This window comes from Ursus maritimus, unplaced genomic scaffold (genome assembly GCF_017311325.1).
Source record: "Ursus maritimus isolate PB19 unplaced genomic scaffold, ASM1731132v1 scaffold_1, whole genome shotgun sequence".
Classification (NCBI taxonomy): Eukaryota; Metazoa; Chordata; class Mammalia; order Carnivora; family Ursidae; genus Ursus; species Ursus maritimus.
Genome location: NW_024423343.1, coordinates 20545252 through 20615881, shown reverse-complemented (window position 1 = coordinate 20615881; position 70630 = coordinate 20545252). Strand labels below are relative to the sequence as shown.

General features: G+C 46.9%; 1 protein-coding gene across 6 annotated transcripts; it reads left to right on the top strand.

The window, feature by feature from the left end:
• Positions 1-10719: 10719 nt before the first annotated feature.
• On the top strand, positions 10720-66964 carry SMARCAL1 (SWI/SNF related, matrix associated, actin dependent regulator of chromatin, subfamily a like 1). 6 transcript variants are annotated; one of them, XM_008690484.2, is made up of 18 exons: positions 10720-10925; positions 12061-12095; positions 12503-13389; positions 14143-14193; positions 17629-17862; positions 20061-20111; positions 23579-23765; positions 27174-27324; positions 28934-29092; positions 32840-32905; positions 41069-41209; positions 45111-45329; positions 51339-51409; positions 54760-54862; positions 60882-61064; positions 62139-62239; positions 63122-63218; positions 65752-66964. In XM_008690484.2, the coding sequence occupies exons 3-18, from the start codon at positions 12561-12563 to the stop codon at positions 65989-65991; spliced, it is 2883 nt and encodes a 960-aa protein (XP_008688706.1). In that variant the 5' UTR covers positions 10720-10925; positions 12061-12095; positions 12503-12560; the 3' UTR covers positions 65992-66964. The 6 variants fall into 6 exon arrangements, 5 of the variants coding, with proteins under 5 accessions (XP_008688706.1, XP_008688707.1, XP_040496887.1 ...); XR_568569.2 differs by having other exon boundaries at positions 10721-10925; positions 62139-62261; positions 65752-65889; XM_040640945.1 differs by lacking the exon at positions 10720-10925 and adding an exon at positions 11037-11092.
• The last annotated feature ends 3666 nt before the right edge of the window (positions 66965-70630 follow it).

Sequence of the window (70630 nt, the reverse complement as noted above, 5' to 3'; positions counted from 1 at the left end):
AAGAAGAACCAGCTGGGGCTCAACTGGGAAGAAACCTTCGGTTGCCTGACTCCTGCCCCCCCTGCCACCACCACAGGTGCCCCTCCCACCCGTCATCACCACCCACCTTCAGAACAAAACTAATGCACTGGTGTCAGAGTCAACTTAAGTCTCCCCAGGCACATCCACTCTGCCCGTCATTGCACCAGGCATCTCCAGAGAATTGACGCAGGCTTTATTGTCCCTATTTTACAGGTGAGAAAACTGAGACCCGGTTTCCACAGTACGGAAAAGACCCCGAGAAATCCCCCGAGAAATCCCCCGAGAACCCTCACCTGCTTTCAGGAGGGTCTGGGTGGTCCTTTCCAAGCTCAGGCAGAGACAGGCCTTCTCTCTGTTCTTTCCCTTTGTCCCTTTTTATGCCTGGGCAGGCTTGGAGTAAAAGAGGGGCCGGGAGGAGTTCTGGCCAGATGGCAGGGTAATAAATGACTCTGATTTAGTAATCTGCTGCTCTCCTCTTAATTAAAAGGCTTTTCCCTAAATGACTTGCTGATCACCCAAGAGCATACGCTGCTTGGGTGAGGTCTGGGGGGCCAAGGGAAATCTAGACTGAGAGGAGGAGCTGGAAAAAGAGGTGCCAGGTGGGCAGAAGAAACCCACCCTACACATGCCGGTGGGCCAGCTTTGGGGGCTCCCTCCCTCATCAGCTCTCAAACATATTCCATCTAATCACAGAGCGGTGAAGAACGGATTCTACTTTGGGGTCCGGGCTGGCCTAGAAGCTGACTTAGTCATACGGTTTTGTTTTGTTTTTTTTAAAGATTTTATTTATTTATTTGACAGATAGAGACAGCCAGCGAGAGAGGGAACACAAGCAGGGGGAGTGGGAGAGGAAGAAACAGGCTCATAGCGGAGGAGCCTGATGTGGGGCTCGATCCCATAACGCCGGGATCACGCCTTGAGCCGAAGGCAGACGCTTTAACCGCTGTGCCACCCAGGCGCCCCAGCCATACGGTTTTTAATTTCTAGAATCAAGTATTTTATCTAACACGTACCTTGATACTCAGGTTCCCCAAGGCCCTAGCTGACCTTGTGGGGTGGTCGGATGACCTATGGACCATTTTGCGTACGTAGTGTTCCTTACACCCTTGCTATACAGGGGCAGTGGCAGGAGGAGTGTTGGGGATGCCCATCGTTCCAGGCACTGTCACGAACTGCAGTTGCAATCAGATGACACTATTTAATAAGCCCCCTATTTCATCTGTGCAATTATTATGTATAAATCCCGGTGACTAAAATCTGCTTTACAGCAATTATCATTCCGCAGCATGCTTTCAAAACCTCATATGTAATTAGAACATGGTATTGATAAAGTGTTAGCTAAAGATTTAGACTTTGAGTTTGTTCATGAGGGATTGGTTTAGTTAATATTGATACTACCCTCCCCCCAACTTAAATTGTAGTTGAGAGACTGAGATGTCAAATTAAATCAAAGCCCACATGACACCCCTGAACCAAGGGACTCCTGGCCCTCCCTTACTGCTTTAGATTTGTTCAAAGGACCCCAAAGATCATGTCATTCCAGAAACTAGCCTGTGACGCTGGAACTCTTTTTAAACATTTCATTTAATTAACCACATTTTCCTCCACATTTGTGATTTTGTCAGATTGGGTCATCCCTGTGATGTGGTTTTGGAATATAGGTGAGGTTCAGTGCGGTGGAGTCCGGAGCCGACGACCAAGAAAGAATTTTTGAGGGGCTCCTGGGTGGCACAGTGGTTAAGCGTCTGCCTTCGGCTCAGGGCGTGATCTCGGCGTTGTGGGTTCGAGCCCCACATCAGGCTCCTCTGATGGGAGCCTGCTTCTTCCTCTCCCACTCCCCCTGCTTGTGTTCCCTCTCTCGCTGGCTGTCTCTGTCTCTGTCAAAGAAATAAATAAAATCTTAAAAAAAAAAAAAAGAATTTTTGAGATGTGTTTTGTGCAAATTGGTGGTTTATTAAAGCACGGGGACGGGACTGTGGGCAGAAAGAGCTGCTGCCCCGGGTTGTGAGGGGTGGCTGATTATATACTCTGGGGTTGGGGGAGGTAAGGAAAAAGGGAGGTTGAGAAAATACTTTCATGTGTTAAAGAAGACTCACAGGATACCGGGAGGCCTTGCCATTGTCAAGTTCAGGTTGTTTACCCCTCTAGTAAGGCATTCACATGAAGATAGTTGGGAACTTCCAGGAGGCTGCAGATTGTAAGGACATTTAATTGTATTTACATTCCTTTCTGGAAGCTAGGTTATTGACAGAAATGATTTGTTCTTGTAGACTGCTAAAACATTTGTAAACTGAGGGAGATTCAAGTCTTGCAGGATTGTGATCTCTACAGGTTAACTATTTCTTTTTTCTTTAGGGCAGCCAGGAGTGCCTGAGGAATGTCACGTACATTCCATGGTGGGGGTGGGGGAGGTTGCGGGGTGTCAGTTTCTGCTTTGTCCTCAGCTTGCCTTCTGTTCCCTCATCACTTGTAACTAGCATTTTCCCCTTTATTTTTGGAGGTCAAACCCCTACTTATTCTTCAAAGGCCAGTTCAGATAGCACGGCATCCGCTTAGCCTTCTTGGTCCTGCACTGGCTCTGCGGTCCCCAGTGCTCTAGCGCACAAACCACCTTCCCGCCATTCCTCCCAGCAAGTTGTTCTTTTTGTATTGCATTTTTGACACACCTCTTCTCTCTTAGCCTAGACTTTAAACTCCTCCAGACCACCTTTTTCTTTTCAGTGTTTGTATTCCACCCACGGACACAAATAATACAGAGTTGCAGAGACTTCTTGTTTCATTTCATCCACCTGCTATTATGTTATCAGTACCACACTGTTTCTATTATTGTAGCTTCATTGTGTATTTTAATTAAGAACCATGGAATAATAAGTTACCCCCATTGATCATTTACTATGTTCCAGGCAATGGGCTAAGGGCTTTACATTACCTCATTTAACTGCGACAGGAAGTCTCCAGGATAAGTAATGATTTCCATTTCACAGAGGAGGAAACCAACTACAAGAGAAATTCACTCGCTTTAAACAAATGCAAGAAGCAAAGTGCAGAACCGTGTGTATAGCCTGTTACTACTCATATGAAAGGAAGGAGGGATAAATATGTTTTCACTTAAATGTGCATAAAATATACCAGAAAAATATGCAAGAAATGGCTGATGTTGGTTGCTGGTTGGGAAGGGAATGGGGAGTTTAAGAGACCGGGATGAGGGTAGAGGCAGAGTCAAGTTTTGGAGGCACTGAAGCGCATACAATTTGGGGGGCAAGGGAGCTTTTATTTTTATTTTTAAAAAATTTTTTTCCTTACATAGCTCATCAATATTTTATTCTTCAGATGACTGTGTTTACTTCTTTTTCTTTTTAATGATTTTTTATTATATTATGTTAGTCACCATACAGTACATCCCCGGTTTCCAATGTAAAGTTCAATGATTCATTAGTTGCGTATAACACCCAGTGCACCATGCAATACATGCCCTCCTTACTACCCATCACCGGTCTATCCCATTCCCCCACCCCCCTCCCCTCTGAGGCCCTCAGTTTGTTTTTCATAGTCCATAGTCTCTCATGTTTCATTCTCCCTTCTGATTACCCCCCCTTTCTTTAGGGAAGCTTTTAGAGAAAAAAACAATGCAAGATCATGAATACAGAATTCGGTACAGGACCAAGAAGGCTAAGCGGATGCCGTGCTATCTGAACTGGCCTCTGAAGAATAAGTAGGGGTTTGACCTCCAAAAATAAAGGGGGGGAAATGCCAGTTACAAGGACCCTAGGCAAACGAGGGTCCCTGAAGCCGAGGCTTCTGTAGCTTCACGTTAAATCTGCCTCCAGCCAGAAGAAAGCATTTCCCTGTATGGACTCTTGCGTGTGTCTGGAGTTTGAATCATGTGACTGCCTTGCCTGTCCAAAAAGTATATAGTTGTTTTAATTAATATTTTAAACTGCCATCTCTCCAACTGACAGCGTGAAATGGGCCTTTTAAATTTTTCAAAAGGCAAATAACTGTTTCGTTTATTTACAAGCAGAGAAGGATGTGCTCACTGCAAGCGCAAGCGGGAGGGGGTGCTGAGAAGGAGTTCCGGAACTGTCTGTCGAATGCAAGTGGGGTAGCAGAAGATAGGGATTTACTTTCATCACTTAGAAGCAGAGGCTTGTGCCGGAAGTCTAAAAGCCTTGAGTGTGTAACACACACTGGACGACACATCACTTGCTGTACGAGGAGGGTTAAGAAGAGAGTCCCTGATCTTTCAGAGGCTGACAAGGGAAAAATAAAATAAAAACTAGAATAATATTGAACTGATGGCTAAGAGAGAGCTGATTTCCCGAAAACAAGTGCTGGAGGACCAAGGAAGTGAGCGGACTGGATGCTAATGCTCTTTCTCAAATGGATCTGATGGCCCCGTGGTTTTCCATTACTGCGTCCAGGAGTAGGAGGTCCTTACCGTAAACTACCTAGAAAGCACTCATTCTCTTCACCACTCAGGATAATTCACCTTCACCATGAACGGCACTGCTCCTTCCCTCTGATTTAGTCTGTGCTGGCCCCCATCGAATGCAAATATAGGTGGTTCTGTTTGCAGCAGAGAGCCAGCCCTGTGTCCTCATCACCCTGATGCCCGAACCTGCAGCGTGCTTCATGGAAGGGAAGGGTGGCAAGCCCCTCGGGTCAACAGAACATAAAATAGCTGGCAGTTCCTCCCATTTATCTTTCTCCTGCGGACAGAACAAATCTGAACTTGCAGAGAATTTGGTGAGTCTTCTGACAATAAGAACCGAAATACGGGATAAGGGAAGGAGGGCCTTTCCCCCCATCCGTCAGAACTCCACACTTCGGGTGGTTATTTAGATGCCCTATTGGTTACTGTGGAGATAGGATGCAGCCTCCAAGGCCTCTTCAATTTTCCCCTACTCTTGAACTTCTTCAACAGTTGAATGACCTCTTATTTGTGTGATGTTTTATTTGGGTCAGGAGTGGATCCCCTTACTTTTTCTACGGAAGCAGAGGAGGCAATAGATATGACCATGTGAGTAAAACAAACAAACGAAAGCGGAGGGGAGGCTAGGGGAAAGGAGTCTAAAGTGTTTCACTTACAGTCCCTGAGAACTGAAAACCGGGAAGTAATTCAACACATACACCAAACTACTGGAAATAAGCTTGTGTTCCATGCTGTGGGCAGACTGGATATGGGGCAAGAGGAGCAGAAATATAAAGAGAAAATAAGAAGCAAATAAATGTAACATAAAATGAAAAAGACGTAAGAAGAGACAAACGTAAACAGGGAGACGCAGGATGTAAAAAGAGACCTATACAGAGGGACAGGTACCCAGAGGGACAGGTAAGAGTGACAGGTAACAATGACAGGGCTGGCCAGCATTCATGGACTCTTACCCGCCCCCTTGTGGCCTTCAGGGATATTGCACCAAGCCAATGACAATCCAACATTTTATTTACACCTCTGTAGAAACAAATGGGGTGTCATCACATGAGCAATTTCCCATGGGAGGGATGAAACTATATCAAGAGCAGAATACTGAGCAAAGTCTGGTGGCTGTCCCCTCGTTGTAGGACCCATGGAGGAGCACAGTGAATAAAGAGTAGGAAGTAGGACATCTCAGCTGCTGCTTACCCCAGTGTTACTTGTATCCTTGAAGAACCTACTTAGCTCCTCTGTGCCCCCATTTTCCATGAATAATCATGAAAAAATGGAACTGTTCCAATTCATACTTCAGCAAGGAAGCTGCAGAAAAAAACAACAGTCCCTGACAGAGTTCCATATACTACCCTGATTTTTGAAGCCAATTTCAGGTCTCTTGCTGCCAGTGGGAGGTGAGCGATAGAGCCCCGAGTGTGGGTGTGTGCTGGCCTCAGACATTCAGCCTCCTTCAGGAGAGATGGTGCTGGAGTCTCCCTCCAGGCAGCCTTCCAAAATGAGCATCCAGCCAGGCCAGCACCATCTCTTCCCTGGACCCCTGCCACAGCTTCCGGAAAGGGCTTCCTGTTGGCACTCTTGCCTTCCTCTGGGGCACGCTCCGCTCAGAGGCAGGAGCAATCTTCGGATCACACCATTGCAGCCCGAGTCCTTCAGTGGCTTCCCACTGTTATCAGAACAAAATCCAAACTTCTCAGCCTGGCCTGCAGGACCCTGAAGTTATCTGTCCTACTTGCCTCTCCAGCCCTCTAGTCTCACACTGTCCTGCAGCCACACTGGTCTTCACTCAGCCTTGCAAACATACGCAGCTCTCTCTTGTCTAGGTGTAGTCCTGCTGGCCTTTGCCTCTGGTTCAGAGCCCTCCTTGCTCCCATATCTGCAGAGCTGCTCCTCTCCTCCTTCGGGTCTCAAGGTTAATGCCTGCCCCTCAATCCCCAGGAGGCCTTTTCTAACCACTCTGAAATAGTTCCCTCTTTAGTCTCTACTTGAACCCTCTGTTTAGGTCCTTCAGGCCCTTATCATTTTGTTTATCTGTTTCCTTCCTTCCTTCCTTCCTTCCTTCCTTCCTTCCTTCCTTCCTTTCTCTCTCTCTCTTTTTTTTTTTGTCTGTCTCCCCAAATAGACTGTAAGCTTTATGGAGAAAGGCTGACATAGTCAGGTTCTTATTCACTGTTGGCAACCCCAGTGCCTTTGCACTGTATGTGGCCCCCAGTAGGTCCTTGAATTGTTGTTAAATGAATATATCAATGGATGGATAAATAAAGAGGAATTTGCGATTTTAGAGGAACGGGAAAAGTGAAATTTTACAGTTCTAAAAAAACTGGATGAGGGTGTTGAGGGGGATGCTTTTGGCAAAGGATATACAAAGCCATCCTGGGCAGAAAATGTGCCAGATTTGAGAGAGAAGCTTGTGAAGTAATCACAGCCACCAAGACCAAACAGAGAAATTAAGACTCTTGGAGAATACTCACACCAAAATACGGAATGCACAGCATAGAAATAATCCTGGAGTTTCGGTCTTCGTCATACATTTAAAGTTTTGAGGGAGAGGAGAGCTAGGGAAAGACAGAACCACGAGGGAGAAACACTGAACTGTCAAACTCCGAGCAATTAAGTCCATCAGAACGGAACAACCGCTAAGGAAGATGAATTTCTTGGCTTATAAACCTTCACATTGCTCCTCTGTGCTTTGGATATGTAAATGCCTTTGCCGATTGGCGGCACGGGAGGAGGGAACAGCCTCCTTATCCACCCAAAGTCTTGCATCTGCTCCGGAATCTTGTAACAGTGCTCTAGGTGTAATTAACTTGAGCAACGACATGCCCTTGAGGAGGCTGTCGAAAGCTTTCTCTCCAAAGAGCTGTCAAGCCCTCTCCAGGGGAGGGGGGGGGGATCAGAAACAGAAGGAAGTGGGAAGCCCACCACCTATAACACTAGCACGTAAGCTCCAGGGAGAGGGACCTTAAGCTGTTGTAGGTTCCCACACATACTACCAGGCAAGGGCAAGCATGCAACAGCTACGGAATTAGTGTCTAGAGAGAACCCCACACTGGGACTGAGGTTCCCCTTCCTATCCTGGTCTCTGCCTGGTCCGTGACATCATGAAAGCTAACTTCTCTGGGTGCATTTTTACAGCACACAAAGGCTGATCTGACCTCTATTTCCTCCCCTAGGAAACGATATAGACTCTGAAGTCCCTTCTAGCTTTAAAATTTGACATATCAATATATCTGTAAATCACCTATGTATCAATGTATGTTCGTTTGCAGCGTAGCTAAGCCTAACTGATAACAGGAGTGGACTGTTTTTATGGTTGTCAGATAAAATATAAGACACCCAGTTAAATTTGAATTTCAGATAAACAACAAATACTTTTTTAGTATGAGTTGTCCCATGCAATATTTGAGACAGATTGTAGGACCTTGGCTAAATCTGACAATTTTAACTATTTGTCTCTGTCCTCCAGATGTTGTAAACTTTTGGAGAGACAGTAATAGCTCTTACTCATCTTTGGACTCCCTTACAATTGTGTCTTGTCAGATTTTTGGATTTCACAGATGAAACATTATTTTTTTTCTTTCAGGGGAAAACAATTTTTTACTTTGGTAAATAAAAGTATTTATAACCATCATCGCTTTACTAAAGAAAACCAGGTAAACATTAAGAACTCCGACACAAACTCACAAATCATTTTATATAATTACGTATAATTATGCGATTATACGTAATTATATTAATCATTAAAAAGATTTTAACTTTACAAAATACTCATTACATTGTCCTTTTGCGTGTGTGTTTCTATGGCAACCAGGCGATGCTTCCCATCAGTTTGGCGCTGCCCAGCTGCCCCATGTTGGGAAGCTTCAGCTGTGTGATGTTTGCTTGAAGGCCTGGCACAACTTTTTGACTTTTTTGCTTTAGCTGCCCGGGAGGGTGAGTTCATTTGGAGCTCAACTGCCTCAGCTAGCCTCTCTTCTCCCTCTATCCCTTGGCTCATGTGCTCTCCTCCAGGCCTTCAAACCTTTTATGAGTGAATTTTCACTATAAGTTACCTCAAGAACCTCAGAAGCATAGGAAAACGAAAGAAAGAAAGAAACACACAAACAAAAAAACCCTTGCCCATAGTGAGTCCTCAACAAATGATGCTGTTGGCAAAGCAGATGTGAATATTAAGTGGTACCTGGTTATACTGCTCTCTGAAGATGATCTTCTTTCTTTCTCTTTCTTTCCTTCTTTTCTTTTCTTTTCTTTTCTTTTCTTTTCTCTTTTCTTTTTTTCCTGAATTCTTATTTTTAGAATTTTATTTTATTTTATTTTAAAGATTGTATTTATTTATTCGACAGAGATAGAGACAGCCAGCGAGAGAGGGAACACAAGCAGGGGGAGTGGGAGAGGAAGAAGCAGGCTCACAGCGGAGGAGCCTGATGTGGGGCTCGATCCCATAATGCCGGGATCACGCCCTGAGCCGAAGGCAGATGCTTAACCGCTGTGCCACCCAGGCGCCCCTATTTTTAGAATTTTAGAAAGTTAGAGCTAGAAAGGGGATCACAACTTCTAGTCCAATGCCAGACTTACCAAATTGGGACTTTGAGGGATAAGATCCATAAGATCTAGGATCCGAGTTCCACTGGTCCACATGCCCTCTTAGCAGGTATCAAAGGGCAATCTGTCGTTTTCCAGGCGAGATGACTGAGCACGACAGAGTGAAGTCACTGTTATATAAATAGGGGGCAGACACGGGTGAAGAGCACAGCACCCAACTTTCCTGGCAAATTAATGGACTCTGTTGGGGGACAGGAAGGGCAGGGAAAGGTGTTCATTAATTTCTGAACAGAAATCCGTATAGTAGAAAGTTCATGCTGGGTGTAGAGAAATGAAAGACCAAGAAGATTTACCTTGAATAATAGCAACATCCATCTGGTATCTCTTCTGGGATTTCACGGTTCACTAAGCACTTCTCTTATCTTGCTTGGATCCTCACCACAACAAGATTTAGCAAGGTGGTGGTGTTTTCTACCTTAACTTCCCAGAGGAGAAAATGGAGGCACAGTCACCGTGCTTTCGTGGCCATAGAAGAGGTAGAGTGAGATTGGCCCACTTTCTAGTACTTTATGTCACTCAAGTGGGCAAAGACAGGTCAATGTCTTTGTCAGTTAAAAAAAGAAAAAAACATGTTTCAAAAATGATTTTGTGTTTCAAAAGTCACACAAGTTCTACATAAATATTATAAGAAAATCCAAGTAATTCAGAAAAATATAGCTTAAAAAGAAGAGTGAGTTTTGATGTTTCCTTTCCAGACATTTTTCTATGAGTTTATATGCATTTATAGTTAAGCCAGCCTGCCTTCCTTCCTTCCTTCCTTCCTTCCTTCCTTCCTTCCTTCCTTCCTAATGGCTCAATCTATACACATTGCTGTGCTTTGTTTTTCTTAACATTATGTCTTGGCATTTTTTTCAAATCTTTAAACAGAGATCTACCTCTTTGTTTTTAAGTGAGTCATGTTTGAAAACTGAATAGCAACATTTGTGTACACTGATAATAAAGAAATATTGTATTTACCACCAATATGTAATAACTGAGTCCATTGTGTGAGGAAAGGGGTATTGATGCTCAGAAACGAGGTAAACTGACTCTGATAAGTCAGTTTAGTAATTTTCCCTGAAGAGTGGGGACTTCAGAATCAGAATCACAAATAGCCTAACAAAGCCTTGAAAAAGTTAGCAAAGAGTTGTCTCAGTTTTCCCATCTATAAAATGGGGATACGAATAATACATGTTCCATAATGTTATCGTGAGGATTAAATAAGACAATTTACATTAAATGGTCAGCACAACCACCAATGTAGACAATGATGATGATGACGCCAAATCTCCTAGTCCGGGAAGGTCAGGTCACGGTTGGGAGAATGGGTGGGGCTTAAATTGCGAGGTAATCAATACCTAGAACTGATGCTCCAGGAGATATTTTTTTATTAAGAGATACCAAATCAATGTCTGGAATGCCCCTCTGGAGACCGTTGAGACCACGAGACTCCAGCTTTGGAAACCTCAACGTTCCAGGCTTTCGAGATGCGGTGTTTGGCCAAACTTTTGTGGGAACAAAGGCTACAATTCCCAGGCTGCATCACTCCAGCCCCGCCCCGCCCACGTCGTTGCGTATCGCCTACTTCTCGCCAGGCTGCTGGCCCGAACTACAGATCCCGGAAGACCTTGGAGCACCGGTCCAGTCTCCCGGCTCATCACTCTCACTTTGTGAAGCGAAACTGCGGCCGCGTTGTCCATTGGGAAACGTAGTTTTGCGGTGACCAGGCCCCTCCCCCTCCAGGCCCAGGCGCGGCAATAAGGCGGGCGAAGTGGCGGCGCTGAAATACCCGCTCCTAACTGCCCACCCGGAAGGCTAACCTGGCTGGGGAGAATTCTGGAGACGCTCCTGGGGTCGGGGTGGCCGAGAACTTGGCTCGAGTTCCACGCCTTTACGGGTGAGAAGGCGGACGAGACCAAATGCCACCTGGAAGAGGGAGTGGGCCAAGGGACGGGTGAATCCAAGTGGAGATAATAGGGGTGGCATTGGGGCGTGGCGCTCCCTTACTGCCTGGGTGGCGGGTAGCGCCCGCGCAGAATCTGGTGGAGCAGCGCTCCCGGCAAAGTGAGGCAGCGGGGAGTCTGGGTGGTAGGATCTTTAGCGTTTGGGGCTGATCAGTGATACGTCTTCATCCCCTGGCCTCCCCTCCCCTGCCTCGTGGAGGCTGCGCACCCGGCCCTAGGCCTGGAGTGTTTGGGGGTGTAGGGGAGCCCTGGTTGGAAAGTTAGGAGTGTGTTACCCAGGGAGCCTGAGGGCTTCAGCTCTGCCCCGGGAGCAGAGCCTTTCCCAAATCCTTCCTAACTGGTGGTTGGAGGAGGTGAGAGGTCTCAGGGGGTACCATGGAAACCCCATATGTTTTGGAGCTCTGCCCGAAGGGAGTCTTCAGCAGCAATGAAAGCTTTGAACCCTCTCAGTCTCAACAGTGCTGCTGGAGTCATCCCCATGTCATCATTGTAAACATTACACGGCAGTAGGTTGGATGAGGGCTTGGTCTGAACCAAGCCAGAGAAATTGGGGTCCAGCTCCTTGGTCCTAGAAAATTGTAAAAGATTGTGTTGTTCATAGAGAAATGTCCTGAGTAAATTAATTGTAAAAAAAAATTAGGATACAAAGCAATATATATACTGATCCTTTTTTGTAATAAATACACATATCTCCTAAATATGTGGCATGTATCTACGGATATGAGTAGAAAAAAAAGTCACTTTAAACGACTCTAAACCACCAACAGTGCTTATTGATGGGTGGTGAGATTACAGATTGATTTTACTCTTTTCTGTACATCTTTGTGTAGCATCTGAATTTGTACAATGAACATGCGTTACCTTTTTTTTTTTTCCTTTGCTTATTTTTCCAAAAAGTCACCGTTGCTCCACGGTGGTGCATTTTGGAAGGCAAGCACCGAAGCTGACTGCTTTGTGCCTTGCACCTGGCCACCTGCAGATTGGTTTGCCAGGAATAACAGGATTGAATTCAAGGGCTGAATTTAGTGTGCAGTCTATGTGAGGCTAATGCTTCTTTCCTTCTTCCAGCTTGGCAGGAGTCTGTTAGCAAGTGTCACACCATGGTACGTGGCTGTTTTGGTCTATGTCAGTCTAATCCATTATTGCTTCTGGTTTGAAACGTCATCCTTCTCATTATCTGATAGATTAGGTTGCACTGCATACCCTTCCTTGGGATCTGCTAGCTCAGGTTGGCTGGGGGGATGAGAGGGAGAATAATGCTGCAGCTAAAATACCTTTTTAGTTTTGGATTCGATCTCACCTTGCTCTTTGCTTTTTTAGTATATGCTACCTATTATCCCTGTGTGTGTGTGTGTGTGTGTGTGTGTGTGTGTAATTGTAAAAGAAACCGTTAACATATCCCTCGATTGTGCACATTGTGCATTTCCTGGAGGAAAGTTTGTTAAAATCAAGGTAGTATGAAAAATAAATATATTTAATGTTTATTTCAATATTGTTTTTCCTTCCTCAGCTTTTGCCAAGTTCCTGATTAAAGATTGACGTCCCTGCATAAGCATTTCCCAGTTAAAATGTCCTTGCCTCTTACAGAGGAGCAGAGGAAGAAAATTGAAGAGAACCGACAAAAGGCTCTGGCCCGTAGAGCTGAGAAATTATTAGCAGAACAGCATCAGAGCCCAGGCTCTGGCTCCTCCATTGCCACCAACTCTTCCCAGTCCAAGCAGGGCCCTCCCCCAAACCTCCCCAGGGATCCGTCTAAGCCAGTGAACCATGGTGTCGTTTTCCTGCAGCAGAATCTCAATAGTTCATCTAATGGTAACCAAAGACCTCCTAATTTCCACAGTTTTCATCTAAGCTCTCCAGGGCAGGCAAAGGGGATTGGGAAGAGGCAAGAAGATGTGTCCCCAGCCTGCCCGCGCCACGGCCCATCAGGTCAAATGACTCTCACTGGCATCTCTCCTCCCTTGGCACAGAGTCCTCCAGAGGTCCCCACCCAACAGCTGTTGGGTGGTACGTTAGGTCAAGGTCATCCTCAGGCTTCACAGGAGATCAAATCCACACCCTTTGCTAACACAGCTCATGAGCCTTTGGCCAAAGCCAAGAGTTTCCAGAAGACGCTAGCTCCTTTCTTTAGACAGCCACCCAGGGATCCTGGAGTAGAGGCCAGGGCAGCGAGGCCCTGCACCTCGGGGCAGAACATTTCTGACACAAACTGTGGCTCGGGAAGTGCGACACCTGGGACAGAAGGCAGACGCCCTCAGAAATTGGGGGCCTCACTCCACAAAGCAGGAAGCTCCCAGAAGGGAATGTGCATAAGGAGTGGGGATCGTTTCCAGGTGAAGATCGGGTACAATGCAGAGCTCATCGCGGTTTTTAAGCGGCTTCCCAGCAGAAGTTACGGTAATGAGCCTTCGGTCTTGTTGTTCACATGGTTTTTTTCTATTTTTAGAGTCTCTTTTAATCTTAACAGTTTCTCATAAATATGAAGAGAGTGCATTGGCACATTCTGTCCGGCCAGTTGTTGACATTTTCATTTGAGCTCATGTTGCCTTTTGTAATAGACGTTCCTTCCAACAGCTGCCAGACTTGGGGGTGCCACACGGCCATATGGGGAATGGATGAGTATTTACTGAGAGGCCAGTTCCCCTGCCGGCGCTTTGTGTTGTAGCGCTTACGGGTAACAACAGTTCTTTGAGATAACTGAATGTGATGTCCATTTTAAAGGGAATAGGACTGGCTCAGGGAGGTGAGGTAAGATGCTCACGTTGGTTCTTGTGGAAGGGCAGAGCTGGGATATACTCGCTCGGCCTCAGCCCAGAGAGCGTGCTGCCAGTGCTGTTGGCCCGACTACACTGGGTCACAGAGAGCTTGGTTCTAGTCCCGCCTCTGTCCTCTGCCCTCTTAGGCGACGCCATAACGTTCCCGGGCCTGATGAGTTCCACTATCTGGAGTAAAAGCACTGTCCTCGTTCACATTTGCTCTTTGTCCCCCACGGGGATTTTTGTACATCCGGAGGGGCTCTCAGTCGACTGTTTTTTGAACCGAGCACTCATTCATTCATTAAACAAGCTTTTCGTGAATGTCTCAGTACAACTCAGAACAGCAGTCATCAGCCTCATTATGGGCAAACCAAGTGCTTGTGTTTCATTTCAGATCCTGCCACCAAGACATGGAACTTCAGCATGACTGACTACGGTGCCCTGAGTAAGTAAGCATGTCCTTGCCCTGCGTGCAGGGAAGTCCTGGTGTTGAGAAGCCCCTGGGGCATCAGCTGCGCTCTCGCCCATGGTTTAGACGGCATTTAGGGCACTACCGCAGCGCTCCTCTCCCTTCTCACTCACGGCCCGCCTGCTGAGGCGACTCGTTGGGTGAAGGTCACCATATTCACGAAAGCTAGCACATACTGGAGCCGCCCTGCCGGGTTGTTCTAAGCCCCTTATACAGGCAATCCTCCGAGATAGTGTGGGTTTGGTTCCAGACCACCGCAGTCAAGCCGGTAGCACAGTAAAGTGACTCAGATGACTTTTTTGGTTTCCCAGTGCATGTAAAAGTTATGTTTGCACTATACTGCAGTCTGTGAAGTGTGCAATAGCATTATGTCTGAAAAAACAATGTACAAACCTTAATTTAGAAATACTTGATTGCTACAACATTACAGCTCTCACCTGAGCTTTCAGCAAGTTGTAATCACTGATCACAGGCCCCCATAACATGTAATAATAGTGAAACAGTGTGAAATATCGCCAAGAATTACCAAAATGTGACACAGAGACAGGAAGTGAGCAAATGCTTTGGGGCAAATGGCACCAATAGACTTGGTCCCTGCAGGGTCGCCACAGACCTTCACGGTGTGAAGACAGCTCTGTATCTGCAAAGTGCGATAGAGCAAAGCAGTAAAACGAGGTACGCCTGTATGCGCTGACTCTTCTACTTCTCACAACAACCATTTTACAGGTGGGAAAACTGAGGCCCAGAGAGGATAAGTAACTGAAATCGGGTCACCCAGCCAATGAGTTATACACCTGGGGTTCAGACCCAGCCAGCCTGACTTCAGAGCGCGTGTTCCCATGGGGCTGCCACTCCAGCCGTGACAGGCAGCTCTGCCGCCCCGAAAGGAATGGCTCAGCAGCAGACAGCCACGTCCTCACAGCTCTCCGTTCGTTCGTGTGGTTCGCTTGCGGGGGCAGGGAGAGGGCGTAGCCCGGGCAGGCTCCAGTGAACCCCATTAATCCAGCGTGGTCCATTGTCAGAGCTCTCGAGGGCAACCCCCTCTGTCTTCTCAGATTTTGTTGTCTCTTACACGATGGTTTTCGTCACCTCTTAGCACCCGGAGCCTCTACCCGTGCCAACACGTCAGCCCTGGGTGTTCTGGCCTCCTGTTTTCCTCCTCTCTTCCTGTAAGCGTTTCGATGCTCTCTTTCCCCACCCAGTTCAAAAAGGGGAAAGGTGAAGGTGCACTTCACTTCTTTGCAGGTGTGGGGCTGGGGTAGGATTCTTTGGAGTCACCGGCACAGTTTCTGGGGGGAGAGGGGTTGGGACAGCCCCCTGCACGATTTCCTGTGTCTCTCCTTGGCGTCCACCTCTTTAAGTGTGTGGCATTGGGGGGGGTGTCCTTTTGTGGTGACCTTTTGTGGGGGTCGGGGGGGCTCACTTTTACTGTTATTTTAATCCCTGTGTTGGGTGTTGGGAGGGGGAGAGCCTGTACTCTGGGTTAAGATTGCAGGTTTCAACACCCGAGTTTCTCATTTTTGCTCGTTTTAAACCAGTGGTTTTCACAGCCATGGTGTTTTTGTATTACCGTTTTCTTACTACCGTACTCACAATGCGTGGTGACTTGGATAACTTCTGCTTTTGCAGATTGGTTTTCTGTGTGGTATGGTTGCTTTTTGTAATGCCACACGCCTTTTTAAAAAACTGGTTATTGGACACAAAATTCTCTATATAGCTTTTAGATGAATTTTACTGATTATGAATTATTTAGTTCATCTCTGTCCTTACCAGTGTTTCACACACTTGACTTGCTGTCTACTGAGATGTCCCTTGAACGCTGTGCAATGATTGTGGGGTTGTGCATTCGTCCTTGTCCCCCCCCCCCCCGTTGAAGTACAGTTGACACACACAGGGTTACATTTGTTGCAGGTGTGCAACATGGGGATTGGGCAACGCTGTGTGAGGCTGTGCTCGGCACACATGTGGCTCCCCTCTGTCCTTGTTTCGTTTCCGGATAGGTGTATGGTGTGCTTTCCTAGTAGGTTATCCTTTTTATCAACGTAACGTGTCAAGACTGTCAGTCTTTCTGTCATTTTGCTCTAGGCATACCTGTGGATTTTGCCTTTTTAACCCTCCCACACATGCATTGTAGAAAACGTGGAAAGTATCTGACCGTGCAAAGAACAGCTGTTCCCCCATCTTCTCCTGACTCAGTTAACCACTATTAACATTTGGTTTTGCTTCTTCCAGCCATCTTCTGTGTGTTAAGACATGCACAGTTTATCTATGTAATATAATTTTTATCTTGCTTCTTTTACGTAGTGTTCCAGCAGAAGCATTTTTATTTTAATGGGGAATGTTAGCCGCTAATTCTGAGCAATGACAATACAGGTATCCCTTGTTGGACTACTTTGAGCCCTAAGAAAATGATTTCATACTGTCGAACTTAATATTCGTTTTCGTATTTCTGTTTTTTCCAAAACTTCCCCCTAAAAAAAAGTAACAGCTGTGTAACATTCCATGGTATAAATGTGTCATAAATGGCTTAAATCATTTCCTTTTTGTTTCACTTGTCTTTGCTCCCAGTTTTCCCAGGATTAAAGCTGTAAGGAATACCTTTCTCCATAAATCTCTGTATTTTCACTTGTTGGTTTGGGCAGATTCCTGGAAGTGGTATCATGATCAGTGTTTAGGACTCTTGTTCTAGATTACCAAATTGTTCTTCAAAAGGTTTTATTCTCGGCTAGCAATGCAGATACCTGGGTTGTTTTTTTTTTTTTTTTAATTTTAATCTTGCAGATTTGATGAGTAAAAACGGCTTTTTATTTCTCTGCTTATTTGTGAAGTTGAACATTTTTCCAGATGTTTGTTACTCATTTCCCCCCGCTCTTCTGTGTTCATGACATCTCTGTCTTCTTATTTTGTGGTCTTAGTATTTTCTCAAGTGCCAGCTCTCCTCTAATTTCTTGCAAAAATCTTTATTTGGTAGTTTTGCCTTTCAATTCCGTTTGGGTTTTTTTTTTTTTTTTTGACAGTTTAATTTTATGTATAAAATGCATAAAATGCATCTGTCAGAGATAAAATCAGACTCCAAACTGCATTTGTGGGCTGATGGTTCTGTGTCTCTTTCCCTGGCTGTCCAAGCAGGAGAGAGCAGTGACCTGGGGGTCGGGTTGAGGGGGTGATTTCTGGGCCGTTGGTTCAGTGGCTTCTCTGACACAGCAGCAGCAATTTCCATTAAGTTTGAGCATCTTGGTGAGACTCCTTCTCCTGTTCATTTCTGAGTTGCAGGTTTTGTAATTTGAATACTTAAGGAGCAGAAGTTACATTCAGTAAAGCCTGGAATTCCCAGTGCCCCAGTGAAAGTGCACTTGCAAGCCTTCCTGATCTAACCATCCACCTGGTCACATCTGTCCTTTTCTTCCGCAGTGAGAGCAGCCCAGAGCCTCCCCACGGTCACCCTGGAGCCTTTGGAAGGGGCCGAGGACACCAGGGAGTCACTCTCCACTGGGGGCGTGGCTCACACCTGCCTGCCTTCAGCTCCCTCCCTGGCCTTCGTCAAAGGGCAATGCGTGCTCATCTCCCGGGCCCGCTTCGAGGCAGACATCGGCTACTCCGAAGACCTGATGGCGCTGTTTAAGCAGATGGAGTCCAGAAGTTACGGCAAGTAATTGGCTCTTGCCGGATTCCTAGGATGCATAGTGGTCTGTGATCTCCGGGCAGGTTATTTTTCTCTCTGTTTGAATGTTCAGAAATGATTTTTGTCCTTAGGAGAGCTGGAGACACAGGCATGTGCCATAAAAATAGATGCCCTTGGGTAGACTGAGTCCGTGCTTGTCAGCCTGGAGCACGCATCCATACTGCCTGGAGGGCTCGGTAAAGCAGAGTGCCACGCCCCGCTCCCCGAGCGATCGCTGGTGCCCAGTGCCCCCCCGAGACGCTGATTTAATCCCCTTGGATGGCCCGCATGGAAAACCACTGGCCAGGGCAGAGCACTTCTGCTTTGTTTTTGTGAGGCTCTTCACAGGTGCCCTATCCGAATCAGGAGCCGAAGTTGGTTTAGAATTTGGAACTGCTGGGTTTCATTCTCAGTTTGGGCCTTGTCGCTTTACTAAACCACGTGGCTTTTATGGGTCGCTCTTCTCCCGGAAATCCTTGAAATGGTGTTAGTCTTCTCCTGAGGGAAGTGGGAAGCAGACCCTTAACAGCTGCCGGTCCTGAGAGCCTGTGTCCGGGCAAGGTCATGGAAGCAGGCTCTCTAGAGTTACTTGCTCGGTGAGCTTCCCTCGGGGTTTGGGGTTCCGTAGGAGAGGGGATGCCAGCTGTTCCGTTTGTATTCCTTAGGCGGGGAGAGTTTTAACTCACAGGGGCAGCCTGCTGATAGGATTTAGGGGAGGCAGGCCGGGGCCTGGCCTGAGTCATGAGACGGGCCACACGCACGAGAGCCGGCGTTCTTTGCCCCTTCTGCTCCCTTGGATGTCCGGCTTCCGTGTGGGGTCGCCCTTACAGGCCAGTGCAGATGGCCTGTGGGCATTCTGCCAAGTGGGACCCTTGAAATCACACTCCTGACGTGGCCTCCTGTGCTGGGAAGGTGAATGGCTAAAATATCGGCACCCCGTCCTGCCTCCACCCAGACGTGCAGAAACCATGATTGGGTTTTTTTGCCATACTTACTCTTCACAGACTTGCCCATTTGCTGTTCTGCCACGGTCAGGATCCGGCTGTTGTCAGGAGGAGTCTCCCGTACAGTTCCCACGTCAGGGGTCGTCTGTGGGCCTTTGATCTGTCAGATTATACCTGGGCTACCTTGCTTTTTCCCCTGACGCCGACTCACTGTGTTGATGCCGCCGGTTCCCTCGCCCCCTTGCTTTCCCAGTGACCATGCGGAGAAGACTTAGTGTCTGCTGTGCACAGGGCATTTGTCTAGTGGAAGCTGTCATGATTTTCTCCGAAGGTAGAGCGATAGGGAAGCTCTGTAAGAACTTAGGCGGTGCTGGGTACTGAGATGCTCGCCCTTCTAGGTCCGTATCGTACATAGCATGTGTTGCACTATATTAATCAGCAGCGGGTGTCACACTAATAACAACAATCATAACAGTTTATAATCACCAGCTTTCTTTTGAGCGCCCATTGTTTACCAAACACATGTTCATAAGCATTTTATTTTTCATTTAGTTATTTTTTGTGGGGGAGGGGTAGAGGGAGAGAGAGAATCTTAACTGACTGAGCCACCGGTGCCCCATCGTAAACATTTTGTGGCAGGGGCTGTAGTGTCCTGATTTTTCAGGTGTGGGCACTGAGGCACAGAGAAGTTACATAATTTGCCCAAGGTCGCACAGCTAGGAAGTGGCATAATCGGGATTTGAACGTAGGCTGTTTGGCTCCTCTGACCATGTGCAGCTCGTTTCCGGTGTATGAAAGGGAGCTAATAATAGTGTCCAGCTCTTAGGGTCATGAGGAGCAGAGGAATGGCGCGTGTGAGTCTCTTGGCACCGTGCCTGGCTTAAAGTAAGCACTGAATAAATGTAAGCTACCATTATTACCCCTGTCTTGGAAATGGAGGACTTTTCTGACTTCCCCGGGCCATTCCCGGTGACGGATGCCCATAGGTCCCCATGGGACCCTTCGTCATCCCCTTAACAGCTCAGTAAGGTTGCCGTGTCTGCTTGTCTTTTCTCGCTGAATTCTGTGAAAGCCTTGAGGGCAGGTTCTCTCCATTTCTGTATCGCTAGTGCCAGGACCAGGACCAGGCACAGCGTCCTAGCTTACTGGAGATTTCTGGAACCAGGGAATGAATGAGTAATGACGCAGCAGGAGGGCGCAGGGAGTCACGCTTACTTGTTTGTTTGTTGTCATTGCAGATGTCAAGACCAGGAAGTGGAACTTTCTCTTGGAAGAACACAATAAACTAAGTGAGATGCCTACCTTGCTTGTTTTATATCATGCTAGTTAAGCTTTCATTATCTGCCTTAAATTTAGCATATATTAAAGGAGGACCTCCCCTCCCCACCCTCCCCCGACTGTCCGCCTGTGGTAATTTCACATGCTCATGCACAGGACAAGTGAAGGGGAAGATGTTCCCAGGCAGCTGAGATGGTGGCTTTACAGTCACCCAGGCAGACGCAGGGTCCCCTCTTCCATCAGAGCATGACGGCTCGTCAAATTCCTAAAGCCTGTGAAAGACGTATTAGATGGGGAGTTTGGGCGTCAGACGTGAACTAGGTTTGCTTAGCGTAGATGGGAGCCACTGTAGATTCCCTCTAAGAACAGGCTCTCGGTTTACTTCTAAAACCAGATGATCAGTGAGGTTCGGAGGGTCTGAGTGGTTACAGGCTTCGTAATAGGCCTGGGCGTGCATGCATTTAATAAGCGCTTTGGAGACTGACCCAGGGAGGAGATGTGGGTATGGGTATAAGAATAGGAAGGGGAAGCCAGTTTGGGCTCACCATTCGTCTCTGTGCTCTGCATGGGTGGGGCGGTAGGTTCTAGTATGCCTGAGAAGGGGGGACGTGGGCACGGCTCAGCCTGTCCCGGAACGCCCATCTGTCACCCATGTACCAAGCTGTCACACGCCTGCAGTGGGTCTGCAGCTGGCACAACTTACATTCCTGCTTGGCCCCCTGAGGACTTGGGCCTCCCAGCCATGCTGGTCCCAGTCAGGCCAGGAGAGAAAAGCTCCTGCCGAGGACCTCCGAGTCTTTGCCCATCTTGCCCAGCAGGCCAGGGCTGTCATCAAGAGGGAAGAGCTGGGTTTCTTCCCTCCGTCTCCTCCTCGTGTGACTTACGAGGTGACATCAGGCAGATGATTCCACATTCTGGGTCCCCCGTATCCTTTCAGTGAAAAAAGGGGTCGTCAATCCGTATCTGCCCTGTTGACAGAAATTCATTGTAAGGGAAGTGCCTTTGATTCCTCGCAGAAAGGCTTGCTGCAGACTCACAGACTGTGAACGCGGGGACCCCATGCCTCTTCCCCCAACCCAGGTCTTGTTCCTTGTGTGCGAAGCTAGCTTACTGACCCCGAGCTAGTGAACGTGTGCATATGAAACTCATTAAGAAATGGTAATAAGACCTTCTGAGCGTATGAATGCTCACTGCTGACGTGGTGACGGTTATTTTCTCCAGATAAGGCAAATCTAAGAGCTTTCCTCCTCCCTTTTTTCTCAGGGACTTGAGGACTTTTGCCCATTGTGAAATTGGCAAAAGGCCTTTTGTTTTCCCCGGGCTGTCACAGTCCAGAAGGGTTCTGCATCCCCCTCACTGATCTTGTCTTGTCAGCTGCTATTTGAAAACATTAACATCTCTCTGCTGTGTGGCTCACTAGCCTTCTGCCAAAGAGCTGTTTTACAGAACCGATTTCTAGATGACTCATGAAGCCAGACAGCACACTCCTGTCATCTTCCAGCACCTGGACAGGACATCCGTGAACTGGGGGGCTTCCTCAGAAACACAGCCACTCGGCTGAACTAGCCGCATAGGGTTATGGAGGCAGTAGTTGGTGGGAGACAGAGCGGAGGTTGGTTTTTCCTCTCGAACGGCTGGAAGAACATAATGCTTACGAAGCACCACATTTCACACCAGCCGGATCATCAGGCCTTTTCTTAGCTTCCATCAGGTATTTGAGTGCTGGCGATGACCAGGATTAAAATGAAAATGGTTTCTGCAAGCACATAGGGCGCTCAGTCTCCTGAAGTGTGCAGAAATCAGCACGTTCAGATCTAATTTGGAGGCAGAAAATGTATTTCTCCATCAATATGGGAAGTCTTTTATATTAAAGCCGCCAACCTTACCTAATTTCTTATCGTGGTGATTCTGTTCACGCAAAGCATTTCCAGAAATAACTGGTATATACATTTAGCGAAAATGGAAATGGATTTAAATATTGAGAATACAAAGCAACTTAAGGTAGCGGTGGATGGCTCAGCCCTCCAGATTCAGATCAGTATTTGCAATGGTAGTCAATCGGTGGTGTGGCAGAGAACTTGGAATACCTTGTGAGGATATTGGGAAAACACACGACCGTATGGAATGCAGAACCAACCACCTTAGAATTTCAAGTAATATTGGGGAGAAATGAAATATACCCGGCTTCTTATTTGGTTCCTTTTACTAAATTCCTGAGAACAGTTAGCTCCTTGGAGGGTTGCAATGACTCCCAGGGTACCTGTGCAAAGGTAAAGGATAAAGAGCAATCGAAGATCTGCAAACAGTAGTTACTCCTCCAATTAGATTTTTCAAAGGACAATGGTTTCCCCATCCATTACATGGGGGGTCTGGAACCACTCACTCGGAAGGAAAGTAAGACCCCTAAATATGAGCTTTAATTGAAAGAGTCAGAGTGATGGTCACTCTTAGGAATAGTTTAGACTCTGAGCTTAGCAGAGGTTGGTAAATTATTTTTGTAAAGGACCAGATAATGAAGACTTTTAGGCTCTGTGGGCTACGTGGTCTCCCGTCTGCTCGGTTCTGCCACGGTGGCAAGCCCGGATAAGCAAGTCGTCACAGCTGTGTTCCCGTCATACTTTCTTTACAAAGCAGGCAGTAGGCCGGTTTGGCCCACAGGCCTTAGCTTGCCATTGCCAGCACCTGCTTTCGAGGATCGGTGGGGTCAGGTCCCCTCCAGGTCCCCTCCAGACCAAGGGACTTGCCAGGTGCTTCGTTGCTGATGTCACTGCTGAAATTCCCCTCTCTCCAGGGGAGATCAGTGTTCTCTTAGGGAAAGGGTCACCAGGGTGCAAGGCCACTTACATTTTTATCACTTGGTGGCTTTAGCGTGGACCCTGCCCTTTGTCATTGCTGTCGTTGTTTGTAAATAGCCCTCCTTTCCTCTTGATCTTTCTCACTGAACAGAGCACAGCAATTCCTTGCCTGTTGGCAGCAGGTAAAGTAAAATTCTCAACTTCTCAAACATCAAAATCCAAAGAAAACGTGAAGAGAATGGAAGCAAGACAAGATTTATTCATTCTACATCTTGCTTTTTTAATGGGTCTTTTGGAACTGATTTTTAAGAATGTGGGTCCTTATTTATTTGAATGGGAATACTAAGATAATTTTTTAAATTACTTTAGGTTAAAAAAGAATCAGTCACAGAAACATTTGCAATTCTTCCCAGGGTCCACGTAGTGTAGAAAATCAATTTGGCATTCGTGATTGCCCTCTTATTTGCAGAGACTGGGAGTAGAGAGGGAGCATTCGCTCTCTAGGTTTATGTACTTGCTCAGGATATGACTGTCAGCCTAAGTTTTCTCTCTAGTTATGTTTTTGAGAAGGTGGCACACAGCAGAATTCCAGCCACTGAGCTCTGTATTTCAAAGCCCCTTCACTGTCCTTGGCTCTCGTGGGCATTTCCCTCCAAGTCACACAGCTCTGTCCTTCTTTCTAGTCCAGAGCGTGCGCTGCCTTCCGCAAGTTCAGCTGGACCCTCTGCCCACGACACTCACCCTGGCATTCGCGTCGCAGCTGGAGAAGACCTCTCCCTGTCTCACAGAACCCATCCCCGAGGCAGACCTTTCTGGAGTGGACCCCAAGCTCGTGTCCAATCTGCTGCCCTTCCAAAGAGCGGGAGTCAAGTAGGTTCTTGGGTCTTCCTCTCTCCTGGACTTCATGACTCATACTAACTGGGTTCAGATGCTCCTTCTTTTAAGAGCACTCATCTTTCATGGACATCGAGAAGCATCTAGGCATTACACAGCCAGGTGTGTTGTAAGCTAAGCCTGATTATAACCATCGATTTCAAATTCCATGAGTTAATCAGGACTCTGGATTGCAGGTGTGCAGAAACCGAACTCAGACGGGTTCCAGAAAAGAGATTTCTCAGTGCGCTTAGTAGCAAACTAAGGGTCTCCAAAGATCTCATCAGGACTCTGTCCCACCCTCAGCTCAGCTTTCTCCTGAGTTCGCTTTGTTCTCAGCCAGGTGCTCCTCAGGTGTGGCGGCTAGGGCTCAGCCACCAGCGGAAGCACCTCTTTCCTGGTGGGGCTGACACTGAAGGGCCTGAAGTCTGGTGCCGATGCTGGGACCAGTTGCTGTGGCCTGTGGGCTGGGGAGTCTTATTGGTGAGACTGGATGACAGGCCCATCCCTGGAGCCAGCTGGTAGGGCCCCACCCCCCAAGTTACTTGGACTGAGAGTGGAAGGTGGTGGTTTTCCAAAAGAAAGTCAGGATGTTCTCATTATAGACAGAAAAGAAGATAAGCCCAAATCATGACCTGTCCTGTTTCCAGAGCTTCTTGGGAGAAGCCAAATGACAGGTTTGAACTTGCCTTCTAGTGAAAATACTAGAGGTCCAGGAGAGGAAAGAGATGGTCAGAGCTTCATCTGTCCTTCGACGGTGTGGCTGGGGGTAAAGCCCTAGGTAAGGGAAGAAGGTAAATCATCATGGACCCACAGGCAGCCTGCTTGTGAAGTTTTGGTAAAAGCTTGGCCACTGTCTCAGACAGGATTCTGCGATTTCGGAACAGTCATACCTCCCTGCATTCCCGTGGCCCAGCTCTGTTCATACCCTTTCCCTCGTTTTCCCTCCCAGTTCCATCTGTCTCAGATAACACGCTTTGCATAACTTCATCTTGCTTGAGAGGTTGCCGACCCACACCCCTGGGCAGCCTCTGTCTTCGCTGTCCAAGCTCCTCTGGGCCCCCTTAGAGATCCTGGGCCCGTGTGGTATGTGCCACCTTGCCAGCGAAGCCATCACTGCCGAGAGGCTCCGTGTAGAGGCCCGCCCGGCCTGACGTGCGCCAGAACCAGAGCCTGGCCAGCAGCTTCCGTCTTTTTCCCTGTGGTTCTAAAACCACTAATGGGACTTACAGCCTTTCTTCAAAACTTTGCAGTTAAATCCAGATTTTAACTTTCATTCTCTGAAGAAGAGGATTTTGGTGTTGAGGGAAAAGGGCTGGCAGTTCCATGTTGGTTTTGTAAGACCTACAAGGAAAACACCCTTCAATTTATGGAGCAAAGTCTTTAGATATTTATCAGGTTCCTCTAACATCTAAAGGGTCCCTTTTAACAGATGAGTGAGGTGAGACCCAGCACGATAGTCATCTGCCCAGAGTCACTCAGCTTCCAAGAGTGCAAGGAAATTGGAGCTGGAATCCACCTTTTGTGCTGACGAGCATGGCACTTGTGTTCTACCAACTGTCCTGTGGGAAATGGCGTTCGCTGTGTGCTTGTTTCTCCGTTAGGCACACATTTCCTTTGTTCTCCTCTTTGGCCACTTTGTTCCTTAGCTGGGCTACTTCAAGGCAGGGAAGAAGGAAAGGCCACGAAATTCAAGGGCTCTTCTGCTTTGAGAATGACTGGATGGACAAACCAGAGGGACGCTGCAAACGGCCGAAGCAGAGGGTGCTCTGTGGTGTGTTGCTTAGGTGCCCCGTCCGCCCTGGCCGTCAGTTCTGTAAACTAAAATGTGAGGTAAAAAATGTATCTTTTCACACTTGCCTCCCCCATCCATCTCTCTGGACGGTTGATCCTGGAAATAGTCTAGAAGATTTTAACCGAGGCAGATGTGCCGAGAAGAGGCTGGGTCTGTCGGAGAGGTCGAGGTGGCACCACGCCGGGCTTCCTTCCTTGCCACTGAAGGCATATGGTGGTCACAGTCCGGGGGGGCAAGGGGGTGGGTGCTGCCTCCCCTGGTCTCCGCCGTGGCTGCTGGGGGACAGAACAGTGCTGTGACATGACGTGTGTCGCCCGCCGAGCCGGGCGAGCTGGCTCCTGCCACCCGCAGAAGCACTGCTCAGTTTGCCGCCTTTGCTGAGCGCTGGCTTTTGAAGGGCAGAAACGCTCTTTCCAGCAACTCCGAGAGGTCCCCGCAGCCTGGAACTCCTGTCAGCCGTACCCACTGCTGATCAGAAGGGGCTACACTCTCTGCCTTGGCTGTGTGAGAAGGAAAGAAAAAGAGCGCATTGACAGGCTTCTTCTCAGATTTCTGAGCAAATGATCAGTTTTTCAGGAATTCAGATGAAAGAGAGCTGGTGTTTGGATCAGGAGACCAGACATCTGGCACTTGGGATCCTTTTCCCTTTTCACTGATTCATTTGTGAGTCAAGCAAGTCCCGTTCAGTGTTCATCTTGATTATTTTTCTCTTTTTCGTGGAATAGTAGTTAGAAGAGAAACACTTCCCCAGCACGTACGATGGTGCCAGGAACTGTAGTCAGTGCTCGAAACATTAACTCGGTTAAACCCTGACGACGGTCTCTGGGGTTGGGCCCTTTTTTCCCCATCTCATGGCTGAGGCACGAGGAGGTGAGATAACTTGTGGGAAGGTACCCAGCTGCGAAGCGGTGGAACTGGGGTGCCCCCCAGGCCAGGCGGGCTCCCGCAGAGTGAAAGAGCGTGCCCTTCTTCACAAGGCATCAGCAGGAGTTGTCGCACTGGAGGGCCAAGGGGCCCCCGGCAGCTGCTGAGGCTGGTCCTCCCTGGTAGACAGACACCCTGGCGCCGTCCTCCCCTCGGCCTGTCCTCTTCTGCAGCATCCTCAGTCTTTTCCATGTGCATAAACGTCCTCTCTGACCTTGAGAAAGCCTGGCTGTGATGCCACCATCTCTTCCTTCTTCCCTTCCCTTCCATGCAGACCTCTCATGTGAACAAGACCACCCCTCCTGGCCCCTGTTTAGGGGCTGTTTCCCAGTCTCCCCCTCTTTCGCTCCCCCCCCCCGTCTCGTCTGCACTGGACTGAGGGGGCCGCCTCTCTTCGAAGCTTCCTCCCTTGGCTTCCATGACCCTGTTGTCTTGTAGAGCCTCTCTCTGCCTTTTGACCACCATTCCACATTGTCCCTATTTTGACTCTTCAGTAGTAGTATTACTGTCATGCTGTCCCCTCATGGGCTCCTGTCTTCCCTCTCCGGGGGTGCAGGGTCCATGCTGCGTACTGTGGTGGCCCACACCGAGTGGCGCATATCGCTTTACATGGTGGCCTGACGGCAGGTTAGCTACCACCCCTGACAGATGTGCCACGCCACTGTCCTTCCCTCGTCTGCTTTCAGTTTTGCCGTAGCGAAGAGAGGCCGCCTGCTGCTGGCTGACGACATGGGCCTGGGGAAGACCATCCAAGCCATCTGTATTGCGGCCTTTTACCGGAAGGAGTGGCCGCTGCTGGTGGTGGTCCCGTCATCCGTGCGCTTCACCTGGGAGCAGGTCAGTTCTCTTTGTATTGTGGTTTCAACCAGGAAGTGTCCTCAGTGTTGAAGCAATCAAATAACAGTTTGGGGACAGGGCCTGGGGAGCTTTAGAAGATCCTGTGTCAGCTGAAGGAGGAAGGGGAGGAGGTGGCCTTCGGGGGCCAGGCTCACGGTTTCCTGAACTAGAATCAGGGATACCTTTAGGGAAGAAAGCCGAGGGGTTACAAGCTCAGACCTGCCTCCATCTGGCAGCAGAAGCTTCCTGAGCGCCTCTCGTGCCTCTGCTGCTAACCCCGCTCACCGGTACCACGCTGACGTCTCAAAATAGCTGCCTCCTTTATTTCCCTGAATCCCATAGTGGCTGTGTGCGCGTGGCCGCGGTCGGTATTAACCCCGTTTACAGATGATAAAACTGAATCTCAGCGAGCTGAAGCAGGAGGCTCACTGGTAGCTGGAGGCATTATTGGACCTTGAAGGAGCGTCTCCTGAGGTGTCGGCTCAGGTTTTGTGCCCCCGCAGGAGGTGGCCAGGGCAGGATGCTCACTGTCAGCCGGGTGCCGTTAGAGCTGAAGAACCTGACGTGGACGTGGCATTCGCACTCGGCCGTGAGCGTTGTCCACTGTAAATCCAGGGGTCAGAGTGCTTCCAGGAAGTGAATGAACGCCCATAGAAGCAAATTTGACAGAGAAAGGAGACCTCATTCATTGTCTGTAGCTTTTCTCAGCTCTCTGCTACTCATGGCAGCTGTCTGCTTCCTCCCACGTTGGCTTCTTACTAAGCACCCCGTGAGCCACTTGGTGGACAAGAGGCAACTCTGCCTGTCACTGGTCAGCCTGATGCCCAGACATGCCCTTCCAGCTGAAAAGAAAGTAAAACTTTAAAAATGTGCATTGCAATAATACCTCTTTTTTTTTTCCCTGTCCTTGTGACCTGAATTCCCCCCGCCTCTAAAAATGAACAGTTCAACAGATACTTATTTGGTGTGTGTTAAGTTCCCCCAGCACCTCAAAAATTCTCAAAAAAAAAAAAAAGAATCAGGCGGTCACTTAGTTATGAGCAGGACCAAAACTGGAGGAAGAACCAGCCCTCGACATTGCCATGGTGTCAGCTGACATGCAGGGACCTCGTAGCCTTCCGTTGGCTCCAGGCACTGGCTTGGGGTAGGGATGGCAAGATTTCTGGAGAGAGCAGATGATAAGTGTTTTTGTCATTATCAATGTCTTTGGTATGTACCAGGATCTGCTAAAAAATCCTCTATAAAATTCCTCTTAGAAAGAGTCACATTCTTGCCCTGCAGAAACCTGCCATCTAGTTAGAGATTCGAGGCCTGAGATCCGCAGATGCCACAGTGACTGCTTACGAGCCCTTGCTGACAAAGGCAGGCAGTGTCGTGTTAGTGGAAAGCGAAGGAGCGGATGGGTAGGAGGGCAGTGGAGATAATTGTTGTTCATGGGCCCAAGGGCGCCAGCAAATACAGGAGGGTGTGGAGAGAAAGGCGCTGAGTTCATTTTTCAGGGAGTATTAACGTTGTTCACTGAGAGAGTGCCATTGATGGGTGGGCTGGGGCTTCAGCGGGCAGCTGCCGGCTGGATCCCCCAGGTTTCCTTCTCCTCTGTCATCCCCAGGCCTTCCTTCAGTGGCTGCCGTCTCTGAGCCCGGACCGCATCAACGTCGTGGTGACCGGCAAGGACCGCCTGACAGCTGGCTTGGTCAACATTGTCAGCTTTGACCTTCTGAGCAAGTTAGAAAAACAGCTAAAAACCCCCTTTAAAGTTGTCATCATTGTAAGTGACTCGGCAGAGTCTTTAAGTACTTCATCTCTGGGGAAGCTTTCTTCTTAAAAGCTCCGAGAACTTTCATGTCTGTGTTCTCCTGGAGCCTCCCTCTGTTTCTAGGAGAATAGAAATCACTATCCTTATTTTGTGGGAAACTGACATTTTATTCATCTCAATAGCAGTTCTCAGCCCTGGCTGCATATTAGAATCTCCTGGGGAGCGCTTTGGAAAGTGTCATTTACTAGGCCTGAGCTGGGGGTTTGCAGCCCATCTCCCCGACGTGAGGTCATGGATGGAGGCCAGCTTGGGGGCCCCGGGCCACCGGACGGCAAGGGCGTGTGCCTTCATCTGGTGCCCTCTCTTGTCCAAGGGGCTCAGATCAAACAGTAAGTTTTTTTTCCAGCCAATATAAAGACACTCGCTTACCCCCCCCCTCAAAAAAAAAGTACAGCTGACCCTTGAACAACATGAGTTTGAACTGCATGGGTCCACTCGTGGGCAAATTTTTTTCAGTAAATACAGCACGGTACGGTGAATGTGTTTTCTCTTCCTTATGATTTTTCTTAATATTTTTTCTCTAGCTTACCTTATTGGAAGAATACAGTTAGTAATCGTATAACACACAAAATACGTGCTAACTGTGCATGTTGTCGGTAAGGCTTCTGGATGAGTAGTTAAGTTTTGGGGGAGTCAAAAGTACATGCTGACTTTTGACTGCAGGAGGCAGGGGGGTAGCACCCTAACTCCTGCGCTGTTCAAGGACTAGCTGTACTTTTCACAGGTTTTGGTGTTTGGTTTTTTTTTTTCCTTAAGTAGGCTTTACTCAAGTTCTGCTCCCAGATGTGACCTCACATCTTTCAGTTAACTGGCTTTCCTTCTTTTCATTCCTCAAGTCCTCCGTAAGGAAAGTCTAGAGAGGCCTGGTGCCGGCCACGGGACAGAACTCAGTGTATTCACGTGGCTCACAAATAAAGGTTAGGAAAAGGCGTGCAGCTCCCAACCCCAGTGCAGGTAACACACGCACAGAGCGCAGTGGATGATTTTCAGCGCCAAGTTTACCCTTGTTTTTCCTCTTGGCAAAACAGGGGAACCCAGTGCCTCTGGATGATAGGAAAGGTTCTTCTTTATTCAAACGTGTGCATTTTAAAAGCCTGTGGTATTTTCCTTCTCTTAAAAATAGAATTCTCTGCTGACAGTGGCTTCCCAAATCCCAATGCTCAGAATGTGGTAGTGCATATCTTACCTAGAAGGAGGGAAAGGAATGAGTTTGTAGGAGGCTCAGAAAAGTCAGCAAGATTGCATTAGAGCTGTGGCTTTCTCAGCACGGGCTGGCTATGAGGGGACGCTTGTTCATCCATGTGTTCAGCCCACAGTTGAGCACCAGCTCCATACCCTGGGCACTGCTACGCACTGAGGGTATGGCGGGAGGAAAGTCAGCCCCATTCTCCAAGATACCCCAGTCCAGTAGGACAGACTGACACGCGCACAGAGCATTAGAATACGTTTTAGTGCTTTCATAGATGTGTGAACCAAGTATTGTGGGAGCTCAGGGAAGGGAAGAAGGCACGGTTGCTGGCCTCGGGGATCTATTATCATGATTTGAACGTGAGAACCATACTCTATTCCTAGCCTAAGCAAACTTCCATGTTTATATGTTTTCACAGCTGTAAGGGTAATGAGTCTTTGAGGAAGTCCTTTCTGGTTTGGCACAAATTCAGGTGTGGCTTTGAAAAAATGTTAGCGTATACATGAAATGCAAACATTAAAAGTATCCCAGGATGATGGTGATGGTTCTCCAGTGTGTAAGAAGAATAATGCCTTCATTTCTTGAGTGTTCTCCTTTGTCGAGTACTTTACACATAATTGCCGATCTTCCCCATGGCCCCTGAGGCAGACATTATGTCCCTTTCACCACTGATGGAGCTGACAATGAGAGCGCTCACATGATTTGCCCACAGGCGTGAAGCCAGCAGGATGGGACGTCATTGATCAAAGCTGGACCGCATCATGTGTTTCTGTTTCTGGCTCAACACTTCCACCTGCCATATGATTTTTGGCAAGCCACTTACCACCCGTGTTAGTTTGTCTTCAGTTATTTAAGAGCCCTGTCTTCTGATTTCAGAGAAATGTTATAGGAAGGAATAAAGTGTCAGCTCTAGGATGTCACACTTCTTAGAAGAGAATTCAGATGTAAGCCATTCCTTGTGGTTAGTTATAAATAATGGAACATTTTAGCCCATTGGTTAAAAGGGTCCATTCCCTTCCCCATCCTCTGTACTTCCTGCTGTTTCTCACTATAAACCCTTTCCTTCTTGGCTGTCGCGGGGGCTCATCATCAGATAGGAGTATGAATGTTACACCCCAGGTTTCTAAGAATAGATGCTCTGACATTTGTGGGTTCATCTTGCACTCCTCTCCGTTGTGCTTTTGAGGACATTTTGGTTCATCGTAGCTGAAATGGACAGGAGGTTTCTTACAAATCACCTCTCGAGATAGAGCCGGGATCCCCTTAGCGTCCCCATCATAGGGTGGCCGATACCACTGAGTGCTTACTGAGTTCAGTGGCAGGACTGTTCTGAGGGCTTTGTGTGTGTTAGCCCATTAAGTCTTACAGCAACCTGATAAGTTAGGTAGTGGTGTCTTACCCATTTTATCGATGGAGAAACTGGCACCGTAGACAGGCACACATGTACCTGTATGTATGCCGTGTCTGCTCAGGTCCACAGCAAGTAATTTGAATGTGTACCAAAATAGAAGTTTCTTCCCCAAATCCTAAGAATGTATTAGTTACTTACTTGGCTTTAGAAAATATGACAGGGGCACCTGACTGGCTCAGTCAGTAGAGCTTGTGACTCTTGATCTCAGGATTGTGAGTTCGCGCCCCATGTTGGCTGTAGAGATTACTTAAAAGTAAAATCTGTGGGGCATCTGGGTGGCGCAGTTGGTTAAAGCACCTCACTCTTGGTTTTGGCTCAGGTCTGCTCTTAGGGTGGCAGGATTGAGCCCCGCATCGGGCTCCACGCTCAGCATAGAGTCTGCTTGAGTTTCTCTCTCCCTCTTCGTCTGCCCCCCACCTGCTTGCACACTCTCTCTCTCTTTCCCCCCAAAATAAATAAATCTTAAAAAAAAATAAAATGAAATCTTTAAAAAAGAAAGAAAAGAGACTATGCCATATTCTAGTTTGCTCACGCATAGAACGCAGAGCTCTGTCGTCAACCTCCATGTTGTAAACCTGGCAGTGCCTTGAGGACGGGAGTTGCGTCTTCTTCCCCTCCTTGAGTTCCTCCGTACTTTGTCACCCTTCCTCAGTGACAGCACTTAATACTTCGCTCCGCTGTGGTGTGGCTGACATCCTTGCTGTCTGGGGGGCCCTGGGAGCAGGAGCTGGGCACCAGTGCCGCGCCCAGGGGCAAGGCACACAGTGGGCCTGCTCTGGCGTTGTGCTGTGCGGACGCCAGGCGCGTCCTACTAAGCAGCAAACCAGCTCGCGGCAGTTTGCTCAGCACCGCCTGCGAGGCGGTAACCCCGCTTCACAGTTGGAAAGCTGTCGGGGGAGATGACGCAACTCGCCCAGGATAAAGTGGAGAAGCGGCAGCACAGCCTGGGTGCTTACGAGGCCCACAGCTGTGTCCTTGAGCAAGAAACTACCAGAGGCGTCCTCGGTGGGACGCCGTGCCAGGGTCAGGCTTGACGTGGGCTCTGTCTCCATCCACTCAGGATTTGGTCTTGTTCACCTATGTGACCCTTTCTTTTCAGGACGAATCTCACTTCCTCAAGAACATCAAGACAGCCCGCTGTCGCGCGGCCATGCCCCTCCTCAAGGTGAGTCCTGCGGAGACCTGGCTTGGAGCCCGAGCCCACTCGGCGTTGAGGGCCCGCTGTATCTTGCTCGGCCTGGCCTTCCACGGAGAGCAAGGGCTTACGTCCGGGGCGAGGGGCTGTGGGCCATGGACGTGACTTAGCGTCCACTCTGGGCATCACTCTGAAGGGCTTCAGCACCAGACTCGTTTTTCTTCCTCACTTCCTGCTAAGGAGCTGGTGGTCGGTGCAGTGGTTTCTGTCTGTCGGAGACGAAGGCCTGTCGGAGGTCACAGGCTGGATGGGGGCTGTACCGTAGGTCCTCTTGGGCTCCCGGACAAGGCAGAGGGGGCCGCCAGCGGCATTCCCTCTGAACAGCTCAGGAGAAACGGCCTGTCTGCTAAGTCACTGTGGGGACAGAGCTCTCTTGCGCTGAGAACCAAGGAAGAGGAGTCGTACAGACTCGGAACCAGGCCATCGGGTGTCAGCAAGAAGCCCTAGAAAGCTGAGGCGTGCCTCAAAGCTGATGTCCTCCCCCTGGGCCTCCCTAAGCCTGTCTGGTTAGCGAGAGGGTCAGCCATCCACAGCCCTTACTGTGCGGGCCTACACTGAGGCCTGCGTGCTCTGGTGGGTCGAGCCCTGGCTTCAGAGCGGGCAGCGTGTGGATGGAGCGTAGCTTCAGATCTGTGTCTGAGAGTGTTCTGTTCTGACACTCGACGTAAGCTCCGTGTTTCATCCGGCACGCGCTCCGGGCCCCCTTCCCCAGACAGCGGGAAGGCCCCCAAACTTCCTTTCATCTTTTTGTGGTGAGCTTTTTCTTAATATTGGGGAACACTAGTCAATTAGGGAAGTCGCTTTTTTTCTTAGAACCAGATAGAAGCCTCTCACAGATGACTTCGGGAGAATCTCCTTTGGTCTGTGTAGACTGAGCAGACAAAATTCCGTGTCTGTCGTGTCTTCCTTAAAGCAGCCCTTGTGCTGTACCCGCACTTGCATACCGCAGCTTTCGTTGCTTGAAAGAAGCTTTACGTTGTACGTAAACTAGGGAAAACAAATATGCTAAATGTTGGCGAAGCTTATTAACATTTGAAAATTAACTTAATTTTTCCAGTTCCCCGTAGAGCACAACTATCTAACTCGTTTCAAATTTTGTTTTGTTTTCTTTTGTTTTAGGAATAACAGCATGATACCCCTTCCAAAGCAGGATTATGTCCTGTGCTCCAAACTTTAAAGTCCTTTACTTAAAAACCTTGATTCTCTGCTCACAGTATTTATAAATATTGATGGACACACTGTAATGAAATGTTTTTCTCAGAGTGGTGACCCTTCTTTTTGGAGGCTTCAATATATTTTCTTTTGAAAAACGTTAACAGATCAGGGTGCCTGGGTGGCTCAGTTGGTTGGGCATCTGCCTTAGGCTTGGGTCGTGATCTCAGGGTCCTGGGATTGAGTCCCGCATCGGGCTCCCTGCTCAGTGGGGAAGCTGCTTCTCCCTCTCCCTCTGCCTGCCGTTCCCCCTGCTTGTGTGTTCTCTCTCTGACAAATAAATAAATAAAATCTTTAAAAAAAATAGAAAAGAAAAATATTAACAGATCTTACCGTGGTTCCAGTATTACAGCGGTACCTAGTTAAATCTGTGCCCCTGATAGCTTAGAAGAAGCTTGCCATAGGTAGGGTGTGTCACTACAGGTACGGAGGAAAGCTTTTTTTTTTTTTTTTTTTTTAATATTTTATCTATTAGCACAAGCCCGTGCCCGCACAGGTGGGGGGAGGGGCAGAGGGAGAGGGAGAAGCAGGCTCCCCACTGAGCAGAGAGCCCGACTCAAGGCTCAATCCCAGGACCCTGAGATTATGACCTGAGCTGAAGACAGACGCTTCACCGACTGAGCCACCCAGGTGCCCCAGTAGGAAGGCTTCTGAGCAGCCACCTGGTTCTTGCGGTCATTGGCTGGCCAGGCAAGCTGGACTACATACTTGTTTCTGAAACATGTGCTTCTGGGTCAGACCTTTTAAAGCAGCATTTATATCTTTAATACCATGGTGTATTTCAGAGTGCTGCATTTAAGACAGATCTTTTAGCTGTTAACTAGTAGGGCTTACCCTGCATTTGCTGTAGAACTCGGATGAGTTAACACTCTGAGATAAGACCCTTGAACATGGCCTGCTGTGTATGGAGGTGTCTTGAAGCCCCTCTCGTCGGTAACGTTGACTTCACAGGATTCCGGGCTGTTGATGGGATTGAGTGGAGGGGCACTGAGGCATTATATGCTGTTCTGCCAACCAGACCTTTCATCTCGGCTGTATTTCCATCTAGATCAGAGTTTCTCAGTCTCGGCACTGCCGGTACTTTGGGCTGGATCGTGCTTTGCCGTGCGGAGCTGTCCTGTGTGCCATGGGGTGTTTAGCAGCACCCCTGGCCTCCCCGCACTAAGTGCCGTAGTCCCTCCACCCACACACCAGGGGTGACAAGGAAAATTGCCTCCAGATATTGCCAAACGTGCCCGGGAGGGGCAAATCACCCCTCTCCATCTCTGTTGAGAATTACTGATCTAGATACTGGAAGGAGACGGATCTAAGTATTTTTGGAACAAGAGAAGAGTTCGGAGAAGTAAAACATGCCTTTAGAAAGGCACGCAAGGGTCTAATTTAGTACTACTCGATTGTTCCTCCAACTTGTGCATCTCCGAGAACTATATTCACATAATTAATATTTCAAGATATGTTTGGCAAATGTGCTCGATGAGGTAGTTAGGTGATATCCTACAGTCTGTGAGCTGGCCAGGCTGGATTGTGTCCTGAAAATGTGAGTCTCGTGAATGGTGATAGCAGGTGCACTCAGGACATACGTGGCTTAGGTTGTAGGAAACTGGTGTTGTGGTCCCCTGGGAAATGTGACGCCTTTCTTTCCGCACAGCACTCTTTGTTTGGGCTACTAAGCGAGGTAGTTCTATTTTTTGTGTACACGTGTGAAAGTAGCAAGACAGAAAGCCATGAGGAACAAAATTCACGGGCGCCTGGGTGGCTCAGTCGGTCGAATGTCTGCTTACAGCTCAGGTCATGATCCTAGGGTCCTGGGATCGAGCCACTCCCCTGCTTAGCTGGGAGTCTGCCTCTCCCTCTCCCTTTGCCCCTCCCCCTGCTTGTGCTCTCTCTCTCTCTAAAATAAATAAATAAGATCTTTAAAAAACAATTCAGATCACCTTAACTCCCTCCAACAGAGAAGACCACCATTAACATGTCCATTGTAGAGCAAGGTCATCATTTTTAATGGCTCTAGAGCCTTCTGTTGGATGGATGCATCCCATAGTTTAGTCCTTAGTGTTGGACGTTGTTTTGCTATTATCAGTAATTCTGCAAGTGAACATCATCGATGTATTTGTAGCTTGCATACTTTGACCTATTAGGACAAATTCCTACGTGCAGAATTGCTGGGTCAAAATTTCACTTTTTGGGGGCGCCTGGGTAGCGTAGTCGTTAAGCGTCTGCCTTCAGCTCAGGGCGTGATCCTGGCGTTATGGGATCGAGCCCCATATCAGCCTCCTCCGCTGGAAGCCTGCTTCTTCCTCTCCCACTCCCCCTGCTTGTGTTCCCTCTCTCGCTGGCTGTCTCTCTGTCAAACAAATAAATAAAATCTTAAAAAAAAAAATTTCACTTTTTGATAGATGCCTCTGAAGGCCCATGTGGCCAGGCTTAACTGTCTTTACTCCCACTCAGCCCAAGTCACGCAGTCTTCTCCACAAGACAACGACCTGAAGGTAGTCAGTCTCTTGCTTTAGAGCAGCGAGGTGGATGTTGGAGTTTTTCTCTGATTTATAGCACTTTTTATTGTCAGACCGGTGTTCGATTATTTCTCTAGAGGGAAAAAGGCCTCAGAATCCCACCATCCTTTCCTAATAAATAGCTATTTCTCTTTTTGTGTGAGTAGGTCCTTTTTATGTCTCTATTGATTGGTTAGATGAAACGAGAGTAGTGACCTAAAATGTATGAGCTTTTTCTTTTTTCCTTTCTTGTTAAAGGAGTTTAAGTAGATGATATATTCAAAAGTGTGTACAGTGAAAAATAACTCTTTCTCCCACCTCTGGGCTCCAGACCCCTTGATTTCTGTCTCCGAAGGCAGCCAGAGTTACCAGATTCTCACATTTACTTCTAAAACTTAGTCTGTGCCCAGCTAAGCAGGTGCGTGTGTTTTTCCTTCCTCCCTCCTTAGAGTGTTCCTCGACTGCTATTGTGCTCCTGCCTTTTTTCTCTGACTCGTGTATCTTGGAAATCATCCCACCTCATTTCAGATGACTCGACCTCATTCTTACAGGTAGTATTGTATTGTATAAATCTATCATGATATGTATCATCTGCTCCCTTTTGATGGCTTCGTAGCCAGGCTTTGGCCATCACATATAGTACTGTGGTGACCATCTTTTCACATGATACACAAGCAGGTGTAGAGAACCCAGTCCCTCCGCCTCTAGAAGAGATGGCTTTTTGCCCCTCTTAGCCCGAAGGGAGAGTGGTATCATTTGAGGGTCTGTTCTCCCAGTGTGACGAGGCCGCAGGAGGAGTCCCTTGTGGTCCTGCTGTTCTGGTGAATTTCCTCCATTTTATCACAGAATCAGGAAGGAAATTATTGGAGTCTAACACTTAAGGTAGAATAGACTATTTTCCCGGCGGAAAAAAACATACTTAATACTTAATTTGAGCGTGTGTGTTATATTAATAACACCTATGCCCATGCATGCCTGGAAGGTCAAAACAATGTAACTTTAATTAGCTATAATTATGCCATTTGATGTATTCACATATATTTTGGTATTTTTTGAACCAGAACACCTGTAGTCACATCCTTCCTTCTTTCCGTTCTTCCCTGAGAACTAGTTACCTTTCACATGGCGTCAGTATTTTATTACTATCAAAGCAGTGATGCTTGCTTAGCTTGAAAGCACTGTGGTTCTCGTGCAGATCAGTTTGGTGTTGGCAGGAGTGCTCAGACTTGTGACTGGAACTTTGTCTCTTTTTGGGAAAAGGCTAGATCCTAGAAGGAACCGTTTTGTATGAAATATGCTGACCCAACCAGAGACTCAGAAAGGCTATTTATGAAGTATCACTGAGTGGTAGGTGGCCCTCTGCTGATCCCTGGAGTAACCTCTGGTCAACAGGGGTCATGATGATGCCATTTGTCCTGGTTTGGTTTTGCATGTCATGGAGAGCAGAGGGAAGAACAGAACCTCGATCTTCTCCCCAGATTCCAGTCACTGGATTTCTCCTGAAGAGTGGGTTTCCCCTCTTGTCCTCAAGGTTTAGATTTAACCACGGGTGTTGACTCTTCTGTTGCTTCTTGGCTCGTGACGGTGATCCTGCATTTGTTTTTGATCTGTGTACTTTTAGTCACGTGCCCCCGAACTGTTTGCCATTCTCCTTGTTTTTGAAGATTCTATAATGACTTCTGAACTCATGACAGCGTAGCTCCAGTGTCCCCACCACATGGGGCTAATGTGTGTATCAGGACACTTGGGTGGCATGGGCACAACCTTCTCTTGGACATCACCAGCCTTCTCAAGTAGTACTGCTAAATCACAGGGGACTCCGCCTACAGACCGAACTTTACCATTAGGAATAACCTGGGGCGAGAACAGGGCTCAGCTTTGGGGAGCATGACTTCTTCCCCAGTCCGGAGTCTTGGTGAGTAAGTGTGTTATACCCAGTTAGAATAATTCAGTAAAGTTATTGGGTCAGTTGGAAAAAAAGAGGTAACAACAGAAATTGCTGCAGAATCCCCAGGCTGCTTCTTGTATGAACTTACGATAATTTCAGCTCTTCTCTGCAACAGAACATTCTCTTGGCTCATATTTAAAAATCTATGTGTAGGTTATTTACTCTGAGTTGGACTGGATTCTCCTTGGCAAATTATTTATACTAACTTACCCTGCTAGCATCCTGTTCCTCAGGGCTGAACTGATGACCTTGATCCCTGGGGAAGCTGACCCTGTCTTTGAAGGTCATCTGCCCCCAACAGAGTCTGCTCCTGTGAATCACATCATTTCTCCAGGACATCACACAGAAATTACTTTTTTGCTCCACAATGGGTTTCCTGGGTGCTGCTCTCCTTCATTAGCCAGAGGAGTCGACTATAAAGTGTTCAGTTTAGTGTGCATTTACGTAGTTTTATGCATTTCTATTTTCTGAGATTGCAGGTTCTCCGACATGGAGGGTGACCCATAAATCATGGGCAGCTGGGCAGAATTAAAGGCCGTTTGGGTGACAGTGATGACAGTACCAACATGTTGGGGCTGAGTAGGGAGCAGGCTAAATCATTCCAGAATAGATAAAACGCTGTTCTGGTTTCTTTTCAAAGCTGGCCTTATTCTTTTTCCATAATGTACTTCTGCTTTTTAAACGCCTACAAACGTCCATTTTCAATGGTCTCATCACCCCTAGTCTGGGCAGTGTATGGGAGAACGCGCTCCGAATTAACTCTGTCCTGTAAATACCCAACCGAGAACCCGAGAGTTATTTTCTGTCACCTGATCTGTGAGCTGTTTCTGCCCAGGCTCCATCCCCAGGCAGCAGCAGCGACATGGGGTATCGGTTTAGGATGATAGGCCGATTTTCTCTTATTGATAAGACTTCTCATTTTCCCCGTTGCATTGAAATGATCTTGGGCCAAGGCAGGCGATGCTACAGACGTCATTCAAGAAGCTCGTTGTTATTTTAATGAGTCTGCATTAAACCGTGCAGGAAATTAGGAGCCTGGGTAATTGAACTGTGGAAAATTGTAGCTGGAGAAATTCATAGCTCTGCTGTCATAATGGAATTAGGTACTGGCAGTCACTGAGAGGGCAGAAGTGCATCTTGAGAGTTGTATATACTGTATATTTATAAGGAATCATTTTTCTTCCCTCTGTTGCACCTTTATTTATTTATTTGTATGAGGCAGCATATCCATTTGAAAACCTAATTTCCTCCCCTAGGTGATGTACTGCACGCCATTGTCTTACGCTCCCCTCGTTAACTCGAGGTTACAGTGGTTAACAAGGTGTTTCTAGACAACTGAGCTCCCCGGTAGGCTTCCTTCTCAGGGCTGAAATGGATTTTACCTCCAGGAATTTTTGGCCATTCCGTGTCCTAATACAGTGGGGAGTGTCTCCTTTATTTTCATCCTCTTGCCCATCTTAGGAAGAGGTGGGATATTTCAGTCTGATCTCCACGGTTCAGGTGGGGGTCAGGCTGGCGAGGAACCTGGAGTTCATCATTGGAGTCGACCATTTATTTCTGTCCTCCCCACTGCTGAGCAGGCTGCTGCAGACCCGAGCTCAGTTTAGGGTACATGGATCTGGGTCCCGCTTTTTAAAGTCCTTATTAACTGCAAAATGAGCTAAGTCAGGGAGCTCCAGGCTCAGAGTATTGTGCAGCTGAGTTAGCGACAGCCTGTTCGTCCCCGAAGAAAATCAGGTAGAGCCTTATCACGGCCACCCCTGGCTCTTCCTCCTGGCAGTGAGAAAGGGCTGGTCCTCGGTGTCATTATCCGACTGGAAGTTCAACTCAGATGTCAGATCCCATCTGGAAGCAGGTCAGACCTGTTCTCTCTCCCCCCTTCCCCTTCCTCTTCCAATGCTGGATTCTTTGAGTTTATTCCATCTTCCCGGGAACACTGGTTAGCTGAGTATTTCTCAGCATACAGCGAACTTTGGTCGGTTGCTTACTTTGTGCCAGGCTCTGTGCTCCAGAAGATAAAGGTGAACCCAGCCCTGATCTCAAGACGCTCGTAGTCTAGTGAGGGAGGTGGAATTCAGTATCATGTGCCGAGTCCTGATGTATGGACTTGTGACAAAGGCAGCCTAGGAAGTGGCATCCCGCTGCTTACGTGGGTCACACCATGAAACTCTCAGAACGTGTGTGCTCCTCTCTCTCTGGCCACAGTACCTTTGCTTAGAGTTCCCAGGTATGGGCCACACTGGGATCTGGAGTGAGGCCAGCCTGTGGTGTCATTGGAATCTAGATCTCCCTGGGTTCTGAGGGGAGTAAACTGGAGAACTGCCAGCAGTCAGGGTGCCCAGGAAGGGAGAGGTGCTCTTGCTGCATTCCAGGGAGTTTTGTTCTTCCTGGGGCATCCAGCTCCAATCCCAGGGGGCCATTTGGGATAGTCCCTAGGTGCTCCTCTGTGTGCTCTCAGCACTTTGGCTGTTTGTCTTCCAGGTTGCGAAGAGGGTGATCCTGCTGTCCGGCACTCCAGCCATGTCCCGGCCCGCAGAGCTCTACACCCAGATCATCGGGGTCAGGCCAACTTTCTTCCCTCAGTTTCATGCGTTTGGACTTCGCTACTGTGATGCCAAGCGGGTATTTATTCTCTCCTCTCCCCATCCCCCAATGCCCCATCCCTCTCCCCAGTTCTGATACTTACCTTTTTTTCCTTCTCTTTGGCCATGGTATGATCAGAAGTACACTGGCCAGGGAGCCAGACCCAGATTTTTGTCCTGCTTTGCCCCTAATTCTGACCTTGAGAATAAGAACAGTCTCTCCTATTTTTTAATGCTTGTGGTTCTGGGGTAGTGTTTCCCAGTGAGGGGACCGGGGGTGATGCATAGGTATCCGGAGCTCTGAGAAGGGCACGGAGGCGAGCTAGGAGTGCGGCTGGGGCCCATGAAAAAAACAACATAAGGCCTCCAAACAGGTAGAGTGGGGAGTGTGATCTGGAGCTGCCTCGGTGGGCCCTCATCAGCCAAAACAGCGACTCATTGCAGTGAATTGTGCCTGCTCGATAGGCCAGAAGCCTCTGAGCTACAGATGCTCTGTGGGAACACAGTGCCAACGGGGCATGCGCTTCTGGGGCTCCAGTCTGCGGGGCTTCAGTCTCCAGGAATGGCAGAGGGAGCTCGTAACTGAGAATGCCATTGCAATCAAACCCTTGATTTCATTTCTTTTCACTGAAAAAAGTATGTATTTAATGACTTGGGGAAATAACAAGAGTGGGGAAAAAAAGCAGGATGCGAAATTTTCCCCATCATTCATTCATTCATTCCCACTTTCTCCCTCTCTCTCCCCTCCCTAACCCCCTCTTCCTCTCCCCCCCATCTCTCTTTCACTTATGATTGGAAGATAATGTACATCAAAACGGATTACTTTTGTAAGCCAGAAAATCGACATTTTTTAAATGTTTAAATGACATTATTCACCGATCCTGCCTTCCTCCTGATGGGCCATTGAATCCCTCAGCGTTCATCAGTCTGATCGAGCCAGCTGAGCATGGGACACTGTCCTCCTCGGTAGAGAAGGCTCCTCACCGAGTCTCCACCATTTCCTCTCTCTCCTCGTCCACGGCCGTGCCTCCCTCCCCGTCAGCAGCAGCGTGTTGGTGGCAGACTCAGCACGCTTCCTGAGCTGGGGGTGCCTCTCAGTGTCAGGCAGCCATAACTGGGTTGGCCAAAGCCTGTGCACATTTCCAGTGTTCTTCCCCAAAAATAACTCGAGAAAGGATGACGCAGAGAATCAGCTCCTTGTTTGCTGAGGTGTTCATATTTTTCCTTACTCAGCTGAGCTTTTTTCTTCTGGGATTGGGCCGCTTTCTCTTCGGGAAGGGACTCCTCCTTCTTGGCCCCTAGTGCCTTCTGCATGCTCTGCAGGCCCGCCAGTGGGATACAGCTCGTCTGTTTGCTGGGGTGCCAGGCTCTGGGTTGGCCGTGGGGCGGGAGGTACAAGCACAAGTCCTGGTGGGCGACCTCGAGGACACGAACAGGTGGGATGTGGGTGGGGCTGGCTGGCATCTTCTTCGTGTGCCCTGATAGCTCTCTCTGACCCAGGCTCTGGAACTTTCACAATCAGAAAACCAGAGGGAGGAGTCACTAGTTTTCCTTTCTCGTCTTTATTTTTGAAAGTGGCCAGGGCAGTGAATTTATCCTTCAGCGGCAGACCTTCGTCTCGCAAGGTCAGACTTCAGGAACTCCCAAACTCTGTTCCCACGGGGGTCCACATGGCCCTGAATTAGAACGGCAGACTCCGGCCCCTCTCTCAAGGGTAGATCATGTCTCCTTTTCCCCAGTTGTCCTGCTGTAACTTCGTCAACCTCGACGCCACAACCCAAGCTCTGCCTGACTTCTTTCTTGCGGGGGGTGCCCCCGCTGCAGAGGCTCCAGCCCAACTCTAAGACCCCATCAGTTCAGGCCTTCAGGATTCCTGTTTTGTGATCAAATGACAACCTTCCCGAGCCGCTATTTGCATCAAAGATGCTGACATGGGAGAAATGGCTATTGCTTACCCATGACGCATGCCGTCTTGAGGAAAAAGCCTTGCTATGCAAGTTTGTGATGTCAATAAGATTGTCTGCCTTATTTTTTAAATACTTTTTCCAAAAAACTTTTCAAGTACTTTAAAAATATCCACTTACATCAAACAAAGTACTTATAATGTAAATTGTAGTGCTTTGCAAAGTTAATTGCAAACCATTTTGGGCTGCTTATCGAGGCAGGAAATTTCTGTTATTAGATGTATTTCAAGCCATACACTTGTTTAAAACACAACATCCGTAGTGCATTTCCCCACGGATCAATCCAGATAAGATTCCACATGGTTGTCGTCGTCCCTTGAAACTCTTCAAGAGTGATTTGTACCTCGTTCCTGTTTGCAAATGACCCACTTTCTGAAAAGGATCTTCTCTTCCTCGACTATCTGGGCTCATGGTATAATACTTAGCTCGTGATGGTAGGAGCTGAAGACAGAATTCGTTGCCTTTACCCCCAGACTGTCCCTTCCTGTGTCCCCAGGCTCTGTCCACCATCTCCCCGGTCTTCATGCCATCCTTATTAAATTTATCCTTTCTCTCCTCCTCACTGTGTCCCCCCCGCCCCACCACCACTAACAACCAAGAAAGCAAACACACATACTGCCTTTCCCCCTCCTTCCACCTAGCCCAATGCCTGCTACGTGGTAAATTTTCAATACAAGCTTGTTGGATTGTGAATATTCCAAATTTTAAATCTTTGGTATTATTGGGTTTTAACCTACAAGATTAAAAGCTGACATAGGAGCATGCTGTCCAAATTAATTATGGTATCCACTTGTTCCCAGCAGGATTTATTTAATGCAGCCCACAGGGCAGGGCTGCTTCCCCCCCCGCCCAGTGGCCAGCTTCTTGCATTGAGAGAAGCCACTGAAAAGAATGCCCCTTGCTGAACTCATTTTCGACCCCATTGCATGAAGGCATTTGCTGAGAACTTCCAGTTGATTTCAGAGTATCTTTTTTTAAAGAAGAAGCAGTTTTTGATCATTTTACTTCTCCGCCTTTGACCATCTCTTCCTATTCTGTATGTAGCAGAGGATACCCGCCGTGTCTTCACAATTAGAGACCAGGTCCACTGGCCCTCGAAAATGAACAAGCCTAGCTTCTACCTAAGGTGGATTATGGTCCAGGGGAGGTTGAGACAGGAAGGGAGACAAGCAGCTGGAAACATAAGGCAGCAGACACCTTGGTTCCCTCATTTTCTAGAGGACTGTAGATCCGTTCTTTTTCGAGTAAGATTGTTAGTGAAAGATACGGTTTTCATTTTAAATCTTCTCTAGCTATGTGACAGGGAATAGATATTCTTGCTCATTGCCTCCCATGAGCTACTAAGTGAAGAAACCATTTTTATGAAGAACTGCCTGGGTACCCTAAAACCCACCTCTGGTCTCAGCCAGACTGGCAAAAGCCTGTGCTCTTGGTTCCTCCCTTCAGTCCCCACCAACAGCAGCAACACAGCGCATTCATCTCACTGCACTTGGATGTGCTGGGATAGCCTGTACTCCAGGCACAACAGCTTCTTAAATCTCAATACATCTCATCGAATGAAGATGTTACTGAAAACGTGATTTGTTACATTGTGCAGTGGACTCTAGGATAAGTCCAAGGGAAGATGATTTCTTTATTTAGAATACAGGACTAGTCTGACAAGCTAAGCGTCTTGTTTGTTTTTAAACGTAATGGACACCAGATCTCTCAGCATCTTGCATTTGCTGCTAGAAAGTTCAGCGTGTAGAACACCAAGATAGATGTTTTTAGCACACTTTATTCCTGATTTTCTTTTTCTCTTTTCCTTCCTCATTCCCATCTGTGTTATATGAGGTTTCATTCGTCCTTTAGAGCCACTTGAAGTTGTCTGAACAAAGCCACAGCAAGAGAAGGTTGTGAGCCGGTTGAGGTCACGGCCCGGTTAACTTGGACCTAGGAGAACCTAACTGGCTGTGTGTCTTGATTCTCCCTCCACAGCAGCCCTGGGGATGGGATTATTCGGGCTCCTCCAACCTCGGTGAGCTGAAGCTGCTGCTGGAGGAGGCAGTCATGCTGCGACGCCTCAAGTGCGATGTCCTTGCCCAGCTCCCGCCCAAGCAGCGCAAGATGGTAGTCATTGCCCCTGCCCGGATCAGCACCAAGGCCAGAGCTGCCTTGGCTGCTGCGGCCAAGGAAATGACCACCATGAACAACACCGTGAGTGTGGGGCTTGAGATGGGGATTTGGAAGTCGATGTGTCCTTTCCGGGAGGGGGTCTACAGGGGTTTACCCAGAGTTCTCTGAGCTTGCCTTTCCAGGACCTCTTCCCACACCCCCGGGCAAGGACAGTGAGCCCATGTCATCTCTCAGCCTACCTAGTCTGCTTCCAAAATCTCTTCCTAATTTGCGGCTTTACACACGTGTAGATTACTGTTGATGGATGGTCATAAAAATAAACCCCTTAGCAGTTGTAGAATGGTGATGTGTATTCTGAATCCCTCAAAGAGAATTGGAATTTATGTTTAGTGTATTTTGAGAATGTCTTAAAGTCTTGTAAGTGTTACTTAGTCTATTAACAGTTAGAAATTAGTTCTAGGTGTATTCGATATATATATTAATCCTCTTTTAGTCAAAATAGCAAATCAACATTTATATAACAAAAGTAAGGTTTTAAAACCCTCTTAGCTCTTAATCCTTATTATAGTCATTTATGGTTTGCAAGAAGCTGGCATCCCCATTTTATGGAAAGGGAAACCAAGGCCCACAGAGAATGTGATTTACTCAATGTCTTATGGCTGCTCCATGGCAGAGCTGAGGCTGTAACCAAGCCTGTTACCTCTGTATTTTAAGGTCTTAACACTGTGGTGGTTTTATCTTTTCAAAACACTTTCATATCTGTCTTTAGTGTCACACTGTGCTAAGTGCGGTAAAGTAATTTACACCAGCTCCATTTCTGTCCTTTTGGGAAAAAAACTTGCAGTTTTCATTGCCAAGAAAATAACAGTCATTGACATTTTTTGACATTATCATAACGTGTTACCTGGGCTTGTTATTACCCTGTAGAAGGAAACTTAGATCAAGATGAGATCCAAGCCTTCTGGGGGAGCACAAAATAAGTAAGAATGACAAGAGACAGAGTGCATGGGGTTTTTTATGTTATTTTACCATGTTATGAGCAAGACGATGGGTAACTTTTAAAAAACAAGAGTGCACTGGTAAGTTGTCAAGCCGTATCTAATTTATGCTCTGTTACATCTAATAATCTGGGTAGTCTGGAGGAACTGAGCGGGCATGATCTCTTTGCTGTGGGGTTTTCCAACAAAGTTCCCCAACACTGATGTGGGTGTACAGACCAGTGGTTCTCAAACTGTATTTCAGTGGAACACAAGCAGAAGCAGGTATTCTGTGGCTAAAATCACCGTTGGTGATCTTTATCTGATTTCTAGAGATAAAAATTCAAAAGCTGGAAATTCTTTTTTTTTTTTTTTTTAGATTTATTTATTTATTAGAGAGAACGAGGGCTGGGGGGAGGGACAGAGGGAGAAGGAGAACGAGAATCCCACACAGTCTTTCTGCTGAGCACAACATAGGGCTTGATGGGGCTTGATCTCAAGACTCTGAGATCAGGACCTGAGCCGAAATCAAGAGTCAGCCGCTCAGCTGACTGAGCCACGCAGGCACCCCTGAGTGGAGATTCTTTTTCTTAGTTTTAAGCTTTTTCTTATAATTCTCTTAAATCTTTAATGTCTACTAACCGTTGCCCATGAGTGAACTCTGCCATCAAGAAAACCAATGAACAAGTATAGCAAATATATTAGTGGGGAAAATTCAGATAGTGGGATATTTTTAGGTGCAAAGATCTGAATGTTTATAAATATTCTATATTTTAGTGCCTTGTGTATGTGGTGGAAGTAAGGCTATCAGTATTTTGTGGAATTCCTCAGAGAACCCCCTCACCTGTGCCTGGTCCCCCTCCGAAACCAGGCAGAGAGACCAGCCAATGTAGACAACAGAAAAAGCAGTCAGTGGACATTTGAAATTGAGGAGGAACAGCACATCGAGTGGCCAAGAGGCAGCTCTAAATTGTGCAATATGCCCCAAAAGAAGTATGGGAATTTTTTCTTAGTGCAGCAAGGTTTGAAATCATTTTTGAAGTTTTTTGCCAGTTTATGCAGTTCCTTGCCTCTGGTTAGGGGGCTTTATCTAAAGATGATGTCAGATGCAACCTGGAGGTTTGATTTCTGAGTTTACAGGCAATAATGTGAAATTTACTAGGCTAGGGGCGCCTGGGTGGCTCAGTTCATTGGGCGTCTGCCTTCAGCTTAGGTCATGATCTCAGGGTCCTGGGCTCGAGCCCTGCATTGGACTCTCTGCTCAGCAGGGAGCCTCCCTCTCCCTCTCCTTCTGCTGTTCCCCCTGCTTGTGCTCTCTCTCTCTTTGTCAAATAAATAAATATAATCTTTAGAAAGAAAGAAAGAAAGAAAGAAAGAAAGAAAGAAAGAAAGAAAGAAAGAAAGAAAGAAATTTACTAGGTTAAACCATGGAAATCAGGAATGTTGGGTATTTTTTAACTTCCAGTAGCTGTGTAAATCCCCTAAATTCTTTGGGATATTTTGATATTTTCTTAACCTAAAAAGGGGAGCCATGATGTGCCTCCTAGGCCTGGTGCTGGAAAGTTCCCTAAGGACAGTGTCAGTTGCTCTGAGTTCCTCCTGTTGGGTGATTGTTCTCTCTGCTTCTTCACCCCAGAGTCGTAACATTGTTGTGCAGATTATGAAAAACCTCGATTGCAGTGGAATTCAAGAATCCAGCAGAGAAAGAGCCCAGAACTCTTCTCAGTCCAGGGCTTGGGAGTTGCTATGTTTCCCTGGAGTCTTAGGAAAATTGGGAGTTTGTTCCTAAAAGAGAGAAATTGATGAGAGTTTCAGATCACCTGCAGAATGATACTGAAGTCGGATACTAGGTTCTTCCTGATGACAAGATAAATCCTTGATAAAGTGGTTCCCTTTTGTGTTCTTTAATGTAAATTCATTTCTGTGGTGGAACATCCAAGTAGAAGATGAATTGAGGAGCTTTGCTCGTTAGACCAGCAGAACCTTTCTTACCCCAGAGCCACTGCTGTGGTACAGCTGTCAACCGTGGATCTGATCTGAGGCAACAGCCTCCCTTCGTTCAGGAAGGGGAGCCAGGGTCAGCCGGGAGCTGGACCAGGTGGCCCTTGACATCCCTTCCAAGCCCTGTGAAATCCTGAGTTGAAAAAGTTAAAATGGGGGATGGTGGTTTTATGGTTTTAGGCAAGTAAGGAAGGCTTGTGAATCTATAAAAAGTTGCCCCTCCCACTTAAGTTACTTTGTAGCCGCAAGTTTCCCTGCGGTGTTGCGTATTACCATGGTTCCAGCAAAGGCCTGCTGCCCCGTCAAGGAACGGTTCTTTGTTCCCTCACACCTTCCCATCTGGAGGAAGACATTTTTTAAAAAGCTTTAAATCACAGAAGCCAAGGCGAAGCGGCCCATTTATAAAATATAATGTACAACGAAAGCTCTTTCTTATTTTCAGCAGAAATAATAGATATCTCTTCACAGGCTAAGAAAAGCTGACTCTAATCCTCTTTTGTCTATAGTAATTTTTTGATCAGCAAGACCAGGAACAGAAAAATAGAACAAGTCCACACAGACTTCCTGGTGACAGTATCAGTTCACCCTTCTGCCGTTTGACAATACATTCAAATTCCAACAGGAAAAATAAATTCAAAACCCCAGTGGATCTAATTTAGTAAAAGCCTGGGAACAAAGAACGCAAGTTATTTAAAATTTCCTGGCCCATGGCTGGCAAAAGAAGTGAGATCATTAATGCGCTAGTATTGTGTCTACTCAGTTTTAGGGAGGTTTGTTTTTTTTTGGGTTTTTTTTTAAGACGAAACTATTGATCTTTCCTATATTAAAATAGCTGTCTATTGCATAAAATCTGAAAGATAAAGAAAAGTACTTTAAAGTAACATCAATCAAGTGTTTCTTACTACTATACTATAAACAAGAGTCACCCATCTTTTATATCATATAATTTTGGCATATATCATTTGGGTAGTTTTTCTATAAAATGTATGTATATTTTGCTTTAAATATGCATTATTTACATATACACTTATATATAGATATAGATATAATTTATGTATACAATAAGTAACATTTTTAAAAGCAGAATTGGTACCCTATAAACACCTATCAGGTGGGGAGGAAAAAACAGGTTACAAAACCACATCCTGAACACTTCTCTGTGTTGTTAAATGTCTTTTTAAAGCACAATATGTGTTTTTTCCCTTGGCCACATTAGAATTTTGCTAGTAATTTTGAGTTGGACATTTGGGTCATTTCAGCTCCGTATTCTAAGTAGCCAGACACTGAGAAAGCAGCTTGCATAGGAATTCGGGAAGGTGGACTGTATGGTGAGGGTAGGTGTGAAGGAATGAGTTGCTGCAGCATGGGTCTGGGTGCACTTGGAAGTCATCCCCGCAGGTGCCCCCTGGACCGACCCCGCGACCAAGTGTGATAAAGGGGTTTGCTCCCCATATCTCATCAGCGCTCAGTGGCAAATCTCAAACAGGCGAGGTTTCTCATGTGCTTTCTGCCACTTGCCCGTCTGTTTGTTCTGCCCTCTCCCTCTCTGCTTAGCAGGTGTGGAGTGAGCAAGTGTGGGTGGGAGGGAAGGACCTGACAGGAGCAGTGGTGGTTCCCAAAGGGCATGGGAGTCAATGTGAAGACAGGACGACTGGAGTGCTCTCTGCTTGAGGCATGCCCACTGTGGGTGAGGTCAGTGCCTGGAAGCCTGGCTCTGTCCCTTTGGTGTATCCTACCAGGGACTGCATTATGTTAGAGGGCCTGGCTGGTCTGCTGTAAGGGACCCTTTGAGGGGACGTGAATGGACCTCAGGATGTCTGTGAGCTCTTTGTCCAGAAGGAAAAAGGTATGTGTGTGCCCAGAGTTTCGTCAGAGTCTACGCTGGGTCTATAACTGAGAAAGTTTAAGGCACACTGTCATGGAGTCGCATCTCCAACAGGAGTTCTCAGGAAGTTTGTTCAGTTGGACCTCTGTCACAAAGCAGGAGGGACGGTGGCCACCACTGCCACAACAATGACATGGCCCCACTAGCCTGTCATTGCCCGCCCCCCCCCCCCGGCTTCCTGTGGTTCTGGCATCTTCCTTCTTTCTCGTCAAGTCCTTGAGGAAAGACATGGTTGGGAGGCAGGAAGCTGTTTGGACCAGGCAGCTTGTGCCACCATCTGTGGTGTCATTGTTTAAGGTACAGCCTGGCTGTGGCCGCTTTCCTGAGTTATTAACGAGTTCAGGGCCATGGATGTTATTACTGTGGGCTCACTTCTTTGTTACATGAAGAAGCTATCATGTCAGTCACTGGCCTCACGGGGCCTGGGCACAAAGAAGTAGGGGCATCTGTAATCCTCGCTTGCTAGTGGAAGGAGAGGGCCACCATAGCAGTGATGGTTAAGAGTGTCTGTCATCTCTAGGGACCCAGAGTGATGGTAAATGTTATCCTATAATATTGTGAAACTATTTGTGCCTCGCCTGTGCTAGCATTCTTGATTAGTATTTATTTAGATGCCAACTATAAAGAAAACATGATTTCTTCTCCTGGGAGGTCAATGACCTTATGTGGGAGGCAGGCCAAAATACACGTGAATAATGGTTTTGAGATGATACTAGAATACACTCGTTGGGGTCAGTTGGAATTGATTCAGTAAGTCTTGTACAGAAGCAAGCTTCGTTAGTTGGGTATGGGCACAGTGTGGCAGAAGGAAAAAGGGAGGCAAAAAGCACCTTGGGTCAGTATCGTGTGTAAGTTGTCAGCAGGCTGTAGGAAGTGGTTCACGTAGCTTAATGAGGGCTGCATTTCAGCCAATCATGTGAGCCTGTGTGGATGGTGGATCCGTGGCCGAGATGCCTTTCCCAAGGGTTCTCCTGTTCCTGGTCTCACTGGCCACAACAGTTCCTGGGAGATGACAGGGTACCTATAAGGCCATGTCTCCGATGACAGGCTGGAGTCCCTGCAGTTCCCATGGCTTGTCTAAATTGAGTGGATGAGTCAGGGTCTCCCAGCTCCGACAACAGGTGTTAGGATTTGTAAAGCTCAGAGCAGTGATAATTACAAGCTCATCAGCTCATCCCAGGGTTCGCAGAGTAGCAGACTTTCAATCTTAGACTTCTCTCTCCACAGAAACGGCAGCAGAAAGAAGCCCTCCTTCTCTTCTTCAACAGAACAGCTGAAGCTAAAATCCCATCTGTCATGTAAGTGGCCACCAAGTGTCTACGTCTCTCTCCCACTCTCTGTCTCCCTCTCATCTTTAAAAAGAAACACCTATTACCTTAATCCGCCAGCATGGCTTTACTGCTCTGCAAGAAATGATGAGAGCCTGGAATTATAGCTGCCTTCAGTACAAAGTTCAGGGCAGCGTAGCCTCATCACCCACAGGGCATAAGCAGGCCTGTCACGGGAGCAGTGCCCAGTAGAGTTTGGGGTGCTCAAGAGCTCCTGTCTTAACCAATAAGCTAGAGCTGCTGCCACACAAGGAGGATGGGGTTGACCAAGCACTACAGTGAGCTTTTCCCCTTAGTAGGAAACCTGTGGGCACTTGCCTATAGACACAAGTGAGGGGTTTCATGGAAGACCAGGAAGGCTGCCTTACGGGGAGTCTCAGGCAATCTCCAAAGACGTGAAGTCTCCGCCATTATTTACCTACATAAAAAGGCAACTGTCAAAGTTTGTTCAAAAGATATGGGCAAGTTGGCCATTGTCACACTTAAGTTTTCCTTCCGCCTTCTAAACTAAGGCTGAAGTCATAATTCCTATTCTTAAATGTATTCACTGACTTGAAAAATTGTCTGCCTTTCTTAAAGAAAGGAAAAACCCACTCATGTTCAAATATTCACTGTGGTAGAAACTTGAGGCAATTCTCATGACGTGCATTTGCCTGATTTTTTATTGTTTAACATTCATGTGAGACTCTGGCAGGATAATGGTCCAAGTGATTTAATTACAATGAAAATGAATTTAGCGTGGGTTGAGCGGTGCCAGCTTGGCTGTGGGGACCAAGCTCTGTGGATAAATTGAGACACACACAGCCTACCCCACCCTCTCACTCAGCCTCCAGATCCCCCAGCCTCTCCGGCCTCTCCCTCTGCACCCCTAAATGCAGTAAGAGAGTGAGTTCACCACATGATTCAAATCTAAGATCTATCCCCCCAAAAGACTGCTGAATGTTGGCCAGCTCTCCTTCACCCTCAGGGCACTGCCCTTTTCATTTATGAGACTGTTAGGAGACTAATGAACTCCAGATGTGGTTTTACAACCTGGAGACTTCTCTCTCAGAAACTCATCAGAATCGCCCCCTCCAACCCATTTCTCACAAGCTGCTAAATAACAGATGGCAAGGGTGTGATCCTTTTTCCTTGCTGTCTCTGTTTGTGACCTACAAAATTCAGGGTCTGTTGAGTGCTGGGCCCAGAACCACCCATTTCTCTTAGAAATTTTAAATCTGGCCATTCCTGCACCTCTTAAATAAACTTTGGGACTACCTTGTTTTAGTGCGTTTGGCTGCTGTAACAAAAATACCATAGATTGGGTGGCTTGAACAACAGGAATTTTTTTCTCAGGCTTCTAGAGGCTGAGAAGTCCAAGATGGAGGCAGCTACAGATGTAGTGTCTGGTGAGGGCCCTCTTCCTGGCTTGCAGATAGCCGTCTTCTCCCTGTGTCCTCCAGTGTCAGAAGGGGTGAGGATGTTCTTTGGGAGGGGGGGAGTCTCTTATAAGGATGTTGATTTCATTCATGAGGGCCCTGCCTCTGTGACCTTATCCCTTCACAAAGGTCCCATCTCACATTAACCTCACCTTGGGGGTTATTATTTCAACAGGATTTGATGGTGGGGGGGGGGTGCAAACATTCCATTTGTAATATACCTTACACATACTTTTTCAGAATTCCGTGATAAATTGTCTAGTGCTTTCTAATTTCCAACCAGTTTCGACATCTGCTAACTCATTTCACACTTACAGCCTCTTTGCGCGATCAGTCAAGTAAGTCAAACTGGCCCCATTTTTAAAATGGAGAAATGGAGTAAATCTCATGTATGTTTCTGGGCCTCAGAGTCACACATCTAGTAAGTGGAAATTAGATTATAAATCTTAAAACCGCAGTTTCCTCTGCTAATTGTTTTTCTTCCCCTTTTTGCTGCTGTTCGTTTGTTTTAATTTTAATGGGCATCTTTTGATAGAAAAGCCAGTGGTACGGTGGTAGGCAGACATTTCCAGCCTGGTAGCTTAGGGGCTTGAGAAGGATAGAAATAAAAAACCGCATCTGAGATGGAGAGAGAGAGAGGAACTAGGAAACCTGGGACCTATAGTTGTTAATGAGCTGTCCAGCTTGATTTTATGGCCTTGTGACTTTTTGATGCTGTAGCAATAAACTTTCTTGCTTGTATCATGGCAAATTTTATGTCTCAAACTAATTAAAGTAGATTCTATTAGTACCAACTATTCACAAATTGAACTCAAATCCATGCCCTGGTTGGCCGTAGTGTTGCTTGAAAATAATTCTTAGATGCTTAGAGGACAGGTCACCACCTGCGTGACAGGAAACCTTTGAGATTTGTCCTTCTCCAAGGAGGGCAGTGTCTGTTCTGTATCCAGACATACCCGCATGTGAGGATGGCCTCAGGCCGAGTGAGTCCTTTTTGTCAAATGCAGTGAATATATCCTGGACCTACTGTTTGTGTCCAAGGAGGCTCACCTTCCCATTGCCCATGTGGGAACAGTGACCTGTCCTGGGATTGTGAACCCCCTGCAGGGCATTAAATCGCAGGGAAGCCATAAGAGTCTGCTGACTGGGTGACCCCCATCCCCCTACAGCTCCTGGCGTTAGCTGCCTTCCTCGGGGCCACAGCTAAAGATGGGGGTGGGAAGTCAAGAAAAAAACAGTGATGGAGGAGAGAAGTAAATCAAGAGGAGAATAAAGAGCAAGGAAATAAGGTTCTTCACTCCATCTTCCTTTGCCTCAGAAAAAAATTCCCTTACCACTGATTTAGTTGTTGGCCATGTAGCTTGCCATCTACTGTGTGAGGGGACTGGGGAGCTTTCCCTGACCATCTCTCCAGTACTATTACTTACGTTTCAATATTACACTTCCAGAAATTTGATTACTGTCAAGAATCCTGTAATCCCCTGCCTAGGCATTTTCAGATCTTAGACAACATTTCAATTTCTATTGAAAACACATTACAATGATAGTAGCAGCAAAAGTGAAAACTGTTAATTATCTTCTGTGATCCCAGATAGTAAGAAAGTTTCAGTAACATATCAGAGACACATAAAATGTAGTGATACTTTCATTTATTTGCGTATGGGAGACGACTTAAAAGCATGGAAGAACTCTTTCTGCACGTGGCAGAAGGTGGCTTCCCCACAGCTCCTAATTTTGCTTCTACTCAGGTGACTTGGCCTGCAGGGTAGGGCAAGAGGTCAGTTCTCAGAGAAAGGGAGGGAAAGGGGAGACACCTCGAAGGTGTCTGCTAAAGATGCAGTGGAATAATTTCAACTAGATAAGTGTATGTTGAATTTATTGTGCTCTCATTGTCCAATGCAGTGAATATATCCTGGACCTCCTGGAAAGTGGAAGAGAGAAGTTTCTAGTGTTCGCACACCATAAGGTAGTCCTGAGTGCAATTACAAGAGAGCTTGAGAGAAAGGTAAGCTCCCTTCGAAATTCAACACAGGATGCTTCTGTTGTTTGTGTGTCGGCTGCTGAGTTGTTCTGAGCAGGTTGAGGGCAGATCTGAACCAAAGAAGTGAGATGACGTTTCCAGAAACATCGCTGAAGATTTTCCAAAGATTTCTTCTTGCTTGTAGGACCAGACTGGGGTCAAAGTACTTCCCAGCGGTGTCCTTTAACTTCTTCCCTGCTCCCTACAACTGCTTCTGGAGCCTTGCTTTAAGAACAAGGACCCACTGGGAGCTGTGGATCCTTCATGACTCTGTGTAAATAATTACAAGATTGTCAGGAAAGGAGGGAGCAGAAATTCTCTTGTGGGGAAACAAGTATTTATGTGAATACCCTCCTCTCTTCCTCTTGTTCTTCCTTATTACCGTCAAAGTGGCTTTACTAAATCATCCATGGCAACGTGCAGATTTCAGTACAGTGTGTGGCCCTATTACATTGAATGAAAGATATCCAGAAAGATTTCCAAGGATGTTCATTGAAACTAAACACATCAAATTAAGAAACAAAACTTGTGAAGTTATAGCATTTCACATGGAAATGCTGCCCAATCTTCACCAGCTTCTGCATGTAGAATTAAATCAGAACAGCTAAACACATTGTATTTTCACCTCCCTTTTCATTTTTGGTTAAATTTAGGACCATAAATTGCTTTTTTTACTTCCTTCATCTTTATTACATTTTATGTAATGTTTCTTTCTTTCTTTTTTTTTTTTTTAAAGATGTATTTATTTATTTATTTGACAGAGACAGCCAGCGAGAGAGAGGGAACACAAGCAGGGGGAGTGGGAGAGGAAGAAGCAGGCTCCTAGCAGAGGAGCCTGATGTGGGGCTCGATCCCGGAACGCCAGGATCACGCCCTGAGCCGAAGGCAGATGCTTAACAACTGCGCCACCCAGGCGCCCCTCTTTCTTTCTTTTTTTTAAAGAGAGACTGCAAGCAGTGGGGGAGGGGCAGAGGAAGAGAGAGAGAATCTGAGCGTGGAGGCCGAGACAGGGTTCGATCCCATGACCCTGAGGTCATGACCCAAGCCAAAAATCAAGAACTGGTAGCTCAACTGACTGAGCCCCCCCAGGCACCCCTGTAATGTTTCAAACAGAGAGAGGAGTACAGAGAAACATATAGCAGACACTTGTGTGTCCCCCACCCAGATTTAACAAATTAAATGTTTTGCTATATTTATTTCAAACTGTGTATTTTAAGTAATAACATACTTAGGCCCCTCAGCAGCCCTCTGATTCATTCTCCGTCCTCCTCCCTGAATGTAACCAGTGTCCCCAGTCCTTCCCTCCATGTTGTCATACTTTATTCCAAAAGTATGTATTCTTAATATACAGTCTCCTCTTGTATGTATTTTATAACGTACATAAATGGCAGCATAGTGTGAGTATCCTGAAATTTGCCTTTTTGCTCAATGTTATTTTTGAGATTTTTCTGTTGTATTATAACTAAAGCTCATTCACCATAACTGCAGAATTGTATCTCATTGGGTGACTGTAGCACAGTTTATCCATTCTTCTGGTGAGGGACACGGAATTTTATTTACAGTTTTTGCTATCATATGAATACTTTCATATACATGTGTGTACACGCACACACGGACATGCATGTCTATGTACATGGGCATGTCCAGGCATGATCTTGCATAGCCTTTGGATAGGCTTGTCTTCAACTCTACTAGGTATCGTCCGATTTCTCCCCAAGGTGGTAATTCACATTTATAATCACACCAGCAGCATTTGGAAATTCCTACTGTTCTGCATGCTAACACTTAGTATTATCAGACTTTTTACTTTTGCCAATCTGGTGAAATGAAATCTCAGTTCATTCTTATTTTAATTTGCATTTCCCTGACTACCACTAACAGTTGTGTCCTTTTATATGCTTATTCGTGATTTCAGGCTCTCTTCTGTAAATATTCTGCCTGTTTTTCTGTTAGATGGTTTGTCTTTTTCTTACTGATTTGGAAATACTCTTTATAAATTCCGGATATTTATCAGTTAAAGTTTTTCTTTTCATTTTGTTGAATTTTTATTGAGCAGAGTGTTTCATTTTTACTTTAGTTGTTATAACTGAAATACATTGCAAGTTTATTAGTTTTTCCTATATGGTTTTTAATTTTTATGAATGATTTAAGAAATCTTTCCCTTCTTAGGGTCATAAAGATTTTCTCCTGTGATTTTTTTTTTCCTGAAAATTTTAGAGGCAGTTCATTAATCCACCTGGGCTTGAATTTTGTATATGGTGTGATGCAGGAAGCTAGCCAGTGGAATTAAAAGCTATAATCCCTGGAAAGGAAAAATCAGAGCTGTCACTATATTAAAGAGACTCAAGACAAAATTAATTAGAAAACTATCCGAATGCATAAGAGTTTAGTAGGGTGCCTAGATTCCAAATAAATATACTAAAATAAATTGCCATTTTTATGCACCAGCTATAACTAATTAGTAAATACAATGGGAAAACGATCCTATTCAGAGCAATAAAAGCATATAAAGTACCTACTGGTAACCTCACCAAGAGGGGTAAGCTCACCAATGAGGAATTGGAGAGACTTGGGCCATGCTCCAGTGCAAACACTGTAAAAATACTGGTCCTTCCCAAATGAATTCGTAGGTTTAACTCAATTCGAATAAAAAATTCCAGTTGAGTAGTTTAAGGGAGCTTTATATTATTATGCTAAAGGAGTCTCAAAAAATAAGCAGGAGAGATATCTAAGGCAACTTTGAAAAAGAAGAACAATGTTGATAGACTTGTGCCTCCAGATATTAAAATCTATTATAAAACTCAGCCATGCTGGTCCCAGAACTGGTGATCAGTTGGGTGGAATAGAATGTATACCTCTCTTTAGTATTAATAACTCTTTAGATGAATAGCCCTGTAGTAGAAAAAAACAATGTATAATCAAGGAGTCATCAAAACCTAGGCTTAATTTATTCAACAAATAAAGTTCGGGCAATTGGCTAAGTAATTGGGTGGAATACTTAAATGAAGCTCGACTCCGCTGTTTATTAAATTTCAGACAGATCAGAGCTCATTAAAACCATAAAGCATTAGAAGAAACTGTAGGTGAATGTATAGCTGATCACTGGATAGGGAACGACTTTCTAACCATAAAAACAATGAAAGAAATCACAAAGGAAAAAAAAATTGATTTAAATTACCTAAAACTATGGATCTGTTCTGTCACACATATACACAGTGGCTAGACCATGGGTTTTTTTTTGTACATTTGATACCTTTTCGGAGGGCAGTTTGCCAGTAACTTAATGCACACTCAAATTTTTCCAAGCTCCTCTTCCAGGAATTTATCCTAAGGAAAAAATGAGACCAAAGATTAATGTATAAGATTAGGGATGTTATTATTTATAATATTGAATAATTAGAAACCTAAATGTTTGTCAGTAGGTATACTGTTAAATTAGAGTCTGTTTAGCCAGAAAACATAATAATGTAGATCCATGGTTCTTAACTTCGTGGAGGTCATGGGACCCTTTAAGAACCTGAGATATGAAAAAATTCAACTCCATTTAAAAAATCAGATAAATGAAAATTAACCTATCACCTCAGCAGAGGTTTTAAAAATGTGCAGCCCTCACTATTGATAACAGTGCAGTGAGCTGGACATGCTCATACATTACTTATTGGATAGCAATTTGGCGATAATATCAGGATCCTTAAGTCTCTCCCTTTTGCCAAAGTACTTTGATTTTTAGTATCTAGTCTAAGAAAATAACCAAATGTGGGCAAAGAACCATGAACAGGTTTATTTTAACCCATCCTTTAAAACTTATTTTATTCTAATAGCTTTATAGAGATATAATTGCCATGCAATCAACTGCACCTAGAGCGTCCAGTTTGGTAAGAATCAAGACAGCGAAGGAGCATCTGGGTGGCTCAGGTGGTTATGCGTCTGACTCTTGATCTCAGCTCAGATCTTGATCTCAGATTTGAGAGTTCAAGCCCATAGTGAATGTGTCTGTTGGCCCCAGGAGTTTCCTTGTGCCCTTTGTAATCCCTCCTGTTTCTCCCTGCCCTCTCATCTCCAGGCCAAGCAGATCTGCTTTGCAAGTCTAAATTGATTTGCATTTTTAGGGCTTTATATAAATGTGGAATGATTCAGTGTGTACTCTTTTTTAAATTTGATTTCTCTCAACATATTTTGAGATTCATATCTATTATTGCACATGTCATCAGTACATTCCTTCTTATTGCTGAGTAATATTCTGTTGTATGTGTATACCCTGATTTTTATCCATTCACCTGTTGGTGGATGTTCGCCATCCCATCTTTTTTTAGTGAAAATGAAGAATCCCCCAGGGGTGTCTGGGTGGCTCAGTCAGTTAAGTGTCTGACTCATGGTTTTAGCTCAGGTCATGATCTCAGGGTTGTGAGATCGAGCCCCAAGTCAGGCTCCATGCTCAGCAGGGAGTCTACTTGAGATTCACTCCCTCTGCCCCTCTCCCCACTCATATTCTCTCTCTGTCTCTCAAATAAATAAATTTTTAAAAAACAAAAAGAATCTCCCAAATATGAAGAAATACACAAATGGATAAATTATACTATTACCACATAACGAAATATTATACAGACATTAATAATCATGTTTTAGAAGATTTTAATAGTTTATTTACAATATAATGTTTATTGGAGAAAAGCAGGATATAAAACTTTGTGTTTAAAAGATTTTCATATACATTAAGAGGAGAGCGCCTGGCAAAGATAGATCAGTAATAGGGGTGCCTGGGTGGCTCAGTTGGTGAAGCGTCTGCCTTCAGCTCAGGTCGTGATCCCGGGGTCCTGGGATTGAGCGCCAAGTTGGGCTCCCTGTTCAGCGGGAGCCTGCTTCTCCCTCTCCCTCTGCTTGACACTCTCCCTGCTTGTGCTCTTTCTTTTCATCAGATAAATAAATAAAATCTTTTTAAAAAATAGATCAGTAACAGTCCTGCTATTTGTATTTCCTTTGTAATGTTTGTCTTTATCATTAGAAAAAAATGGATAAATGCCCCTTAAAAGAAGATAAAACTCAGCTGGACATGCAGGGAGCATGCGGCCCAGCAGTCGACTCCTGGGCATTGATCTCAGAGGAGTAAAAACTTGTGTTTACATGGAAACTGCTATACAGATGTTCATGGCAGGTTGATTTGTAGTAGCCCCGAACTGGAGCCGGCCCACATGTCCTTCCAGAGGTGAAGGCCTCACTGTGGTACACGCATACCACCAAACACTACTCAGCAGTAGGAAAGGAAGGAGCTACCACCGCACGCAACGCCCTGGCTAGATCTACAGGGAGTGGTGCTGAGTGAAATGTTGCCCACCATATGACTCCACTGATACAACATTCTTGAAGTGAAAGAGACTTGGGAGTGAGGCAGGGAGCAGGAGGGAGGTGGGTGTGGTTGTGAAAGGGCCACAGAAGGATCCTTGTGGTGTTAGAACTGTTCGGTGTCTCTTCTTTTATTTTTCTTTTCTTTTTTTAAGTGAGCTCGATGCCCAACGTGGGGCTTGATCTCACAACCCTGAGAGCAGCAGTTGTGTGCTCCACCAGCTGAGCCTGCCAGGTGCCCCTTAACTGTTCAGTGTCTTGCCTGTGAAGGCAGATTTGTGAAAACCCACATGAGTGATGACATTGTGTAGGATACACACACGAGTTTAAATACAACAGGACCTTTGAATAAGATCAGCACCTTGTATGCAAGTCAATATCCTGGGTGTGATATAGTTTAACAAAATATTACTACTGGGAGAAACGAGGCCAAATGTGCAAGGAATTTCTGTATTTTTGCTTCAACTAATGGGAATCTACAATTCTCTCAACACAAATTTCAATTTGAAATGAAAAGACAAGCAGCTCCGAAAGCAGCGTCAAGTGAAGACTAGCTGCTCGGGTGGGTCTGAGCCAGAACAGCAGCGCAGCTCCGTCCTCGGAGCCCGGCTGCCGAGCCCCAGGCCCCGTGCAGCCCCTCTCCCTTCTCCTTCTGTCCCTGCAGCAAGTGCCGCACATCCGCATCGACGGCTCCACGTCCTCCGCAGACCGAGAGGACCTGTGCCAGCAGTTCCAGCTGTTCGAGAAGCATGCCGTGGCCGTGCTGTCCATCACCGCGGCCAACATGGGCCTCACCTTCTCCTCGGCTGACCTGGTGGTGTTTGCCGAGCTGTTCTGGAACCCTGGGGTAAGGGACACGGGAGCCTTGAATTCCCCAGGCCTGTGCGTGGCTGGGGGGACGGAAGGAGCGAGTGTCAGTCTGGGCAGACAGGGTCCCGGGAGCTGTTCCCTAGCACCAGTTTTGTCTTCTTCCATCCGTTTCTGTTAGGCCGCAGAAACATGTTTATACTTCCCACGGATCAGTCTTAAGAGAAGCGGAGACTCACACATCTATTGACTTGTTCCTAGAGCTTCACGACAGTCTCCTAAGTAGTCGGATTATCGACGCCGTCTTACCGAAGGGAATACTGAAGTTTTAGAAGGCCAGGAGGAATCTTAGGAGTCATCCCTCTGTGAGGAAATGGGGGCACAGATAGCTCAGGTGCACAGCTGTCCCCGAAGGGGAGCCTGTGGCCACAGCAGGCGTAGCCCAGGCCTCTGGCCTTCCCGTCTGTGCCCCTCGTATTAGCCATCACTGCAAGCTGCTGAGCCCACGTGGCCACAGCAGGCAAGTGCTGTAGGTGTTCCACTGGCCTTATCTCCTGAGTGGAGAGTTGTGACAGCAGGTATGTGGCATTGGCCACACAGGGCACTGCTTCGTGATGTGGACTTCGAGGCTAAAGACATACATAATAGAAACAATGCTCTTGGGCTTTGTTATTTATTATAGGGCTTACCACCATATTAAAGAACCACCCGACCCCTAATCATACATGGCCTCTCCCTTGGCTGCGATATGTTTATTGAGAAGGTCCTGGTTTCTCTCACGGTGAGAAGAATGGAGGTGCGCCGGGCTTCCTCCATTTGCCCCTTCAGCACAGCCTCCTAGCAGAGTCAGCGTGTGCTGTTTGTTCCTCCCGGCACCTAGTGCTGTGCCCACCGCTGGCCGGCTGCAGATTCTAGCTCCCCCCGAACTCTGGTTTGGTTTGGTTTGGTTCTCTCTTGTGTTAGATGGCAGCTTGCTTGCAGGTACAGGCTCTCCCTGCTGACTTGGGTCATGGAGTGAAGTCCTTTGAGGAGGGAGGGTGTGGTGGGCTCAGGGGCAGGGGGCTGCATGCTTCAGGCCTTGGCCTGCATACATCCTGATCCCTGGACCTCACAGGTGCTGCTCCAGGCTGAGGACCGGGTGCACCGAATCGGACAGGCGAGCTCCGTGAGCATCCACTATCTCGTGGCGAGAGGCACAGCTGACGACTACCTCTGGTATGGCTGGCCACGGGGGACGGTGAGCAAGGGTTGACGCCAGGGATGTATTTCCTTCGCTCCCTAACCGCTTCTGCTCTTGCCAGTGTCTTCAGGGACCCATGCAGAAGACCCAGGAGTCATGCCCTCCCACTTCCACCATGAACATGTTGGTCCTCCTTCACACCATTCACTCACGGCTTGCTGGGTGCATGAGGACTAAAGGGATGTGGCTCTTTTCCCACTGGCCTGAGACAAGGGAGGGGGGAGCTGATCGTGATGAAGTGTGGGTGCAGGTTTGCTCGTAAGACACTCCGTCCGGCCGTGAAGGCACACTGAGAGACGGTGGTGTCCCCCTCTGCCCCTTTAGGGCATGTATTGGTACAGTAAGGCTGTCTTATAGTGCTGTAAGTACAGTTCAACCCCGGGGTTCATGTCTGGTACCTAAGCAAAAAAATCCCCACGTGCTCCTTCCAAATCCCATGTATCCCATCCTAAGTTTCTTGATTATCTCATTAGTTTCCACTACTCGTCTGTTTCCAGCCTTATGACGAAGGGGTCTTACATTTGCCATAATGTGTAGGTTGTCGCTACTCCCGCATCTTTGGATTTGTGGGTTCCTTCACTGGGCAGCTCATAACAGCACCAGGTTCAGAATTTTGTTGTAATGAGATATTTATTTCCTCTACATCTTCCAGTAGAAAGAATTTGGAACCTGATTGACTCGAACCCTAAATTGGTTTACAACTGAGAGGAGGCAAATATTTGAGGTTGGGCGTTGGCGCCTTGAGAGCTGCAAAGAAGTGNTGCCTCGGTCCTGTGAACACAGGAGGGTGATCCCCTTTCACCAGCCCATTGGGTCTGCGCAGCTTGTATTCACCGCAGCTCGTTTTTCCCCAACAGGCCCCTAATTCAAGAGAAGATTAAAGTTCTGGGTGAGGCCGGACTTTCTGAGACCAATTTTTCAGAAATGACAGAAGCTACTAATTACTTCTACGAGGTAACACCTGCAAATGGCTTCTTGCCACTGGGGCGGGTGGAGTTAAGTTGTCTGCTCAGCCCTTGGGTCCGGAGAGAGAAGGTGGGGCTCACGCCTGCGGATTTCACCCAGCCTCATGCAGAAAGGTGGCTTTACAGTAGCTCATCTGGAAACCGAAGTGTCTTCTCTTCATGGAACTTCCCCAGAATCAGAGTCTGAGTGAAACTGGCAAAATCTTCTAGTGACAGGAAGACTAGAGAGTCTGAGGATTTGAGCTTTCATTTACGCTGAGATAGCAGCTAAAGGCTTCCTTCCAAATATAATTATTGAGATAGATAAGACTCAGAGATCATATTTTTATTCTTTTTAAGTTCTTAAGTAATCTCTACACCCAACGTGGGGCTTGAACTCATGACGCCCAGAGCAAGAGTTGCATGCCCCTCCGGCTGAGCCAGGCACCCCCAGAGATTATATTTTTTAATGTAGAGTATAAATTATCCTCATAGATGTAAGCAGTTAATAACCTAATTTTGAAACAACTGTATTTTAAAGCTTTTTAAAAGAACTCTCTAATTCAGTTGAATGATAAATATTTTCACAGAGCCTTGGTTATTTTTTTATTATTATATATTATACTTTATTTTTATTATTATATATTATACTTTATTATATGCCCTTTGAAAAGAAGGAGCCTTATTTTTAAAGGATTCTCAACCTTCTCAGACTCAATAATGAGTTTATTTAGAACTCATTTATTTATACTGCCTTTACCCTCACTCTGAATTAGTTAAGAATTTCTAATACATTTCTAATACAAATGCCGCTTATCAATACTTATTTTTATTAATAATTATATCCATTTTTTTTTAATTAAAATGGGCTGAAAATGTCATCCACTACTAGAAAAAGAAAATGTTGCCTCCTCAGAGGAGATTAAAGCAAAAGCAGTTATGTGTCACTAAGACAGCCTGCCTCCCCAGAGGGGAAGTGAGATACTAATCGGATCTTGGACCTTGCTTCTGTTAATCAGGACTGCTCTGAGTTAGAGCACGGCGTTGCCACCACCATAATCAAATGCAGGTTAATAGTGATTTTACTTGAACAGGCTGCCTTGTGGGGCAGCATTTCCTCAACCTTGCAATTGTTCAGACAGAGGCTGGTGAGGATATTTCTAGAGGAGGACGTGTGGATCATGGGAGGCAGACCTTAATGACCTTTAATATCACTCCTCGTCGGGAAGGCTGGGATCCTGAAAGGCGAGGGCATTTGGGTGCAGGTACACTGGGTAATCTGGAGTTCTCACATGGCTGCTGCTGCAGTCAGGTTTCAGGGGTCTCCCATCACCAATGCGGCCGCGGCAGGGGCAGCGGCAGGGGGAGGGGGGCTTCTCTTAAGGAGCAGTGAGGGAATAGAGACCTGATTATAAAGGGGCTGAAAAGCCAGGGAAGCTACTTCAGCATTGATGAGGTAGACACACTCCAGGATGTGAAGAGAAAATCCTGTCGAAGGACAGCCGAGGGCAGAAATCAGCCCGGCAGAGACCTGCCGGGGATTGAAACAGGGAGAGGCCTGCAGTGGGAAGCACCGGTGAGCCACTACAAATCCGTGCAGGTACCGAGTGCTGTGGCCCAGGAAAAGAGTGTGTCTATGGAACATTGCAGAGGAAACAGATGGGAGAGGCAAACTTGCTGCCGGTTTGATGTGTGAGACAGGCACTCAGGATGCCCTGGTGATCACAAGCCAGGGAGACGAGGAGAATGTCAGTAGACCATCAGAACTAGGCGTCGGAGAGAATTGCTGGTTTGAGGATGTAGGATTGAGAGGAGAGATGGCTTTGATTTTAAACAGCTTTAGTTTAACGGAACCAGGATGTCAGGGGAGATGTTGAAAGTACACCTGGATTGAAAGACGGTCTGGGTCGGGAATTCATACTTGGGAGAGATCAGTAAAGGGGTGATAGAGAGCCCATCGCGTGCTGTGGTTGTAACTGCTGGGTATGGTTTTAACACTACACCGTGGCCGTCAGTGCACAGAGGCAGCTGGTGGGCCTTTCAATCATTGGCAGATTTCAGATAGTCAGAAACAAGTATGGGAATCTACTTCTCCATGTATCAAGTATGGGTATGTTTTATCAACCACTCCGAAAATTAGGTGTAAGCCGTGGCTGAGCACACGAGTTTGGCAGTTGAACTGCAACTTTAACTAAACCTCGGTAGAGAAGGGCTTTGCAGGAAGTGAGAGCTGGGGAGCTATTTCAATACCGATTTGGAAAGCTAGAAGGAAGAAGACATTTCCAACATCAATTATAGTTTGAGAGCAGGTTCTTTATTGCTCTCACACCCTTTCTTCCCATTTTTACCTTCTTCCTTTACAAGCAGCAGGGAAGAAATGATGTCAGGCAGTACGGCCGCCCTGGTCTGCACGGGCCGTCCTGCGGCACCTGACGCCGTAAAACCAGCAGCCCCCACCTCCATGTCTCTACCCCAGCCCCAGTGGCACCGGGAGAGTCGGTGCTGGAGCCTGCTTTCTAACTTTTTTGTTTTCTTTAATGAAGGACCCAAAGCAGCAGAAGATCTATGACCTCTTCCAGCAGTCCTTTGAGGAAGAGGGAAGCGACATGGAGCTCCTTGAGGCAGCGGAATCCTTTGACCCCGGAAGTGCTTCTGGCGCACCTGGAAGTGATTCCCAGGACCTGGGAGACTCGGTGGATGAAATCACGTCGACGGGCAGCCCCGTAAAGAAAAGGAGATTTGAATTTTTTGATAACTTTGACAGCTTTATGTTTCCCCTATAAGAGGGGCAAAAACCAAGGCATCTAAAAATCATGGAAATAAAATAAGATGCTTTGTTTTTAGAGCTTGTGCTCCTCTTGACGTTACAGCAGTGCTGGCGTCTGTCTCCAGCCCGGCGGGTTACCAGGCCATGGGGCAGCATTTCCTTCCTGGCCTTTCTGTGTGGATCTGCTGGGGTCTTAACCTTAGCTTTTCTGGCTGAGAAATAGAGACAGCAGATTGTAGTAGTGATAATTCATGTTCTTAAAGTAACGAGGTGCTTCCTATGCAACCCCTGAAATCTGGATTTTTAAAATTTACTGTTCCAATAAATATTTATAGAGCACCTGATCTGTGTCAGGCAGCTTTCTAGGGGCTGGCAGTAACTCACCAAGAGAGAAAGCTCGTACCTTTGCAGAAGTTGTAGCACAGGAGAGAGAATCGTTATACATCTACAAAGAAATGTAATGGTAAGGAGGTAATCGTTTAGAGCAGGAGGTGACAAGCTTTTTCTGTCAGTAGTCTGACAGTAAATATATTTGGCTTTGTGGGCCAGGTTGTCTCTGTCTCAATTCTGCCGCTGTAGGGCGGAAACAATCATAGGTAATCCAGAAAGAAATGATTATGCTCTTTTCCAATAAAACTCTGTTATGGACACTGAAATTTGAATTCATACAATTTTCATGTGTCACGAAGTTTTATTCTTTTGATTTATTTTCAGCCGTTACATACTGTAAAAACCGTGCCTAGTCCACGGGCCGTAGAAAAGCAGGCAGTGGGCACAATTTGGCCTGCAAAGCATAATATGCTAACTCCTAGTCTAGAGCAGCACCGTCCAATAGAAATATAACACAAGCCACACGTGTGAATTTAATGTTTTAAAAGAGTGTTTTAAAAAATAAAGAAGGATCATATTAGTAGTATTTTCTTTAACTCAGGATCTTCAAAATATTGTCAGTTCAACATATAATCACTATTAAAAACTTAGAAACTTTCTATTGTGTTCTCTCTCTCTCTCTTTTTTTTTTTTTCCATGCTAAATCTTCAAAACCCGGTGTGTATTTGATGCTAACAGCACCTCCCAGTTTGGACTAGACCCATGTAAGTGCTTGTTTCAAGTGCACCTGTGGCTGGTGGCTCCTGTGTTGGCCAGCACAGGCTTAGAGAGTGGTGAGGGGTGTGGGGTATATTGTGGGAAGATTATAGGGGATGTCACTGAAGAGACAGACGGAGGCCAGATGATGTGGAGCCCGTAGGTCATGTAAAGAACCGGATTTAATTTTGAACATGAAGCCACTGACTGGTTTTGAACAGCGATATGAGGCAATCTGATTATATTTTTCAAAGATCCCTCCAGGGGCGCCTGGGTGGCTCAGTAGGTTAAGTGGCTAACCCTTGATTTTGGCTCAGGTCGTGATCTCAGAGTCGTGAGATCAAGCCCGTCATCGGGCTACACACCGGGCATGGAGTCTGCTTGAGATTCTCCCTCTCCCTCTGCCCCTCCTGCTGCTCACGCTCTCTCTCTAAAATTAAAAAAAAAAAAATCTTTAAAAAATAAATTAATTAAAAAATGAAAGACCCCTCCAATTTGTGTGTAGAAAATAGATCGGGAAGGATGGTCAGGGGAACAGTTTTGAGAGGAGGCTAGTGAGCTATTGCAGCTGACCACAGGGTGACACTGGGGTGTGGCCCAGCTGAGTGGCAGTGTGAAGGAGGTGGGACGTGCTTGGGTTGGATACGTTGTGATTGCAGAGCTGAACGAATTTGAGATGGACTGACCGAGAGGCATTTGAGAAGGAGAAGTCAACACTTAGACCTAGGATTTGGCCTGAGCAAACTTGTAGTACCATTGACTGAGATTTTTAAAAAAAGCTGAGGAAGGGTAGGTAGGTTGGATGGTGGGGCAAAATCGAGGGTTTGGTTATGGACTTGCTGAGTTTGAGATGGAGACACCCCACCCAGCTCCCCCTTCGCAGAGGAAAGCTTCCTGCCCAGGTTCAGGGAGCTCAACTAGCCTCCGGCTGGCCACAGCTTCCAGCTGGTCTCCGTCCACAGAAAGCCACTTTGTTGGAGTTTATACCCTTCCTGGAGTAGCCTGCATCAATGACTGAACAAGGGGGACACAAGGCTGGGCACTCAGGCCTGAGGCAGGACACCTCTGCTGGGCCCGTATTTGCTTGCAGAGCTGCCCACTCCCCGCTGGGCTGTCTGAGGCTCCAGTTCGCCTCCCTCTGCCTGCCCTACTTCCCCCCTTCCTTCACAGACATCAATCTCTAATAAACACCTTGTGCCCCACACAGTGTGTGTTTCTGGGAAACCCAACCTGTGGCAAGATCCAGGGGGCTAGGTTATGTAGGCTGTAGGATTTGGGTCTCCGGCAGGAGAAGGTCCCAACCAGAGCTGTGAATTCTGCTCCCACCAGATATAAGTGGTGTTTATTGTCATGGGACTGGGTGAGATTGAGCAGGTAAGGTGGCTTTGGGGAAAAAAAGATCTAACCGCAGAGCACACCAACATTTAGGGTTGGGAAGAGAAAAAGAAGACCAAACAGCAAAGAAAAAGAGGAAGAAAACCAAAATGGGTGTCCAGGAGGGGGATATTTAAAAAGTGTTTCAAAAAGGAAGGGGTTGCTGTTTTACCTGGTATTGTCGAAGGACAGCAGGCCAGGGTTAAGGGAAGGTTTCGAGTTAGCGCAGCTTTCCTGGCGGCAGGGCAAGATGTCCAAGTGGCTCCAGCGCGACCGCGTGTGCATTTGTTTGTTAGACTTGGATGGTTTTCACTCTCGGACTGTTTACTAGGTGCCAGGCACCGGGCCAGGCCCGACGCTTGACAGGTATTGACACGGCGAACCCCACCTTGGAGGGAGGTAGTTTGATTTTCACTGGGCAGATGCAGAAGCCGAGCCGAGGCGGTCCCAGCTAGGAAGTGGCAGAGCGAGACCTCCAGCCAGGCCACCCCCTCCGGAGCCCACTGTAGGGTGGGTGCACACTTCCTACACCAGCAGGCTCGGGGGTGCTTCGGCGGGTCTGTGAGCAGTTGACTGCGTGGCCGCCTTCCCGAGGAGCTCAGCCCTGGCTGTAGACCTGAGCTGGCCTCCCTGCAGGCTCCCAGCTAACTCTGTTCTAACTAGAACAAGACCCTGGAATGCACCATTTTCTTGTGCCTTTCAGTCCCCTTCCCAAGGAGTCTAGACAGCTCCAACGGAAAGAGAGGTCTTTGAGAGCCACCCAGCCCCCTTCACTGCTGCTCTGGGGGTGGTCAGGCATACTGACATGTCAGGATGATCCGATCCGGACTGCGGGGCCATGTCCTGTGGGAGGCTTTGGCCTTGGGAAATGACTGGCTGACTTTCTGCCTTCCTCACTCAAACCTGGCGTCTGGTTACCGAGCTTCCTATTAACCACTGTATTGATCTGCTGTGAGCTTCTCTGCAGGGTCAGAGCTCCCCAGGAAATCCAGCCTGAACACCTACGTCTGAGGGGCATGAGTAGCTTCTCCTGTCTTTCTGGAAAGGACTGTGGAGACCAGCAGCTGAGCCTGCTATCCATCGGCGTATCCTGCCAGGAGGAGTCCGCCGTGGTGCCAGGTCTCCATAGATAATAAGGCCTTTGGTTTCCTCTATCACCTCCTGAAACGAGAATGACCCAGTGTTACTTAGAAAAAATCCAGAGTCACAGGGCTGAGAGAGAATGCTTGTCTGGCTGGGCAATCCTCTAGGCCACCTGAAGTCTTAACTACCTTATTAGCCCCAGCTCTCTTTTGTTTTTACATTTTGTTAGCTGTACCAGTTTATTTATAATAGTGACTGTGACTTGTGGGAAGCTTCCAGAGGACAAGTAATGGGTCTGTCTAAAGTTTACTCTAACTTTGTCCCAAACGGCCACTTAAAATATAAATGTTTGTCTAAGAGTAATTAAGAGCAATGACTGCTGTGTCATCAAATAAATTGTCCTAAGTTCCCTCGGGAGTGGGTGCTCTGGAAAACCAACTATATCACTTCAGGTTTGCTGCCCTTGGCGTCCATAACCAATCGGCCATGGACACAGCCATCAGTGTGGATCTGGATAAGGGTACAGTCGATCCTGCACTGGGTGGCCTGTTGGGAGGTGGGCCAGTGGGGACAGGATCTGTACGAAAAGAAATGCTAAAATCCTGCCTCAACGTTGCTCACAAGTCTTTTGCAGGGATTTTTGCAGTCCTAGTGGCTCATTAATGGAAACGACACAGTCACTTCATTAGGGAAAAACCTGTGGCATGAGTTCAGGCCCAGGAAGCCGAAAGATTCTGGATCACAGTTAGATGCTGAGAGAGTTCCAGAAAGGAGCATTTCTTCCTTGCCTACCCACAGCCTCTGTCTCGGCCCTGACATCACAAGGATTGAGGAGCCTAACGAAGCTCTCTTCTGTGAGTCTGTGGACGTTTCCAGAGACTTGCCTGCTGCTCACTCAAAGAAGATTGGGTGCAGCTTTCTCACGAGCTCTGCTGGAGTTTGGTCAAGTTCTTTAATGTACCAGAGAATGAGATCCTAGCGTCTCATTCTTTACTCCTATTAGGAGTTCCTCCTCACTCTAGGGATGTGGTTAGTCTGCAACGGGTACTTGGGAGAATCGGTGCCATTGTTAAAGGAATAAATCTCTGCTTTATTCACCTCGGGGCCAGCCA

Excerpts from the sequence above, each read along its gene's own strand:
- SMARCAL1 (XM_008690485.2), top strand. The coding sequence starts at position 12,561 with ATGTCCTTGCCTCTTACAGAGGAGCAGAGGAAGAAAATTGAAGAGAAC. Across the intron at positions 51,410-54,759 it reads GCTAAAATCCCATCTGTCAT|TGAATATATCCTGGACCTCC; the intron begins GTAAGTGGCCAC and ends TGTCCAATGCAG. Across the intron at positions 62,240-63,121 it reads ACAGCTGACGACTACCTCTG|GCCCCTAATTCAAGAGAAGA; the intron begins GTATGGCTGGCC and ends TTTCCCCAACAG.